Genomic DNA, 72,089 nt, shown 5'->3' with positions numbered 1-72,089 from the left:
ATTGGCATGAATTTGGCACATGTGGCATCTTTTGACAAAGTCATGCGCATCTTTCTTCATGGTAGGCCAATAATACCCAACACTCAGTAGCTGCCGGTGAAGCCTCTTCATCCCCTGGTGCTCTCCACACTCTCCAGCATGTATTTTTTGCATGACCTGATGCACCTCTGGTTCTCCCAAGCATCTCAATGGTTCGCCATTAAACCCTTTACGATAGAGTGTCGACCCGTCTACGAAGTACCTCTTTACCGTCTTCTTAAGCTTGTAGGCAAGTTTGGAATTGGTTGGTAGAGTCCCTTCAACAAAAAATGCTAAGTATGGAGCTCTCCAATCTTCCGCAAATGAGATAGTGAAAGATTCTTCGGTTGAGGGTATCGTAGAACACGCGGGGCAATTGGACTGGATTTCAGCCGCTTGCTTTTTCATTCCTGGCCAGTAATAACCCTTGCGTTGCAGGCGCTGATACAAACTAATCACTGGCTCCAAGCTGCAAGTGGCATCATGTATTTCTTGCAACCTTCTTTGTGCCTCTGTTACTCCTATACACCAGGTTAAAATACCTCTTGGAAGGCGTCTGTAAAGCTCCCGAAAGATGATCGCATAATCTCTTAATTTCTTGATGTCGTTTCCTTTGCCCATTTTCTCCTTCACAGATTTCCTCCTATCATCCCCTTCCAATGATTCTTCCTGAGCCATTGTTTTGATTGCTGGTACGTCCTCCTTTATCACAGCAATGTTGGGTTGTTTTTCAACGAATGAGAGCTTCGACCCCAAAGAAGCCAAAGCATCAGCGTACCTATTAGTAATCCCCGGAATCACTATTGAACATGTAAGGAATGTTTAAAAACCCACCTTAAATTTGCAACTTCCAACAAACTACCCAAACTGATAAATGTTCTATCTTAGATAAAAGAACAATTCAAAACCTAAACTAACAAATTACACTTAGAAAATAGCAAAACCACTTGTCAAACTGATTACATAACAAACTAAACACATGGACTCTGAAACTGATGGTGGCAATTTGTGACGTCAATTCAGTTACCATTGCATAGTCAATGAGATTTGCAATGGTTCACCTGTATTTCTCATATGAGAGTTGTAGGAATTTTGTTTGATGAATTACATAAATGGTCAATACCAAGCCAAGCTCTACGTATTTTACTAACTTGACGAATGTGAAAAAAAACCCAATTATGTTTATAGCTTAATTAGACTGAAAGCAAACACCTATCAAAAACTAAAATTCCCAAAACTCAATTCTACATGAAAATACAAAAGCCACGGAATCAAATTATCAAATAAACCAAGCCACCGAATCAGATTAAACCATCAAATAGGTTCCAAGATAATCAATCACAAATTTAGCAACATAACATAACAAAAAGCTATAAAAAAAATATTTTGAAAAATTGATCTGGTGCTGTTTACTAAAATTTGAAGATTTTCCTAGTATTGAGAGAGAATGTTTAACCTTAAATTTTAGTTGTGAAGAGAGAAGAAAATCTTACCAGAAGAGGAGGTGTGGGGTGTGGTTAAAACCCTAACTTTTGGGGGAAAGGGAAATGTGCTTCGAACTGATAGATGAAATCACACAATTGTCAACTTAAACTTCCGTCTGAGTGTCTGGGCTTGAGAAATTGCGTGAGCTGGCTTGAGAATCGTCGAATGGAAGAATGATTCTCACTGTGAATCGTAATGGTTGAGCATCTGAGGGTTTTAGCAAGAATGGGGCAGTGATGGAGGAGATCGAGAGTTTCAGAGGGATTGAAGGAGAGTTTTGTTTAGGAGATGAATTTTTAGGGTATAGTTTCAAAGTGAGTGAAAAAATTGAGAGGGAGTTAGAAGAATTGGGGCTAGAGTTTGAGAGGGAGCTGAAGTATCAGAGAGAGTTTGCGAGGGAGAGTAAAAATTTTGGGTTAGGGCGTTGACTCAGACTTTAGGCATCAGAGGTATATTACCAAAAAATGACCCTCTTAAAAATAAAATAAAAACTAATCACTTTAGGCATCTATATTTATGTAGATGATGCTAAAGGGGAATAAAGCCATCGTCATAAATAAACAAAAATGTGCGCTGATGTCTTTATACCTGTTTAGTATCGTTATTTTCGAAATTGATGCCTAATCTGCTAATAGCATCGATTTCACTCTCTATCGATGCCTATCTAGTGTTGCTGTAAGTGAAATTTGACATAGTGAATATGTTCCATCACGACTTGTTTAAAAGAATTGACAAGCCTTTCAGCAGCTGTACGATATGGTGCCAACGTTGCCTCCTTCACAGCAAAACTTCCTTGCAACTGACTCAACACCAGATTTGAATCGCCGATGATCCTTATCCTTTATTCCCCCATTTGTTTTGCTGTAGACAACCCCATAATGAAAGCTTCATACTCCGCCACATTATTTGTGCATGGATAATATAGTTTGAATGAGAGAGCCGTGGCTTGTCCCTTGGGGTTAATAAGTACTACGTCTGCTCCTCCGCCACTAGTCGTAGAAGAACCGTCAAAGTAAAGAGTCCATGGTTCCTCCTCCATAACAGTGGCCACTATTTCTGGCAACTCCCCCAAGACTTCTTTGGAGAGAGTAGAGTCTTCCACTTCAGGAAATAGAGCTAGCAAATGAATCACAGCTTGCCCCTTAATGGCTTTAGGTGTTGCGCACGTGATATCAAATTCGGACAATTGTAGCAACCAACGTGCAAGACGTCCGGATAGCACTGGCCTTGTGAGCAAGTATCTTACAGGGTCAGACTTTACCATGAGTTGTAGCTTGTGAGCCAGAAAGTAATGCCGTAAACGCTGTGCAGCATAGACAAGAGCAAGGTACAAGAGCTCGATTTTCGGGTATCTTGTCTCGGCTCCCCTTAACTGCCTGCTCACAAAATAGATAGGACTTTCTTCTCCACCATGACCGTCTTGGGCAAGTAAAGCCCCAACTGCTGCGTTCGTTACAGCCAAATAAAGCTTGAGCGGAAGTCCCGGAATGGGTGCCTTCATTGTGTGCAGCTTTGCAATCAATTGTTGCACCTGCTGGTAAGCTTCCTGACATTCCCTGCTCCATATATATGGCTTGCCCTTCTTGAGTAAAGGAGTGAGGACGCTCATCATGGCAGCGAGGCCTGGGATAAAGCGTCGAATGTACGACAATCTCCCCACGAAACTCTTCAATTCCTTTGGGTTTTGAGGTGGTACAAGAGAGTTTATAGCTCTAGTCTTTTCAGGATCCAAATCTATGCCGTGCTGGTGCACCTGGAACCCCAAGAACTTCCCAGATGAAACCCCAAATGCGCACTTCTTTGGATTCATCTTCAATCCATAGAGCCGACACCTTTCCAGCACCGTCCTCAAAACTTCTTGATGGCCTTCTCTGGTTTTTGACTTCACCACGAGATCATCTACATAATCTTCCACTTCTTTTCCCATCATGTCATGGAACACAGCTGTCATAGCCCTTTGGTAAATGGCTCTGGCGTTTTTAAGACCAAACAGCATGACTGTGTAGTAGAAATTCTCGTATGGTGTTCGAAATGTTGTCTTCTCGGCATCTCGTGGAGACATCTTTATTTGGTTATAACCACTAAATCCGTCCATGAATGATAACAAGCCTGGCCATGAGGTTGAGTCAATCAAGACATCCATATTGGGCAGTGGGAATTCATCCTTTGGGTAGGGTCGGTTGAGATCTCGGTAGTCCGTGCATATCCTAATCACACCAGTCTTTTTCTTCACGGGAACGATATTTGCTAGCCATGTTGGATGCTTGATTGGTTTGATGAACCGAGCAGCCAATAGCTTTTCAATCTCTGCCTTGATTTGCATTTCAATTTCAGGATGAAAATTCCTTCTTGGCTGCACGACAAGTTTTGTGCCAAGTTCGATATTCAAAGTATGGCTTACTAAGTTTGGATTTAGGCCGGGCATTTCCTCGTAGCTCCAAGCGAACACGTCTCGGAATTCCTTTAATAGCAACACCAAAGCTTCTTTTTCTTCCCTTGCCAAGTGAACGCTGAGGGAGATGGGCCTCTGGACAAAGGAGTCATCACTTAAATTAATTGTTTCCAGCTGCTCGGCTACCGCAGTCGAGCCATCTTGCATATGCCTAGGCGTCGTCATAGGTTCCTGAAAAGCACAAGGCATGGGTACCTTGTCCTTATGGCTGCTTGTTTGCATCACTTCTTCTCCATACTCGGGGCTTTCCCGTAGAACTCGGTTGAGGCCCCAAACTTGTGATAAGCGATACACCGTGCGTCCATCTGTGCATTTGGTGTAGAATTCCGCCTCTGAGGTTGCTTCCACCGTGCGTCCTCTGTAGGTAGGTCCCGAAATTCTTGATTGGGTTGCTTCCAGTACCTGTGCATTCGGTGTAGAATTCTGCCTCTGAGTAGTGAGCTTCATTTTGGTTGAATGGCGCTTGATTCCCTAGTATGCGAAGCGGTCTCAACCCCAGCCTTCCCTTCACACATTGGTAGTAGGTAGAGACCACAAGTTTGTGCTTATTGAGCCATGGTCTTCCAAGTAAGGCATGGTAAGCCACATCCACATCTACCACATAGAACTTAGTGAGTGACCGGACAGGCCCCACCTTCAAGTTTACTTGCATGTGCCCAACCGTGTCCTCGCTCTTATTCCCAAAACCGATGATGCTTGTTTGAGATTGCACAATTTTAGACAACGGAATACCAGCTGCCGTAAGCATAGACAGAGGCAATATGTTGACAGAAGAACCCGTGTCTACCAAAGCCCTCCTTATGAACACATCATTGATCTGTCCCTCCAAGTAAAGTGGCCGCCTATGATCTGGGTATGGGACCTCCATGTCTTCATCCATAAAAACAATAGCATTGTCATTCTCTAAGAATGACCTTTGTGGTTAAGCAGTGAGGCAATGGGGATTTGACTTTGCAGAGATGTTCATCAGAGCTACCGCAGCTGCTTCCCTTGCTTGTGGCCCAAAGCCAAGTTGGTCAAAGAGTGACTTGAACTTTGGGTTCCTTTGGAGGACCTGTGAAGCTGTGGGCCCCTGTTTCAGACTTAGGTAACGTTCTATCACAGTAGTTTCAACCTCCGCAAGGGTATGGAACGTTACAGCAGCTGTTTCCTGCTGCCCAGACGAAGCCCCCAAGCATTGCTCTTCTGGCATATCTAGCGTAAATACTTCGTTATTTGTACTACCATCCCATCCATCAGCAAATGGCCATGGTGCGTTGTAACTCGAAGGTTTTGAGTATTTGCGCCAGTATGCTTTCTCCATGTTTCCACAAGGTTCCCAAATAGCCTCTGGTGACTTTGGGTCGTTCTTCCATGGGTGACACAACTCATCGTCGTCGAGCAAATCATCTGAACATGTGATAACAGCAGCTATCTTTTTTCCCCTTCGTTTTGGTAAGGGGTCTTCATCAATGACTTGCTTCCTAGAAGGAAGCTCAAGAACTCCCTCATGTATTTTAGCAGGCAAGATCCTTCTTAGAGTTTGGCAAGCAGTGGTTGGATGCCCCACGAACTGGTGATAGCGGCAGTACCTAGGATCGTTCTTCTCTTCTCTGGTAGGAACTTTGTAGGGTCTGAGAGGCTTGATTGCACCATCAGCGATCATCGTATCAAGGATGGTGTGGAATTCTTCATCTTTGCATGGAAATGGCGGATATGTCTCCCTATCCTTCCGCTTGGGTGAGTTGTAGTCACCGGATGACTTGTCATATATAGCTAGCGTTTGGTGCACCTCCTTCTTCTCGTTCCTCCAAGTCCTCTGCCCCGTCGGTTTGACAGACATGCTTCTTTTTCTTACTACTTCCAGCAGCCGAGAAAACTGGCTAATGCCAATATTTTCGAGATAGAGCCTATAATCTGCCACAATATTACTGATGCAAATTTCTACAAGCGCTTCCTCATCCTTCTCATCATAACAGTCTAGGGCCAAGTCCCGAAACCTACGTACAAAGTCTACGGGATCCTCCCCATGCTTTGGACGAGTATTGTTGAGTTGAGTGGTAGTTACTCTTTCCTTATGCTGGAAGTATTTTTTACAGAACCTGCTTGCCAAGTCTTCCCAAGAACGAACAGAGCCTGGTGCCAAAGTGGTGTACCACGTATAAGCAAAATTGGTAAGGCTTTTTGAAAACTTTCGGAGCCGGAGATTATAATCGCCAGCATGTGGTCCCAAAGCATCAATGAAGCGATTGACATGCTCCTTTGGGCTTCCCTTTCTTCCATCAAAGAGAACAAAGCTTGGTGCCTCGTAGCCTTTGGGATATGGCTACTGGAGTAAGCTTGACGGATATGGTGGCTGAGGAATATACTTCCAATCTTCTTGGCTTCGGTTAAGTTCTCTTTCCATGGCAACGACATCCTCCTGGGTAACAAAAGATGGCCCCTTTTGTTCAGACCCTTTTCCAGCAGTAGTTGACTCCTCCTGTGGGTCTGTCATTTTCTTCGGTTGGCTTAGAGACAGAACCCTTCAGTTCTTTGATTCTATCTATCATCTCCCTCTGGGTTTCTCCCATAGCATGGATAGCTGTAATGAGATCTGTGAGGGTGAAAGCTCCCTCACTTGCACGTTCTTGCTCTCTAGAAGAGGCATTTTGCCTTGATTAAGAATCACCATGGTCAAGCCCGTCTTGGGAAGCCATGGTATTACTCTTGGTCTTCTTCTTTGGAGGCATTAGTGAAAATGGCAGCCTGATCCCCAGCAGAGTCGCCAATTTATATAGGGGTCTTTTTGTTCCAGCAGCCTGATGAATGGGCTTGGGCTGCTATAAGAGGAAGACAAACAAAACTCCCCAATGCCTGAGTTCAAGAACCAGGCTCCCAAAAGAGTTTTAAAAGGCTTGCTAAAACCTTAGAAAAACACTTTTAGGTTCTTTTCACCAATAACCTAATAAACGTGAAAAATTAATAAGGGACTTGGCTTGAAGAGCTTGTGGCATGGGAGCTGAGCCTTCACAAGTTTAGCAATTTGAGAGAGAGAGAGAGAGAGAGAGAGAGAGAGAGAGAGAGAGGTAAAAGCATGAATTTCTTTCAAAGGGAAAAGGTTCAGAGTGGAGAAAGGAAAAATTAGGAGGATTTCTTTCTTAGAGAGAAACAATGGTGGAAATAAAAGTGGGGTGTCTAGAGTAAGTTCCAGTTTGCTCGACGAAGCTTGGTCGTGCTCTGGAATGGTGTGTTTTTATGGGTAGAGGAAGCTCTCTTTTATAGGTATTTAGAACCCTAATTTCGTCGATCCTCCATTCCACTTTTCCTTTGCTTCTTTCCTATTACCCCCCTTTTGTGAAATCCCTTCAACCAGAGTGCCTGGGTCAAAGATTTTTTGGGGTTCCAAGATTTTAGGCGGCTGGACCTCCTCATAGGGATGAGGCACCACCTTCTTTCTCCCTTGGTTTTCAAATTAGAGTTTGCAGAGGAAAAAGAGAATGTATAGAGTCGTTTTTCCAATGGGTATTCCTCCTACACCCATGGATTTCCTTTGGTTCTTGCAATCACTTCTTGTTGGCTGGTTATGGAGCTTTGACAAGGGTGGAATACGATGCCAAATTTTTAACAAGGATCTGGCCTAGGCTTTGTTCACGGGTATTAGGTTATTGGTACTCTCTTTTCTAGCAGCCTGCGTGTTTTCGTCAAGCTGCTGGAAGTAGCCTATTTGCTTTGGGCGTTTTAGCTAACGTGGGATTGCCTAGGTGCTACACTAGTCTATGAGATGTTCTCCTAAGGCATTGGATCCTCTTTTTCCCTCTCTCATGCTAACCCATGTATTTGGGCCCGGGGAATGGGCTTGAGTTTTAGTGCTCCCAAGTGGCCTAAAACTTTCATTCCTTGGACCCTCAATGGGCCCTGTGAGTGCTCGTACCCATCCATACCACAACCTTCTCAGCAAGCCCCGGGTAATTACGTGGCTTGGGCCCATTTAAGCTTGTAGCATGGCTTAGTATTAGAGTAGCGGTCCCTTACATGGCATTGCGTGTTTATTTATCGTGCTTATGCTTGAGTTTTTATCGTGCCACAATAAGCCATGATCGGACCAAATAGCATCAGATAGGTTGGTGAGCGTGAATTTATAAAGTCGGTGCATTTTTTGCCCTTTTGCGCATGCTTGCTTGGCGTGACACATGACCCATGGCTTACGTAGGTGCGTCCTACAATTTCTATTTATGTCCGGATCAGGCTTCTTTTGTGATTAATTATTTGTGCTGGGCCAAGAATAAGCCTGGGCCTAGCCCTTGGATTTTTGGGCCTCAACACAACCAAACCAACCAGGGAACCAAAGAAAAGCTGAAACATGCCCTTGGGTAACCCACAAAGGCCAGGATCTATAAACATTCCAAAACCAAATTCTAACTAAAAACTATGGAATGTTCATAATCACTTGCTAGTAATGCACTTCCCAAGGAGAGTTGAGAAAAATTGGGCGAGTTGAGCTTCAGATGATGTCGCAAACTGTACAACCAAGGTGGGTCAGGAAAAAAATTGGATGAGTTTGCCTTCAAATCTCGTCCAAGCTCAACGAAGGGCCAGCTGTGTTTCATCGGTATTTGTCAAGCTTGGGGTCTTTGTTTTGAGTTGAAGACAACCCGATTGCAACTTAAGTGGCTCTTTTAATCTAGCCATCCAAGTTTATCCAACGGCTGCGACCTGTCCTCATTTAAGTTCCTCAATTAAGGTTCCTCAATTGAGAGCTAATTGTTGTATCGCTTTTGCTTGGAATGGAATATTCATTTCCTTATTTTTTGGTCAAAAAAATATTCATTTCCTTCAACCAAAAAAAAAACCCCACCCATGTCCGCTGTTGAGAGCATGCTCTTCACCACATCCACACCCCAAACCCCAAGAAAGAAATATAGAGGAGGGGGAAGGACTTGATACTAAATTTAATTAGTTAATTTGTAATTTTGGAATTTAAAAAATATTGCTCACGTGACAAGCATGTGAATCCTCACAGAAAATTGAATGCAAAGACTTGATGACAAGGGTGAAATTGGCTATTTGTAAATAATTTAAGTGTTAAATTGACAAAAAAAAAATCAATGAGGGTTAAATTCAAGTATCATGATAACAATAACAATATCTTTGCAACAGTATGCGCCACTGGCATTCTGGAAACTTCATTTGATGGAAATTCTGCTTTGTGACCATAATTGCAATAGTTTGTTAACTATTAAAGATACAATTGGCAACAACAGCACTAAAAACTAAACTAATAAAATTATAAATAATAAATAAATAAAAACAGGCAACTTGAAAAAAAATCAAAGAAGTGTAATTTGATCTAAAAATGATGTACATGTTAACAGTTTAGAAGAGGAAGCTTAAGAATTAAGAAAGCTTAGAAAGAAGAAGAAGATTCAAGAGAAAATGATATGCTCTATATATTGATTTCACAAAATTATTACAATCATAGTGTCATCAGTGTTATATATCTCAATAACCAAGACTGTAATCTAACTAATTATAGCTAATACTAAATAACAACACGCGAGCACACACGTGACAGCTTAACTGAATATAAGCTAACTAATATTGTCATCATTCCCCCTCAAACCCAACTCTAGATCCTACTCTGGATTTTCAAGTCGCAAACTAATACAGTGACTTAAGAAAATAGGACTATGAAGTCCTTTAGTAAACACATCTGCAATTTACTCTTAAGTAGGAACATACTGAACAGTAAGATCATTCCTTTCAACCCTTTCAACCATAAAGTGAAAATCTATATCCAAATGTTTGATTCTTGAATGATATACTGGATTACTATTAAGTGCCCAAGCAGACAGATTGTCACAAAAGATTGTAGGAGGTTGAGGCAAGCACACTTTCAAGTCTAGCAAAACATGTCGAATCCAAGCCAAATATGCAGCTGTATTGGCCAATGCCCTATACTCAGCCTCTGTTGAACTTCTAGATACAGACCCCTGCTTCTTAGACTGCCATGAGATAGGATTATGTCCAAGTAATAACACAAAACCTGTAGTTGACCTCCTAGTATTTAAGTCCCCCGCCCAATCAGCATCACTATAAGCTTGTAACTGCCAAGGACCATGAGTAAAGTGAATCCCATAATTCATAGTACCTTGAACGTATCTCAAAATTCTTTTGACCAGGTTGAAATGTATCTCTATGGGAGCAGTCATATACTGACACACAGTATTGACAACATAGGATAAGTCAGGTCTTGTGAATGTCAAGCACTGTAAAGCACCAACAATACTTCTATAAAATGTAGGATCATGCAATGGTTCTCCTTCAGACTTTAAGACTTGATTATGTGGCTTGCAAGGAGTGGGACAAACCCTACAATTACTCAGACCAGCCTTGTGCAATAGATCTTTAGCATACTTGTGCTGATGTACAAAAATGTCACATGTAGAATTGTAAGACATTTGAAGGCCATGGAAATAGGTAAGTCGATCCATGTCCTTCATCTCAAACACAGCTCCTAAATCATCAATCACTGTCTGCACTAACTGTGCATTGGAACCTGTCAAGATTATATCATCAACATACAATAATAAAATGACAATATCAGCGCCTTCATGCTTGAAAAATAAGCTGGGATCAAAGTGAGATGATTGGAACCCTATAGTTGGTGCATATCCTGTAAATTTGGCATTCCATGCCCTTGGAGCTTGCTTAAGTCAATATAGAGACTTATTCAACTTACACACAAACTTAGGATGCTTGGAGTCTTCAAAACCTTGAGGTCATCCCATAAAAACTTCAAGCTCCCCATGTAAGAACGCATTCTTAACATCCAATTGCCTCAAAGACCACTTGTGCATAGCTGTGAGACTGAGAATTAACCTCACTGTGGTATGCCTTTACAACAGGACTAAATGTTTCACTAAAGTCTAACCCTAGTTCTTGACTGAACCCTGAGCTACTAGTCGAGCCTTATACCTTGCAACAGAACCATTTTCATGTCTCTTGATTTTGTAAACCCATTTGCTACCAACTATGTTTTTCTGTTTAGGACAAGGAACTAAAGACCAAGTACCTTGCATCTAACTCATGGTGAACTGAGCGGTCAAACTTTCTATATTTGGTCAACCGAGCCCGCGGGGCCCACGACCTCCAATTTTTTATTCGAAAGTTCCTATTGGTCCAACAAAGTCTACTAAACAAGCTCCGAAGGTTTGGTCTCAATCGAGCAATCGTAGATATCGCATAATAGGCGCAATATCTGTTTGATAGTCAAACAGTAACCAACTTCAAATCCAAGCAAACCGTCGTGCTCGGGATGATGGGGGGGAAACATTTTAGGACCAAAGTGAGCCATCAAACAGTGGCCCACAAGCCGCCACTCAGGGTGGGAGTCATGAAAAATTTCCGACTAAGGAAAATCTCCAAATCGCCGGTCAAGACCTATACCAACACAATCAGACTAACAAGAGGAGTAAGTTTTGTTCTCGAACCCTAGCCAAAAGTGGGTGAAGTGGCCTGAAAAAGAAACTTTGTAAGTCGTGTAGCGCGCCTGATAAAAAAAATGAATAAAGAAATTGTAATATTTAAGTTTAGTTTTTATTTTACAATGTTTTTATTATTTGAGTTTCTTCAATTACAATCAAAAAAATTGTAAAGAAATTTAGAACACTAAAAAAGGCATAAAAGAAAAAAACAAAATGCATGTTCTTAAAATAAAGTTCGTGAAATAATCTCATTGCACTAATACAAAAATCAAAATAGACAACAAGAATCCACCGTTGTCTAGAAGGTTTTTAAACCGTCGTGAAATTGACCGCCATCTTTTGATACATAAAACAACGAAGGCAAATAACTAACGTCGTTTTAAGACATACAACGTCATATCAAAAGACAAACCGACGTCTAATTACTATAAAAACAGTAAAAAAAGGAAAACTTCGACACCTTAGACGACGGTTTTAGCAAAATAGAGACATCTAATGGAGATTACAAGTCAAGAACTCCATACATGCCGATGTAAAAAACGTTAACTGTGTCTTTATTTGAAAACAAACCATCATTTATAAAGTCAAAACCGTCGTGGTTAAGCTATACTACGTCAACTAAACCGACATCTAAATTCTATAAAACCGCAAAAAAAAGGAAAACTTCGACAATCTTAGACGATGCTTATAGAAAAGAACAGACGTCTCAAGTAACATGTCAAGAACTACAACATAACTGACAGGACCTGCCCCGAATTCCTCAGAATCCGTGATGAACCCTGTGGTTTTTCCGACATCAAACAGAGGCTGGGCCCACTTACTAACAATAAAGTAAAAGAGACTCGAGACTTTCTACCGAAATTTCGGCAGAGTCTCCCTGAAAAACGAACTTTTCCCAAAATTTCAACCTGTCGAAACACAGTAATAATAGTCCAATTGGTAGCACACACAATGTAAAAGCACACAGTTTACCGAATAGGCCTCCGGCCTTAAATCCAACCCTACATGGGCGATAAAGTTCAATGGAAATTAAACAAATAGAAATGCCCTACAGAAGTTCAGGTTGCAAAAGTACAATTCTTGGCTTGGTTGCTCGGCTCATATCAAGCTACAGCCTGGGGCGCAAAATAGAAAATCGTGAGAGAATTAAAATAAAGTTTCCACATACTTACCCCACCGTTTGTAAAATGATGCCAAAGCATGCAATTCTAAAGACTCAGGCCAGAATCAATCATTAATCCAAACGGGTTTCAAACCCGTCATAAACCACAAACACATTTTAACCACAACCATTCAGTAAAACTGAAATATAATCAAGCATTTAATCTCACCTCGACTGGGCTTCAAGCCCAACGACATATTCAAAACCAAACTTAACAAAAGTAATACTTTAATTCGTGGCTGCACCTAGGTGAAACCCCAAGCTACCTACGTACCTCTTGGTTAGGGATCAAGCCACACATAGTTCTTATGACAAAAAGAATCACAATTTAGAAACATACAGATATTGTCCAAGTAAAACCCACAATTAAATTTAGATTCATTCTCAACTTCAATTCCCACAAGGCATATAACTAAATATTTTAAAAAAAAACTCCTTTCTTTCCATGACTCAACTCAAAACCATTTCCCTGTAGAAACTCACAAACCCTATGCATAACTCCTTTAAAACTAAACATTTACTCTAAGACTCAAGCTACTTTTCCAAAATCATTTCTTTCCAACAACCATACCCTATCCAAGGCGTATGTTGAAAACAACACTGTCCAAACATCAAAACTATACGCACGCCTGTGTAGAGCACTCACCATGCACATGATCAAGAAACCCTAACTCGAAAACGAATCCACATATTTTCCCACATATATATATACACACACACACACCATCATCATGTACCAGGGGAAAACGATCCAACCGGGGGATTGTTTTACTAGACCACATGAAAGATTCCTCAATAACCATGTTGTTAAGGAACAAGCCGTCCAACCGGGGGACTACTGCTCTACAGCACACATGCCAGAAATCCAACGCCGTGTGTGGCCAATCTAAGTTCTACGTGCGTAGACTACCTGTCAAGGCCTACGGCACACCCGACCCAAGGTGCTCAGATCTTTACCACGTGCGGTAAAGTGATACTAACTAAGGGAGCCCACACACCAGAAAAATTCAACGCCACATGTGGGTTACGTAACTAGGGAAGGTACATATCATAATGCACATCATGTACCAAGGAAAAACAATCCAGCACGAGGATCGTTTGACTAGCCCACAAGGTTTCAACTTTCTACCCTGCATCTAAGGATGAACTGTTCAACCGGGGGACTACCGCTCTACAGTACACACGTCGGAAAATCCAACGCCACGTGTGGCCAAACCAAACCATGTCCTACTCACGCAAACTGTCCCGCCAAAGGTGCTCGAACCTTCACCACACGCCGGAAAATCCAACACCACGTGTGGTAAAGTAATAGTAATCAATATTCAAGTGAACCCACACTCCAGAAAATCCAACGCCATGTGTGGGTAAAGTAACTAGGGAAGGTACGTATGATGGTAAGATTCACAACCCATATATATAATATAAAAAATAATATACCCTCCCTTAATTCAATTTTTCTAAATTTTCAATATTCCAATGTAACCAAAGTATTTATTGAAAGTATAGAAAATAGACTCTCACAAGCATAAATTCCATAAAGACCCAAAATATTTTAGTCTCAATAATCAAAATAATCCAAAGTATATAAATATGCAAGACAATCCATAAAACACTTTCATAAACTAATATATATAATAAAAGATGATATTCTCGAAATCCAATTTCCAAATATTCAAAGGTACCCCAAACCCATATATATAATAATAGTAATGACAGTAATAATAATAATAATTAAATAATAATAATACTAACAGTAGTACTCCCTGGAAATCCCATAATCATATCTTCCATAATTCAAAAGATTGTAGTATGGACAGCAAACTCTCAAAAGCATATACTCCAAACCCCACACATTCATAACCTCAAACCAATATAGTAAATACCAACTGATTCGGCTTCCACAATCATAATTGAATTCTAGATTCACACAGGAATTATCGTCATTCAACATCAAATCATGCATCACTTCACACCATCCCCAAAGCTTCATTTATATCAATATAAAGGCCAATAACCACAATTAAACAATATTATAATCTCAAAATTAAAGCACTATTAACATACCTTTCAAATGTTCAGAGTGTAATGCACACTAAATCAAAAGTCCAAACACTACCAAAACTCGTTATACGGCCTCAACCGCACATTTAAAATCAAACCCCAGTTCCCGAGACTTAACATGGACCCGCCATCTTAAAGAAGTCCTAAGGTTATTCTAGTACTTTCCAAAGGACGGGAGGGTCTCAAAAGACCCGTGGTCAACGGGGCCTGCGGGGCCCAAGACCTATGATTTTCAAACCCGAAATTTCCTAGAGTTCCAACAAGGTCTATTGAACATGTCCTGAAAGTTTGGTCTTGATCGAGCGGTCAGATTTAAACCAATCGCACCATCGGACAGCGATCTCTTCGCCTAACCATAGACTCAAAGATTCTGAGTATCCAGGACTTCGATTCTCGATCCGCGAATTCCTACATGATCCTAGAGGCACAAGGAACGACATATTTGAAGTTGGAACCAATCCAACGGTCCGAATCTATCGAACCGGATATCGCTTAATCGGCGTACATCCGTTCTACTGTCATACGATAACTAAATTCGAATCCGAGCATACCAACACGCTCAGGACGACATGGGGAACATTTTAGAACACAATGGGCCGCCACACCATGACCCATGCGCTGCCATACGCGCCTGCAACGCGTGGGTGGCTTGAGAAAATTCCAAACCATGGCCTACAATACCTATGCCAATAAGTTTAGACTAACAAGGGAAACACTCTTTGTTCTTGGACCATGGCCAAAACGTGACCGGAGCTAGATGAAATCACGGCCAAACCGCTAGCCTAATATGGGTATATTGAATGATCAGTAAAACCTCAAAATCGATCTACAATACCCACATAAACGGATAGATCATGAAGAGTAGATGAAGTATCATACCTCACAGAAACGACATTGAAAACTTCAAAAATCAACCAAACTTCCAGTTACTCTAGTTTAATTTCCTTGGGTTTTTCAGCTGGGAAAATGGGTGGGGAAAATGGGTGGGTTAGATAGAGGATGTCAATACGAAACTTTTGCAACCAATTTCACCTGAATTAGACAATGGATGACGATGAAATCGCCATCGAAAATTTGTTGCTGCTCGAGGAGGAGAGAGAGAGAGAAGATTTATAGTTGTGCCATTGCACTTCCGTTGACCACAACTTCTTCGTTAAAACCGCCATAAATTAAATTAACCACAACACAGGGGTAGAATGACCGTCACTTATAACATCTTCCACGTCGTGAATTGCAAGAACCGACGTTCAATAGCCATATTAACGTCATAATATGTTAAAAGAACAAAGTTATTACCAATTTACGACGGTGGAGTCCTGCGACAACCGACGTCTAATTGATTAAACAAAAACAAAAATAATGCGACTTGGACAACCTTAGACAACACTTTTTGGAAAACACTGACGTCTAAAGCAGTTAACATGGCACAATTTTAACATCCACCGTCGTAACATTCTATAACCAGCACCCGAATATTTCGACACTGTCGTTCAAAATACCTTTCAAGGCGTGCAGTGGAAATAGACTACCGTGGATAAATATTTGAACAACAGTTATTGGAAACTAACTGTCGTGGTTAATCTGTTCACTACGTTCGTAGTGTCCAATTGCTCGTCGTTGTTATTTAACTTACCACGTCGGTAAGAGTATAGAAATGGACGTGGTTGGCCTTTTACATGGCGCTTTTGAAACCCTCGTTGACGTGTGTATTCTCTGAGACGTCAATTGTTGTCATTTAACTGGCATTCAGAAGAGCTCTCACGACAGGTAATGGAATTGAGTGGCCTTTATTGTGCGCTTTAGATGATGATAAGTATTTATCAGTAGTCGTAGTGTTGTCATAAAATTCGCCAATAGGAGCACTGTTCCGTCATGTTATTTGAAAATCTTATCATGACCCTCGTTGTTTGTAATATCTATTAGCTGTCATGTAATATGAATTTTAATTAATCGACGTGTTTGTTGTTTCAAATGGCAGTTTTTATTAATGTACGTTCTTTTGCATTGTTCATTCCACGTTGTTTGTTAAAATACGACGTTGGTTATGATGTAGACGTCAGTTTTTGCAATTTGTTAACTGGACCGTCGTATTTTACATCTTGAACCCAGAATTTTTAATACTGGATTGGTCGTGACCAAAGCCTGCATAATGAAAAAGTGATAAAAATAATGTCAAACATTGAAATTTATTGCAAAATTAATGTCATTCAGAGCCATTAATTAATGTCATACAATTAACTACATAACTAATGCTATACATTACAACAATCAATCAATCCATATATCTTCGCACCCATCTCTAATATTTTCAATCCCAAACTCACTCACGAGGTCATCAAATGTGTCAACATTGGGTATCCCTCTAGTAAATGGCTCACACTCAACTCTAATATCACCTAGCACATCATCACCAATAACATCATTATATTCTCTATTAGGCATTGATAACACTACCGACCAACCACGATGCATTGGGTCGTCAACAAAAAATACTTGTTTGACTTGAGAAGCCATAACAAATTGGTCATTCCTATGTCCAATTTTACTCAAATCTACAAGGGTAAATCCAAGTTCATCGACTACAAGGCCCAAAGTGTTATCTATCCAATCACACTTGAAGATTGGGATTCTAAACTTTTGGTAGTCAAGGTCCCAAATTTCTTGAATTACACCATAAAAACCCTATTGTAAAAACCCATATTGGAGACAATAAGGTTTTTATCCTTGGCACTAGCAACTTGCATAGTATGTGCAAGTAAATAAACTCCACTATTTTGGACAATTTGCACATCATCTTGTGCCTTAGTGTTAAATTTAACCACCATTAATAAGATAGCTCCTATATGATGGCACTGCCATGCTTGGACTAGCTGCTAGCCACCTCAAATTTTCTGATACGTCATTATTGTCTTCCCCATTAAGTTCACTTTGAACCTGCAAATTAATCATATATTAGTTCAATCTAACATAAAAAGAAGAAATTAAAAGTCCAATATGTTATTCAATAACATATACCTTAAAGCGTAGCCATTAAATGAAAGTGCTATTATGCTTATCTTGCAGCCACTTTGTTCTCTTTCTAAATTTTGGATAAGTGGTCTTGATGTGAATCATATGTTCCCTACATGATACGAAAAAATCAAGCATTACGGTCTCTTGTATATAAGATAAACATAAGGAATAACTTAAAATGGCTACTTAAAGAATAAAACTCATACTCGATATAAGGTAGGACTTCCTCTGTATTCTCCAAGACATATAGATGTGTCTAGTTCAACAGGTCCCGATCAACTAAGCTCATTGTGCAACCTGATAATGGCTTTGAAACTCCCATCTTCTAACTTGATGGCACTCCAACTGTACTAATATCAGATAAATGCTCGGTGCAAAACTCTACGTCTTCTTCAGCTATATACTGCTCAACAATGCAACCTTTGGGACAAGTACGGTTCTAAACATACCCCTTTAACACTTTCATATATCTTTCGAACGGATACATCCATCTAAATTAAACTGGCCCACATAGAAGAACTTCTCTGACCAAATGTACTACTAGATGAACCATGATATCAAAGAATGAAGGGGGAAAGTATTTCTCAAGCAAACACAAAGTAACTACTACATCTTCTTCCAACTTATCTTGCTTAAAAATATCTACCGTCTTTGCACATATAGCATTGAAAAAGAAGCACAATCGAGTTATTGCATACCTTGTAGGCTTCTCCAAAACATAACGAATTGCCACAGGGAGTAATTGTGGCATCAAGGTATGACAATCATGAGATTTAAGGCCAAGAAGTCTTGAATCTTGTAAATATACAAGATTTTTTATATTTGAAGAATAACCTTCAAGGACCTTCATACCAGAGAAAGAACTGCAAACCACTCTCTTCTCTGCTCTTGACAAATTCTAAGGCCCTGGAGGCAAGCAAGTACGTCTTTCTCCGTACTCGAGTTGCAAATCAGTTTTGACCCACATGTTCAATAAATCTAACCGAGCACCAATCCCATCTTTATTTTTCCAGGGATCTCCAACAATGTACCAATGATACTGTCGCAAACATTCTCAATGTGCATAATATCTTGGACATGCCTCACAGGAAGGTATTTTCAATACTCGAGATCAAAGAATTTTGATTTCTTCTTCCAACAAACTTTGTCACCATCATTCTCACCAACACTTCCCTTTTTTCGAGCCCCATTCGTAATTGATACCTTCAACCATCTACAGCACTTCTTCTCCAGTTAATGGCTCGGGAGGCATGCCATATTCAGGTTTCCTATTAAAAGTTGCGCTGCCTCCGATATGGATGATATGTTGGTAACCATTCTATGCCCGATGTAACAAATTTTGAGGCCATTTTTCAACCTGTGACTAGGTCTATCATCACCGCATATTGGACAAGCTTTATATCCTTTAACAACACAACCAGATAAGTTCTCATAGGTATGAAAATCATTAATTGTCCACAGTAATACACCTCTAAGTGTAAAGTATTCTCATATGTGTGCATCATACACTCCACTAATCACATCCCACAAAGATTTTAAATCATCAATCAAAGGCTGACGTCTATATCATTTTCGGGTTGTTTAGGATAGGGTATCAATAAGGTCAACATCATGAACTTTCGTTTCATGCAAAGCCATAGTGGGAGGTTATATGTAACTAAGATAACTAGCCAACAATTGTATCTGCTTCTTAAAAAACTGTGGGGATTGAATCCATCAGATGAGAGAGCCAATCTCCAGTTTCTCGGCTCTTTACCAAACTCGGGCCATTTATCATCAACAAGTTTCTAAGACGGGGAATCTGCTAGATGAGGCATATGACAGTCAATTGATTTTCTATCAGCATTCCAAGTCAAACTCTTAGTTTTCTTACATGATTGAAATATCCTTTTAAACCTTGGAATTCGCGAAAAATACCACACCACCTTCGCTGGCACACCTCTTTCAAGATTGAATCTTTGCCTTCCTTCCAACTTGAGATACCACAAGTAGGACAATTAGTTGAATCTTCATAATCCTTTCTATACAAGATGCAGTCATTAGGGCATGCATGGATTTTCTCATAACTCATCCCCAAAGCAGACAAAGTATTTTTTGCCTTGTACATAGAGGAAGGTATCGTATTTCCTTCTGGAAGGAAATTTCCTTGAAGTATCAATAATTTTGTAAAACATACATCACTCATCCTATGTTTTGATTTCAAATTATATAACTTCACCAAAGCCGAAAACTTTGTGTACTTACTACAACCAGGGTACAATGGTTGATCTCCATCTCCAATCACATTGGCAAACCCATAAGGATCAGATCCAATATCGCCTAAATCATTATCATCCATCCCTAATTCTTCAGAAACAACTTGCACCTACTTTGCTCATCTTCTTCCATATTTCTACTAGCATTAGTAGCCATTCGCAAGGTTCTTCGTGCCATGTCCAAATCTTATAGCTTTGGTCAATTCCATTAAAGTATAAATGGTCCCTTATAATTCCAACTCCAAACAATCGAATATTCCCACGTTTAACACATGGACAATGAATATGAGTTGTATTTCCAAGATTTTCTACCACAAAATTCAAAAATCCTTCCACCCCTAACTCATATGCCTTTGATCTTCTATCCACATACATCCATGACTTTTCCATCTCCCACACTATACAATCATATATATATATAATAAAGTGAAAAGACTAGCAATGACAGACGACGGTATTCACATAGCAGAGAATAATTTGAAAAAAACAAAACAAAACAAGTTTCAAACGATGGTATTTACAAAATGATCGTCGTGTTATAGTAATGCAGACAACGGTATCTCCAATTACCGTCATCTTTAGGCTACCCAAACCCAGAAATTTGTATTGCTTGTTAAAGAACAATGTTCTGGGTTTAGGTAGCATAAAGACGATGGTTATTGGAGATACCGTCGTCTTTAGGCGACCAAAACCCAGAAATTTTTATTGCTTTTTGAAGAACAATGTTCTAGGTTTAGGTAATCTAAAGACAACAGTTATTGGAGATACTGTCATCTTTAGACTACCTAAATCCAGAAATTTGTATTGCTTTTGAAGAACAATGTTCTGGTTTAGGTAGCCTAAAGACGACGGTTATTGGAGATACCGTCGTCTTTAGGCTACCAAAACCCAGAAAAAAATTTCATACAACGGAACTAACAGAAATACCGACCTATAACGACAATATAGACGACGGTTTGGTCCATCGACCGTCGTCGTAGGTTACAAAAACCCAAAACATAAATATCCAATTCCCAATCATTTTCCAAGAACCCATGGCCAACCAAACATATATGAACCCATAACAGAGAGTCATTATGACAAGCATGCAAACACTAAATGGGTTTTTCATATTCCATTCCTGATTCATAGCTCCCAAAACATATATTAAGAACCCATAGCTACCAAAACCAACGAAATCATTTATTGATTTAAGAAGACATAACGCAATATCATTAAATAAAGAGATTAGGGTTTGTACTTACAGGTAGACAGAGCTCAGAGAATATAACCAATGCTTTGAGAGGGAGAGCACAATCTAATATGACGGAGGATGGAGAGCGAAAACTTTAAGATTAGAATTTGAGTTGAAGACAGAGAGCGAAATGTTTTAGGATTAAAGGGAATTTTTAAAGTTTTAGATCGCGAAGGACCGTGTTTTTTAAAGATGTAGGAAAGTACAAATAAAACGTCGTTTAATATAGATATAAGACGACAGTTTTTTAATTATGGCGACGTTGTAAATCTTTACTACGTCGATATGTTAAATAAAACGCCGTAGTAAATACTTTTCACAGCGCTCCGTAATAAACCGACGTCTTAAATATTAAATAATTAGGTGGGCTTTGGTTTTTCTAGGATTCAAATGCGTGTTACCAAGGGCGTAATTGACCAACAACAGTCGAGAGAAAACCAATGTCGTTTCAATATACCCTAAATCCTAAGCCCTAAGCCAAAACATCAGAGTGCCCTCGGAGACTTGTTTTTTAATTCATCCTAAAGGTGAGAGAGAGAGAGAGAGAGAGAGAGAGAGAGAGAGAGAGAGAGAGAGAGAGAGAATGTTAGTGAGTGAATAGACTATAAAATGGATAAAATAAAATGACTAACTGAAAAATATAAACCGTGGTGGCATTTCAGTGAAGATGACAGTTTCTTGACAAACCTGACGTCGTATATAATTTCAAACGGCGGTGAATTAAAACCGTTGTTGTGTAAAAATTATAACGCCGGCATGAGAAAAAACCAATGTATAATTCAAATGCACAATTAAAAAAAAGTTCACAGAAAATCAGCATTCTTTACCAGAAATAAAGTTAAAAACAATTGCAGAGAAAGAGAGAGAGAGAGAGAGAGAGAGTGTGTGTGTGTGTGTGTGTGTGTGTGTGTGTGTGTGCGTGAGTAAATGAAGATAAAATAAAACGACCCTAAATCAAAAATCTAAACCTTCGTGGTATTTATTGAAGACGACGAGCTCTTTAAAAAACTGACGTAGTATGATTATTCAAACGGCGGTAAACAAATACCTTCGTTGTGTACGAATTCTAACGTCGGTGGGAGAAAAGACCATCGTGTAATTCAAAAGTTGGGTGTGTGAGTAAATGAAAGTTGTAAAACAGAAAAATAAAAACGACCCTAAAGTAGAAACTTAAACTATCGTGGTATTTCAATGAAGACGACGGATTCTAGAAAAAACTGACGTAGTATGTCTTTTCAAACAACGGTAAACAATTACCGTCATTGTGTATGAATTCTAATGTCGGTGAACGAAAAAATCGTCGTATAATTCAAATGTAGAGATAAAAAAAAAAACATAACAAAAATAAGCATTCTTTACCAGAAATAGAGTAAAAATCAATTGCAGAGAGAGAGAGAGAGAGAGAGAGAGAGAGAGAGTGTGTGTGTGTGTGTGTGTGTGTGTGTCAATGAAGATAGTTGTAAAACTTTTAAAATAAAATGACTAACTCAAAAATATAAATCGCCATGGTAATTTAATCCAGACATCGATTTCCTGAAAAAACCAACGTCCTATATTATTTGAAACGGCATTAAATAAATACCGTCATGTGTGTCGTTTCTAACGACGTTTAGAAAAGCAAAAGACGTCTAAATGAAATTAAAATTCTCTGCAACCTTTGGATCAGGGATGTTTCCCTGTTTATCTTCTCTGGCCTTCCTCCATAACAGAGAACGATCAATTTCTTCACCAGGTATGATTTCTTCTAATTGGTCCTCCAAACCAACATACCGTTTTCGAGACAACCTATGATTGTACTCGCATTTTTCCCTTCTTTGTGACTGCTCAGAATGCACAGCCTCAAATTCTGGGGATAACCTTGAAGCTACAAAGGCATCCCATTGTGATTTCTCTATGAATTTATATAGCTTATGGGGTTCTTTTAACTAGTCCTTGTCATTTGCGAATGGAAGGATAAACTACCTCGTTAAGGTAGACTTGAAATCCTTCCATTTTTTGGCAACAGAAGATAGCACCATCTTCTTGCCCCCTTGCCCAACAACATAAGCCATTTCAATAGCTTCCCAAATCTGCTCCTTTATATCCTTGGGCAATTGAGTCCATTTCTTATCCACAACAGGGACTCTAATGCGAGCCAAAAAACCAATGTAAGATTGCATCTCAACAGCAGCCTTGCCATATGGTTTGCCCCTTTTATTGTACTCAACTACGAGTTTAATCTTCTGGATTTTCCTCTTCACAACACAGCTCATTGTGTTGATACCGCGAGTCAATTTTGGCTCCTCATCAAATGTTGTTGAGCTAGGGTCTTTCTCGGAAGTTGAAGTAAATCTCATCTTCTTCGAGGGTTTGCTTTGAACTGCTTTGTCTTCATTCATTTGAGCCTTTGAAACAACAAGAAAAAAGGAAATAACTCAAGCAAATAAGTTCCCAAGTTCAATTAGATTAATGGATTGATTCTAGCTAAAGTATGATTAAGCCATGGTGTGTGGTCATAACCTTGTGTTCCTAATTCCCTAATTTGATCATTTGTTGTCTAACCTAAAATTAAGCATTAGGAACCCATTAAGCATAGAAGAACAATTTAAACAACCAAGCATGTATCTAATCCCTGTTGTCGAATGTCCATACATACTCTTCCTATTCATAGTTCAATTCGAATTAAAGCATGGTGTATACTCTTAATTCAAACCAAGATAGCTAACATGCAAGCCTTAATGGTGATCAATCATTCAAACTAGCATATTAACTTATAAGCATAATGAATAAGAACAAAAACCATAATTGAAACTTGGAAACTAATCAAACTTGAAACTAAAGAAAAGAATTTACATAATGAAAAGTAAAGTGGAACTAAGAAAAACTTAAGGAGAATTTCAGCACAAATATTTCATTACAACAATTGAAAACTAGAAAATGAAACTAAGAGAATTTGAGGGAGAGAAGGGAAGGGAGCTCTAGAGAAGTGTTTGAGAGCTCCCCCCCTTGGGGTGTGTTTACAAGCTTAGAGAACATCCCTATTTATAGGCCTAGGGGAAGTGAAAATCTGAATTCAATATGGCTAATGCATACAACACTTGTATTATAAAATCTTGAATTGGTTGATGCACTTGTATTAGAAAATTTGAATTGGTTGATGCACTTGTATTTGAAAATCAGAATTGGTTGATGCACTTCACCAATAAATCCCACCAGCAGCCCTAGCTCATCTTCATGTCACCATGACCAAGCTTCCAACCAGAAACAATAGCTCATCCTGAGGTCAGCATGACCAGCAACTTCAAGGGCTTACAAATTGGGCTTCTCTTAAGCAAATGACGACTTTAAGCACTCCAAATTGAAGTTCAGAATGTGTCTGATCCAACCACACAAGTATTGGCCCAATCCAACCTCGAATGAAGAAGTTAAGGCCAAAACAAATTGCTAACTCGTTTTTGCTCGCTGACAAAATCCATCCTGAGCATGGTTCTGTGTTTGCTAGGTAACAGACTCCATATTTATCCAATGGGGCTGAATGTTTGATATGTTATAGTATACACCCATTGGAACAACTTTCATGAAGAATGTTGCCTCATCCGAGCTATGTAGGTTGCTGAAACAAAGCTTGCAATATGACCTACGAAACTGGACTGGCAGGGGGCTGTAGCCAAAATGAGTTTGTCTTTAAGCTCTTCATCGATTCATCCAAATTAGGCCTTAACATGCTTGAATTGCATGAATTATGCTCTCTTGCTCTTTTTGCCTACAAAACACACAAAGAGAGGCAAATAACATAGAAATCTAGGAAACTAAGCAAAAGAAGTAAGTAAATTTGGGCATGTATATGTATGAAATTATGAGCTTAACACGTGGTATTCTTCATAAAATGGCGTAAACAAGATAAAACAGTTGTCTTATTAAGAGTGAATACAGAAGAAAAAAAATCGCTCAAATCTCTCTCTCCCACGATCGTTTCTGTATTTACTCGTAACAAGATGACGGTTTTATCTTGTTTATGTCGTATTAATTATTACACCACGATGGTGATTAACTACCGTCGTGCTATTGATAGCACGGAGTTACGTCGTGGTGAGGCAATTAAAATGACGTAAACAAGACAAAACCGTCGTCCTAACACGACATGAGAGTGAGAGACTAGTGAAATTATTCAAACCAATGAAAGATTTCGTCATTTTGAAAATGGAGTCTTGTTTCCAAACTCTTTCTTTCATGGTATCTAAATTAGAAAAACCTTTGACAAAAAAAAAACTTGAAATGATTTTGACAAAAAAAAAAAGGAGTGAGAAAAAACCTTTGGCATGCAAATAAAGTTCGCTTCCGACGTAAACTTTGGAGATTTGGAGACGAAGACAAGGAAGATGACGTGATTCAATCACGTCGCTTTTGGGAATTAAGAGGAAACTGAAATATTTTATCAATTAGAGAAAGCGTAAAAATTTAGGTCAGGTGACGGAAAAGTTTATATACAATCGCAAAGTTCTATAACACGACGGTTTTTACAAAAACCGGCCTAGTATGTCGTTAAAACGACTCAAAAGTAGTAGAAACCAACGTGTTATTTACAGTTTTACACGACAAAAGTTTACTTTCGTTGATGTGATATTATTAGTTAATATGTCGCTTAAACCGACATGGTTGATAATAAAGTCAAACAACTTTTAGTATTACGAAACCGACGTGGTTATTTATAGGGCTGGGCACGGTCCGGTTCGGCCTGATTTTCATATAAAATTAGAACCGAAATTGGTGCTGTTCATCAGTCCGGTCCGGTCCCATTTTTATGACATTTTAATAACAAACCCGAACCAAACCGGACTAGTTAGATCTAGTTCGGTTTCCGGTTTTCCCGGTTTGGGCCGACTCCAAAGCCCAATTGATTTTTTGGTTTTTTTTGGTTTTACATTTCTAGCTTCAAGGCCAATTTTGTTTTAGCTTTTTGTGTGGATATTTCCAGCTTCAAGCCCAACCGAATTTTTAAACTTGTTGGGCTTAAAAATCACAATTGGCCCACTTAACATATTGAATCAAGCAATCATTCTTTAGAAAAAATAATAAAATAATAAAATAATCCAACATTAAATTTAAAATTACAACCAAATTTATAATGAAGCAAACTAAATTACAACCAACTTTTAAATTACAGCTCCATTTTCTTTGTTGCCGCATCTCAGAAGCTCCAATGATCTCTGTTTCTACCAAAAACACAAAAGAAAAATTAATAAAAGTTTAGAAATACCAGTTTATAAGAATAATTTCAAAAGTTGCATTTGGTGAAATATGAGATGTCAATCCTCTCAAAATATGTTGGGGCAGTAGAGGAAGAGCCATTAGCCTTAAATCCTCTCAAGAAACTGAGAAAATGTAATAACTTCAGAGGATTTATCAATTATATGCTTCAAAACTGATAAAGCATTCAAAACTTTATCAATTAAGCGAAAGAATAAAAAACTCAAAAGCGAAAAACTTTATCAGTTATTTCACGCAAAAATCCCTCCAAAGATGGACCAGATCTCTTCAAAACCATTTTACAAGAAAGTGATAGAAGCATCAGGGAAGAAGGCAAAATACATGACGTGGACTGCAACTTTGCCATCATAGCAACCCACTGTTCTAGAAAAATAAATTAACAAATAATAAACTGAACAGAAATCCTTATTCTAGAAAGAAAAAGAAAAAGAAACCCACAAATAAATTAAATTAATTTTCTAAAGCATACAGCTATAGACTGCAAATTAACCACAAATATTATACATATTTCTCTATTCCTCTGTTGAGAAAGTCATGAAGGTATGGACAACCAACATGGCCAATATTGATTAATAGAAATTCAAAAAAACAAATCTGAGAAAAATCTTTGGAATCTACTAAAAACCACAAAAAATAGGGGAAAAGAAAGAACTCACCCTCTCATCGTTGTCGTCATCATCATCGATGAAGGTATGGGCTCACTCTCATCGTCGTTGTCGTCGATGTGTCCCTCGCCATCATCACCTCCTTCACCTTCTTCGTCGGAGAGAGAGAGGATGAGGAGAAAGAGATAATAGAGAAGGGGCGGCTGAGAAAATTATGAAGGGGAGGAGAGATGGGGAGAGAGCTGAGTTAGGGTTAGAAATAAAAGGATAAATGGGGTGAGGTTATGTGCAGCCCTTTCTATACAAAGAATGTAGAATCGGTGCAGCAACCAATCATAATATAGCATATTTAAATAATTTTTTAAAATGATATATTTAATAAATAACCGGTCCGGTCCGATCTGATTTTTTAAAACAGCAAACTGGAACTTGAATCGGGTTGAACCGATCTGGTTTGGTTTTTGGTCAACACGATTTTTTTTCGGTTTTTTCCGACTTGGTTCGGCTCGGTTATTCGATTTTCCGGTTTAGATGCCCACCCCTAGTTATTTACAATTTTACACGACAAAAGTTTACTTTGGTTGACGTGGTATTATTAGTTAATACGTCGCTTGTTTATAATAAACCGCCGTGGTTATTTACAATTTTACACGACAAATGAGTATTTTTGTCGATGTGGTATATGTGTTAATACGGTGCTCTTTATGAAAAAACCGCCGTGGTTAGTTTGAATAACATGCGCTCTTTACGAATAAATCAATGGATGTAAAAATAAATTGGGGCTTTTCTTCAGTTTTACTTTTCTATTAGGGTTCCAACTCTAACTCAAGTAGCATACGGTCGTGGCTCTCTCTACCTCTATGAATGTCTGGATTTGGTTGGGAGGCAATAATTTGGAAGTTGATGTGTTTGTGTCTCTCTCATCTCTCTGAAGGTCCAACATATTGATGACACAAGCATCATCTACTTCCAAAATATTGTCTCTCTCATGTTGGTGGTTCAATTGTGATGAGGAACATAGCTCCCACTGGTAAGATTTCATATCTCTTGGGTTTGCATAGAAAATCGTTCGTGGTTTTACTCCACACTTGTGATTTTGTTGATCTACCGTCGTAGGCTACTAAATTCAAAAATTAAATCTAAAAAAGCAATACAAATTTAAGATGACGGTATTCAGAAAGGACAGTCATATAAAAAAAAAATTGAAGACGATATATTTCACGTAATGATGTGGGAATATAAGTTTAACAACGCTATAACTAAAGAAATTGACGTGCTTAGTAGACACAACCCACCTAGTATGTCTTTAAAATGACGCTAGGATAGTAGAAACCAACGTGGTTGATTACGATTTTACACGACAAAAGTTTACTTTTACTGCCGTGGTATATTAGGTTAATACGGCGCTTAATTAAAAAAATAAGTGCCGTGGATTTTTTTAATATTATACGATACAATTTATAAAGGGACCGCCGTTGTTAGTAAAGATTATTGGTTTAAATTGGGGCTTTTCACCCGCTCTTTCACTTTCAGTTTTCACTTAGGGTTCCAACTTGATATAAAGTCACATTCTTCTGGACCTTAGCGGCCAAATTTTCAGTTCAGACCCTTGCTTGCCGTCCTCACTTTAGGCCTTGGCTCTCTCTCACCTCTCTGGAGGCAATAATTTGGATGTTAACGATGTATGTGTTTTGGTGTATCTCAAAGATACCAAAACACACACATCGTTAACTTTCAAAAAATTGTCTTTCTTAAATTGTCTTTCTCAAAGCTTGTCGTCGTCAGTTTAGGCCTTGGCTCTCTCTCACCTCTTTAAAGGTCCGGGTTTAGTTTAGAGGCAAATAGTTTGGATTTTGATGTGTATGTGCCTTTGTGTATCTCAGAGACACAAAGACACATACGTCATCAATGTCTAAAATATTGTCTTTCTCATATTGGTGGTTCGATTATGATGAGGAACATAGCTCCCACTGGTAAGATTTCATATCTCTTGGAATCTCACTTTAATTTCTCTGTGACAACTGTTTTCTATATAAACCGTCGTGGTTTTTCTCAATTCTTGTCATTTTGTTGATCTACCATCGTAGGGTACCAAAATCCAAAAACAAAATCTTAAAAAGCAATAAAAATTAAGACGATGGTTTACAGATAAGAGCAGTTGTATAAATTGAATAAATACGACGGTATTTTTCACTTAACGACATGGTAAAATAATATTATACGATGCTCATTGAACAAACCAACGTGGTAAAATAATTTAGACGTCGTTATCTACTCTTCTAGTGTCGTGGTTCACTACTACTCTATACAACAGTAGTGTTATAGATATCGTCATTGTACATTGGGGCGTAATACGCCGATAAATTTATTTTTACCGTCGTGGTACATGGCTTTAATGCAGCGCTGATTAGTAATATACCTACCTGGATTCCCTTAAAATTATACTACGCTGATTAGGAACAGTTGGTCGTATTTATCTAGGAGTTAACACGGCGGTTGTTTTGGTAAATCTTTGTCTTTACTTTCTATGTCAGTTATGGATGGCAAAAATCCCTGCGGGGGCAGGTCCCCGTCGAATCCCCAACCCTAAAGATTTCGAGACCAAACAGGTATCGGGTAAGGGGATTCTCGAACTTGAAAAATTCATGACGGGTATAGGGAGGGGATGGTATTGGCGTCCCCATCCCCGAACCCGACCCGAAAATATATATGTTTATATTTACATAAATATATATATTTATATATATATATATATATATAATTGTAATATTTATGTTTAACCTTAAGTTAAGCTTCCTCTCCTAATTCTTCCTAATCTTCTCCGGAATTTCATATTGATGTGATTTTGAATAGTGAGTTGAACTTTATACTTAATTTGGATGTGTTGAATGATAATTTAATATAAAACTTAATATTAAAATGTATGATAAATATTTTTTTATGCAAAATAAAGGGGATTCGGGGCGGGTATAGGGGATAGTCCCCCAACGGGGATGGGGAAGAGGATTCCCCGAACCTATAAACGGGGATGGGTTCAAGAACAGAGGCGGGAACGGGTATGGTATTGTCATACTCGGCCCCTACCCGACCCGTTGCCATCCCTAACATCGGTGGCTTCATACCTATTGTCGTTGGGGGATAGTCCCCCAACGGGGATGGGGAAGAGGATTCCTCAAACCTATAAACGGGGATGGGTTCAAGGAAAGAGGCGGGGACGGAGAGCGAGACGGGGATGGTATTGTCATACTCAACCCCTACCCGACCTGTTGCCATCCCTAACGTCGGTGGCTTCATACCTGTTGTCGTTGTTTTTGGGGTAGGAGTTTAAGTCTGAAGAAAATCTATTTAATAAGATGATGCTTTTTAAGTTGGGTGCGTCGTGTTTTAGAAATACCCAAGCGAATCTCGATTTTTTAGGTGTTTAAGTGACTTATCCATGACGGTTTTCTGTTACCGTCATCTTTCTAAACACAACGACGGTATTTTGTTCTACCGTCGTTGTTTTCTAGTAGTCTTTTTCCCTTTTTGTAGTAGTATTGGTACATTAGTTGTTATTTAATTTTCATATTTCCTTTTCATTTTACATTTTAAAATACATATTGACCCTAATAATAGGATATAACTCTAATGATATACTACACCATTAGTTGATCAAAGGTTACAAAATTTTATGTCTTCTGATTCTTTATATCTTCTTTTTTTTTCAATTTTTTTTTTTTTTTTTACATATCATCAGCATCGTTCAACAATCAATTTTAATTTCATTTACTTTCTTTAGTATTCTTCCAAAATATTTTCAAATAATAAAGAAAACAATGGTAAGCCACTTAAGATTGAGTATAACAATGGATAGAGCTAGAGAGATATACAGCTGAGAGGAGAGAAAAATTGATCTGGAAAAAGGAAAATAATAAAAAAAATATTCAAAGATACAGCCAAATGCACAACTTTATCAAAGCCCAACGCTAACCCCACAAATAAAACGACATTTTCTAAGGAAATCAAGGGTTGAGGAAATCTTCTGTCCAAAAAAAGAGGGTTGAGGGAATCAGAGATTGGTTTTTTTAATTTCTTTTTTGGGTAAAAGATGGGTTCTATTTTTAATTTCAAGGTAGTGGTGGTTTTGTTTTGTGAACATTTTTAAAAAAAAATTTGTTTCGTGAAAAAAGGTGAATTTGCAGAAGGGTAGGGGTTGTTTGTGGATTGACGTCGTTTGGGTTTTGGTGTTTTTGTTTGCACAAGGGTAAAGCAGGAAATCAATTTTATTTTTTTTGGGTGAAGAAGCCTAAACGCCCTAGACAGCAAACATTGTTTGGTTCACGGAATGAGTTTGAGGGGAAATCATTTCCCATGTTATTTCCCAAGGGATGGGAAATGGAAGATTTCTTTCTCACGTTTGGTAACGCTGGGAAAGTAGCCAGAAGATATCACTTTATTTTCTTTCCCATATTTGTTTTAAGTAGGAATGGAAAACAAAGTTTACCCATATTAAATTAAATAAAAAAGAATGCATTTAATGATATATTGTAATTCTAAATTGTTAATGGGGACAAAATGGTCATGAAAAATATTTATTTAATATTGGCTCATTTTCCCAAACTTTCCCATGATAAGGGAAAACAAAACCCAAGTAGGAGGATGGCTTCACTTTCCCCCTTACTTTCCCATGGGCCAAGCAACAATTTCCCATGCCTAAACTTACCAAACATGAGAAAGCAATTGATTTCCCATCCCCAAGTCTCCTTTCCCATAAACCAAATGGAGCCAAGTGAATCAAAATACAAAAGAGCTCTGCTGAAGCAACTCATATTTCCAGCACCCCATATTCCATCACAAAACCAACGATAACATGGATTTTTGTGTAAAGATGTGTGTTTTGTTTTTTGCTATGTTATACCAAATTCAATATTATTTGTTAGCATATTTATAGTTATGGAAGCAGGAAAAGGCATTTTCTTATTACTTTGGGTTTCTCATTTTCAGTTTACCATGGTTGCTTTGTCACGCCCCGAATTTTCAACAACAAAAATCTACGAGTTTAAACAGAACAACCAACAATCGGGACGTGAAGTTCGGAACCTTCAACAAAAGTACTTAGAAATTTAAATTTTTCTTTCTTGATACGACACCACTGTTCCGAACCACAATGTCAATAATGACTCAACTCTTCTGAGTCAAATATTACATTACAAACTCATATAATCAAAGGAACAATCATTAAATTACAAAATTTGCTCCTCAGAACTCATTTCACACAGCGGAAGTCTAACACTCACCAACACTCTCACACCACACTTTGCACTCTGTGGAACCACCAACGAGCCTCCTGCTCCTCACCTTAATTCTCCTGCTCCCGGTCTCTACCACCTGCAGGATTTTCTCCTACACCATCGAATAGTGCACTGGGTTCACCACAGGACAACCCGGTAAGCTTTCTAAAGCTTGTATGAGTAAACCACGTCCAGAGTATAATACGTCAATTTACACATAATATACAAACACATGCACTTTCATCAGCACACCACAATCCTTGTATAACCAAGGTAATCATAATCATCAATATCATCACAATCACAATTCTTTGATTTTAAATAAAGAACCGTTTCGATCACCACCTGTGACCACACCAAAACTCTTTTATTTCAAAGTAGTTTTAACACGTCATTTATTTGACAGATAGAAGAGAGAATACTATGAACCTCTAATCTATAACACTACAAAACTCCAAGGTCGCATTATAATAAATATAATAATTCATGATTTTACTCACGATTAGGATGGTTTTACTCACCTCTCGTCCAAGCTGTGTCTTCAACAACTTAACGAATCCTCAATCCCAAACCTCAACGAGCAACTCAAACTCCAATAGTACCTAAGCAAAGTACATAGCTCAACTTAGCACAAAACTCCAAAATCCAAGATTTCGTATCTAATGATGAAAATGTCCTTTGGACTAACCGGGGATCCAAAGTGATCAAATCTCATCCAACCAACTCCAAAACAGTGACGTACGTGTTGTTGACATCGAATCATGACCAATGACACCCATTGTCCAAAAGGTCACTATTTGGGTCCCGTGGTCCTACATGTCTAACCGACACCCCAAAAATCCGCCTTGGGCCCACAACCTCAGATTCCAAATCCGATTGCACCCATGGACTCTAAATAGTCCCGACATCACCCTGCGACAATTTGGGTTCAATCAAACGGTCGGATAATTCTATATTGCATGATCGAATGGCGATCGCTCGCCTTAACTTTGAAACATAATAACTTAAGATCGGGACGTCCGATCATCAATCTGTCTAAACCTACAGACTCCTAACAACACCAGCTACAACATAATTAAAATTGGACACAATCCAACAGTCCGATCATCTCCGATCAATGGTCCAGATTTGTGAGGCTTCGATCGTCAACTAAACGACGGAATCTCAACACTTTAAACATACCACTATGTTCAGTAACTCCAGGAATACAATCTGTCTCTAAAACCCTAACTTAGAATCCCCACCACGTGCCGCCACGTGCCGCCACCGCCGGTGGTGGTTCGGTACTATTCCGGCGACAGACCAACCCTAGAATCGCCGGTCAAGACCTACGCAAAAATGTTCGTAATACTGAGTAGAACAACTTTAATTCTTACCTCAAGGTCCGATTCGAAGTGTAAGGGGCTCAAACCGCCGGTTGAAGTTGTTGACTTCACTAGTGACGAACCAACTTCACGGCGTCACTGTGCCTTCACCGCACCTCCGATGGCTCCGATTCTTCTTGGGTTATACTCACGAGATAGCAGGCTTTCGATTTGTGTGAGTGGTGTCGATCACCCCCACCGTAAACTGCCGCAGAAACCGCTGGAAATTGCCTCTCCGACGAGCTCTCAAACCTCCGGGTACAATTGCAAATTCTGAAATCCCAACAGTGTCCATCTGTAATTTATAGACAAAGTCTTTGTTTGCAATTAAGTTCCTGAAACTTCAAACGAGCATAACTTCTTCGTTTCAACTTGGATTCACGAACCGTTTGTGCCTACGTGTTCGTGAGATCAAGCTCGATTTTCCAATTCAAAAATCATAATTTTCTCAATTCAATTTCCTGAACGTCCTTTGAAAAATCATAAACTTAATCATAAGGGTATTTTGTCCCAATTTGAGATTAAGTCACTTAATTCCAATATTTTTACATCATACCAAATTCACAAAACATCCAATAGTCACACAACTTAATAATATTCTCCACCAAAAATAATAAGACCAAACATTATTTTTTTGAGGTCATTACATGCTTCTTGAGAGATTGTAGTGTTCAACGCTCTCTGAGGTGTAGCTTTGAGTACTCTTAATGATCTTGTGATTTATCAGAGCTACAGTAGGTATGTTTCAAAGTATTTGGGACTTTTATCTTTTATATCTTAAACATATGAACAATCTGTGTTTTTGTTATGTAATTGGTCTTCTTAATGTTATGAAGTTTTGTGTGCGTGTGCGTGCGCTATTTGATCGGTTCATAATTGTATATCATTTTGTACCCTTCTAGCTTATGATTTGGTTATGTTTTTTAGTTAAACTTGTGCTTTTAATCCTTTTTGTGTTTATCTTTCAGTTCATTGAGCTTTAGGTAATAATGATGGCTTTAGAGAGCATAATTCATGCAATTCAAGCATGTTAAGGCCTAATTTGGATGAATGGATGAAGAGCTTAAAGACAAACTCATTTTGGCTACAGCCCCCTGCCAGTCCAGTTCCGTAGGTCATATTGCAAGCTTTGTTTCAACAACCTACATAGCTCGAATGAGGCCACATTCTTCATGAAAGTTGTTCCAATTGGTGTGTACTATAACATATCCAAAATTCAGCCCCATTGGATAAATCTGGGGTCCGTTACCTAGCAAACACAGAACCATGCTCAGGATGGATCTTATCAGCGCGGAAAATGAGTTAGCAATTTGTTTCGGCCTTAACTTCTTCCTCCGACCTTGGATTGGCCCAAATAACATATGGCTGGAAAGAAGACATTCTGAACTTCAATTTCGAGTGCTTAAAGTCCTAATTTGATTAAGAGAAGCCCAAGTTGTAAGCCCTTGAAGTTGCTGGTCATGCTGACCTCAGCATGTGCTGGTTGGATGCTTGATCATGGTGAGCTAGGTATGAGCTATCATTTCTGGTTGGAAGCTTGGTCATGGTGACATGAAGATGAGCTAGGGCTGCTGGTGGGATCTATTGGTGAAGTGCATCACCCAATTTAGATTTTCTAATACAAGTGCATCAACCATTTCAGATTTTATAAAACAAGTGTTGTATGCATTAGCCATATTGAATTCAGATTTTCACTTCCCCTAGGCCTATAAATAGGGAAGTTCTCTAAGCTTGTAAACACACCCCAAGGGGGGGAGCTCTCAAACACTTCTCTAGAGCTCCCTTCCCTTCTCTCCCTCAAATTCTCTTAATTTTGCTTTCTAGTTCTCAATTCTAGCTTTCCTTTTGCTTCTTAGTTGTAATTTATTTTTCTTTGTAATGTAAATTCTTTTCTTAAGTTTTCAAGTTGAATTAGTTTCCAAGTTTCAATTATGGTTTTTGTTCTTATTCATTATGCTTATAAGTTAATATGCTAGTTTGAATGATTGATCACCATTTAGGCTTGCATGTTAGCTATCTTGGTTTGAATTAAGAGTATACACCATGCTTTAATTCAAATTGAACTATGAATAGGAAGAGTATGTACGGACATTCGACAACAGGGATTAGATACATGCTTGGTTGTTTAAATTGTTCTTCTATGCTTAATGGGTTCCTAATGCTTAATTTTAGGTTAGACAACAAATGATCAAATTAGGGAATTAGGAACACAAGGTTATGACCACACACCATGGCTTAATCATACTTTAGCTAGAATCAATCCATTAATCTAATTGAACTTGGGAACTTATTTGCTTGAGTTATTTCCTTTTTTCTTGTTGTATTTATTTCCTTTCTTTTTCATTTCTGTTTTGTGTAGGGAAAATGAATTGAATCATTCAATCACCAATCCTCGTGGGATCGACCTCGCACTTACATACGCTATACTACCGAACGGCTCGTGCACTTGCGAGTATCACAAGTTGAGGATGCAACTGAATACATTTTGGTGCAGCTGTATCTACACAACAAGTTTTTGGCGCCGTTGCCGGGGATCGGTAACATTGTTTGATTCTATTTGGCTTTCCTACTTTATTTTTTTTTCTTAACTAGACAATTTCAAGTTTTAAAGTTAATGACGTTAATGGACAAGTTGTGTTTGTAGTCCAACAGAAAAGGACAATTGCCCAACAAGCAAGAGAACTGGGTTTAAGTCCCAGCTTACACAACCCATTGGTGCTTGTTGCTTTGAAGCATGGAATTGGACTTGTGTTGATTTTTCCCTTTCATTTTTATTTTTCCTTGTAAATTGCAATTTGGAACTTCTTTGTTGTTTTTTTTTTTTTTCTTTGTGTGGTCAGTTAGTTGTAAATAATAATAACAAAAAACAAAAACAAAAACAAAAATTTTAAAAAATTCAATTTGGAACTTCTTGGTTTTCTTTTATGTTTTTTTTGTTTTATTAGGTTAGTTTATTTATTTACGTGGTGTGGTTAGTTAGTTTATTTCTGAGTGTTAAAAACACATTTTTATTCAAACATTGCATTCAAAAAGATAAAAAGTTTAAAACAAAAAAACAAAAAAAAACATTCAAGTAAATTAAAAATAAAAACAACTTCTTCATCTTCATCTTCATCTTCATGGCATGCCTCTGTTTTCTCTTACTTGCAGAATCTGCAGAAGCTCCACATGGTCCTCATTTTTTCTCTGCAGTGCTTCCACGTGCTGATTGGCACAATAGAGCCGCTTCTGCAAGTCCGCCACCATAGCCTTCAAGGAAGCTATTTCCTCGCTCATCGCGGCACACTCCCGTGTTCTCGCCAGCAATCGCATGCCCAAATTGGTAGCCGAGACCGCGTGGAGTACAGTTAAATTGTGGGACTCCTCCACCGCTGCCTTGTCAGACCTCTGTGCCACATGCAGATGATCTGTCGGTGTGAGCTTGTTACCAATCATGCCTCCCAGCAGCGCTGCTCTGTTCGGCATTGCCTCAGAAAAGTTCAGTATTATCTCAGCAAAGTTTGAGGCCGTACCGTGATGATATGTGGAGTTTGGGAAGACATGGTTTGGAGGAACCCTTATCTGCGCATTCGATGGCGCAAGGGACAATTCAAGGTTAAGATCATCAAGGTGAGTGCATGAGGATGCCATTGTTTTGTTTTTGGATTTTTTTGATGTTTTTCTCTGAATTTGCAGGAAGAAATGCGGGGTGCTCTTCTACTTCACCGAGATGAGTTTAAATAGACTTATACAGACGAGGGAGCCGAAAGCACTTCGGATCTCGAGGGTGCTATCCTGTGCTCTTTTCTCTCGGATCCCTTCATTTCCGGCGTAAATTGCGAGCACGTTTTTTTTTAAAAGGGAGCATGCTTACACTTTCACTTACTTTTGCCTCCCTGTTTTCTGATGTTTGTGTTTTTGCTTTTTTCAGTTGTTATTTTATTTTTATTTTTTTCAATTGTCTTCATCTTCATGCATGCTTCTGGTCTCTCTTTTTGAATATCCTAGGTAGGTTACCGCCGCTTTTCAACCAAATAGTTGGAGAAGAGAAGCTCATGTTAGCCGCCACTCTTAATTACTTTGATTTGTGTGCTTCTAGCTGCTAATCTTTTGTAGCTTTATATATGGAATCATGTTTGACTTGTGCTAATCACTTTTGTACTCATCTTCAATTCTTCCATATTCAGGCTTTATTATACCAAAGTCAAATTGGGCTCTCCGCCAAAAGAATTCAACGTGCAGATTGACACTGGAAGTGAAAGCTTGTGGGTTGTCTGCAATTCCTGCAGTGATTGCCCCCGGTCTACTTTGCTTCCCGTAAACTTCTGCTTCTTTTTCTTGCTGTATGCCATTCTCAAATTCTTGCATGGTAAAGCTTAACATTACTGTTCCATGCTTTACAGATTCAGCTCCGTTCCTATGATTCTGCCAGCTCATCAACTGCACGGTTGATCCCCTGTTCAATGTGCACCTCCGCATTTCAAGCAAAATGTTCTCCTCAGACGAACCAGTGCAGTTACACAATTCAATATGCAGATGGAAGTGGGACACATGGTCATTACGTATCGGATACACTACATTTTGACCGGATTCTGGGGCAATCATATATTGACTCTTCAGCATCCATTATTTTCGGGTGAGTTGTTTTAAAGGCACACAATCACCCTTAATAATAAGAGCGGAACCATGAATTTAAAAATAATAAAATAATAAACACCAATTAAACACATATTGTTGGACAAGAAGCATCAAAACAAATATTTTTTGGGGTAGGAATAGCTTATAAAATTTCCACCAAGTTAATATTTTACAAATCTTGCACTGGTGAAAACAGTTCCGTCAATTTGTACTGAGATGATGTGTGGATAAAAAATGTTTGGTTTTGGTTTTCTGAATAAATAAAATAAAATTTGTTAATAATATAGCTTATCCATAGTTGGTACAATTTCTCAGTCCCATCGTTTAGAACAAAAATAATTAATATTATGCATAATAATTTCTTTGATTATAAGTATGTTGTGTTGTGTTGATTGAATTAATTCTGAAATTGCCTTGGCTGATGGTGTTGGAAATACAGGTGCAGTACGTATCAGTTTGGGGGTTTTACTACTACACTTTCAGCATTGGATGGGATACTTGGGTTTAGCCAAGGGCCTCTGTCTGTTATGTCGCAGTTGTCATCTCGAGGGTTGACTCCCAATGTGTTCTCTCATTGTTTGAAGGGAGATGACAATGGAGGGGGTATACTTGTTCTTGGTGAGATTTTGGAGCCAAGTATTGTTTACAGTCCCCTTGTTCCGCCACGGTACGTCTCTTGGAAGCCTTTCTCTTATTTCTTTGGGCTTGTCTGATATAGGTCCCTACAATTTCTATTTCCTAGACATATACCCATCATTCTATAAATCTATGTGTAAAACCCAATTTCAAACTTAAGATATAATAGGTCATAGTATTCCTATGTTTTTACATCCTTGCCATCAGACTTCATATTTTATTTATAATTTATTCCAAGCATTTCATTAACTGCCATAATTGTAATTAAAATTCCCTATTAATAGCATAGCAATCACCCCATTTCTTTTGGTTGCCATTCCCCTAAAATTGCAACAACAAAAAAAATGTAAATTACATATCCAATAATGTACATATGAAAAATATAAATATAAATATATATGTATAAAAATATAGGTATATTATTTACCAAACAAATTAACAAAAATAGGTCAGTTACTTTGTAATTGAAATTTCCGTACATTTTTCAGGAATTAAAAATAGGTACACAATAATTTATATAAAATAGGTATGTCGTATAATTGAAATTTATGCACATTTTTTATAAATTAAAAATAGGTACATTATTTAGAAGAAAAAAATAAGTGCATTATACTAGGTAAATTGTTTTACTAGGTATACATTATTAGAGAAAAAAAATAGGTACATTATTTAGAGAAAAAAATAGATACAAAATTTAGCAAAAAAAAAGGTTCATTATACTAGGTAAATTGTTTTACTAGGTACATTATTAGAGAAAAAAAAAATAGGTACATTATTTGGAGAGAAAAAATAAGTTCATTTAGAAAAAATAGGTTCATTAAAAAAAATGTTTTTCAAAAAACAAATAATAAATAGATTATCAAATTATTTTTCAACATAATTAGAATGTACACTATTATTCATAAAACTATAATAAAATAGAATACTAGTCGTATAATTCATAAAAGGAAAACAACATTAATTCCTAAATTTAATATTGAATTTAAATTACTAATAAGTTAAATAGATTACTAGTCATAATTCATAAAAGGAAAACAACATTAATTCAAAAATAGATTACTAATACTTTAATATGGAATTTAATATTTAATTTCAAATAAGTTTCTAAATTAATTCCTACATCCATTATAACTATTTGGAGATCTTTCCAAATTCAACGTGTGTCATTAGTTACACCCCCTCATAACACAATAACTTATAAATAGGGGTAGGTTTGGAATCCGAAAAATACAATAAATCAAATTTTAAGTTATATTAGGTAACTTGCTTAGTTGGATCCTAGTCATCGGGTATTATTTGAAAAAATTGGGTATTTTAAATAGAAAACTAAAGGAAAGGGTTGTAGGTGATTTAAAATGAATTTTATGGGTCTAAGCTCAATTTACTATATTTTTCTTTTTGCTTGTAATCTTTACTATCAAACTGTGAATTTTTGTGGGAAAAGAAATGGGAGAAGGAAATAAAGACTAGGGTTTAGACTTATTAATAGTCTCAACTTACCAATAAAGAGTAAAATTTGCCTAAGTTAAAGGATAATAGTAACTTATATGATAATTGGTTAAAAAAATAGTGATTATTGCCCAAAATTCTTCTAGTGTGTGTTGCTACAATTTATTATATGAAATAAATTTATTCACCAAGGGTTAGTGAGATGCTGTCACTTTTGGCTATTTAAACTTTTACTTGTTAGCTATCTTATATTACTTCTTTGTTTTTGAGTTTTTCATATAGCGTCCTTCACCATTATTTTTCAGGCACCATTATTATTTAAATCTGCAGACCATTGCCGTCAATGGGAAAATCTTGCCAATTGATCCAGCAGCCTTCACATCACACGAGGGAGGAACTATTATCGATTCAGGAACAACATTGGCATACCTTGTTGAAGAAGCTTACGTTCCTTTTGTTCGTGCGGTAAGTTTATTCACTTGGTCTTATATATGGGTTGATTTGTGGTGTTTGGTTTGAAAAATAAGATATCTTCTCCTTACTAAAAGCTGATTTTGTATTGGGATGTGTAGATAACTTCAGCTGTTTCACCATCTGTGCCTCCCTTCATTTCAGACGGAAACCATTGTTATCAAGTAAACACCAGGTTGGTTCTATCTCTAAATATTTTTTTTAAGTTTCCTTCTGAAGAAAAGCTAATGAAATTTTATGTTTCAGTTTGGCTAAGGTTTTTCCTACAGTTAATCTAAACTTTGCTGGTGCATCAATGGTGTTGAAACCAGAAGAGTACCTTACACGTACTGTAAGTTGTTCCTCCATCTCCCCCTGTACAATTTCTTATTTAAATTCATTGCATTAGACATATGATTATTGCAAATTGTAATGGATCATTGTATTGTTACAGATAGGCCTTAGTGTGTGGTGCATTGGTTTTCAGAAGGCTCAGGGACAGGTGACAATTTTAGGAGGTTAGGCCCTTAATTTCGGCTGGTTATTCAATTTTTGTGGAAAAAAAATTTGTTGATATTTGGTTGGATGAATCCTCTTCAATTTTTCTCAGTGTGTTTACTTGTTCATAAGCTTATTTATGCTAGGATTTATGCACTTTGCAATTATTTTTTGTAATGATAAATATTGATGATCACAATTTGCTTTTGAAAACTGTGTATCTCAATCATAAATGTGTTGTCTTAATTATGACCTTTTTTTTGTTTCTTCAATTGCAGATCTTGTTCTAAAAGATAAGATAATTGTGTACGATTTAGCTCGTCAACAGATTGGTTGGGCCAACTATGATTGTAAGTTTAATTATGAGTCTATATGAACTCTTATTTTATTTTATTTTTTTCAAGTTCTCCTTAGTATCTATGTCATACTTTGAAATTTTTTCTTTTTCAGGCTCATCACCTGTAAATGTCTCCATACCTGCTGACAATGCTCGACAGCGGAGTGAAAGCAGATCATCATCAGGAGACATGCTACTGAGCGTGCTAACAACAGGATTTGTAGTGATGTACATACTGTTGGCATGACTTATGAACCAATATCAAGAATTCTATTAATTGTATAACTTTAAATCCTGATTTACATAAGAATTTGGCCACGGTTGAATTATAAATATGACTTCTTATTTAATGAAACGTCTTATGTTTCAACATTTTCTTTAACAACTTGTGAGATTTTGAATGTCGACGCTTAAAAGCTTCCTGTGTAGGTGGATTAAAGTAGGAAAAATAAACTAACAAATATAATAATGGTGATAATAAAAGATTACCGAAAAAAACCCAAAAAAAAAAAAAAATTACAAAGAAAAGGGCAAAAAGAGAAGGGAAAGAAGGTAAGACGCCTGCCTCATGAGCAGCCCGTGTCAAGCGCGGAGAGACACACCAAACCCAACAAGTCTTAAGTAGCAAAACGTGCCACCAAATCAGGAGAGAGGCTTCATGCATTCATGGCGCCCCCACGCACGCAATGCTCGTCAAACCAAGTATAAGCTCATTTTTGTTCACCCAAAATTCTTAACTCGGCTTCTCTCTCTCAGAGAGCGTTTATGCGTTTATGCCTTCCAGCCTTTGTTTGTGGTGAGGTATATTCTCCGCTTCGATACTCTTCAATACAGCGAAACAGGCACATCACCCGCCCATATGTTCCAGGATTCTACTCTATTGCTTTAATTTAAACGAGTGAAAATTCTCTCTCAGAAGAAAAATCAGGTGATTTATATATTGTTCTTTTCCTGGGTAATTCTTTTAACGCTTTATTTTGAGATTTCGATGCGATTCAATTCAGTTGTTGACTATATCTCTAAGCTAATTATCTCAGTTTTTGCTGATTTTTGGAGTTTTTGGCAAATGGGTATTGATTGTTTTCTGGTTTATGGGTGTGATTAGCTGGTTTATTGCCATTCTGGTGTCAGTTTCATATTTCATTTTCTTCTTTAGACTTCAATTTTCATTTTGTTTTTCTGGTGGTGGATTGAATTTGCTTTAATTGGTGCTCTTCAAATTTAATTGCTTTTTCTATGATCTTTTCTTATCTGGATTTCGAAATTGTGAGTTTATCCGTCCGTTTGTTTCTTGGCGATGCCAATTTTTTTGTTAAAGTTTGCATTTTGAGGTCGTCGGGTGATATGGGGATTAGGTTGAACGTGTTTTTGATTTGTCATTCGACTGTAAGCCAGCTGTTAAGGACAAGTAGATCCCAGAGATGCATAAGTATAAGCCAACCTCTTCTCTGCCTGTTTGCTGCATTGCTTAGATTTCTGACTCATTCTGAGATCAGTTTTGGTTTTTTGCCTAGAACAATGTTTGCGTAAGGCTTTGATGTTAATTGGTACTCTTCAAATTCATCTGTTTTTTTTCTTATATCTTTTTTATCTGGGTTTCAAAAATTATTAGTTGATTGGTGGGCTTTAAGGTGATGCCAATTCTGTGTTGAAGTTTGCATTTTGATTCGATTGGGTGATGCAAGGATTAAGTTGACGGTATCTTTTGATTTTCCATTTGACTTAACCAAATGTTGCGGAAAGTAGGTCTCGGAGATGCTAACTATAACCCAACGTCTGCTTATTTCCTGCATTGATTAGATTTAAGACTCGGTGTTTGATCAATTTTAGTTCTTTGCTTACTACAGTGTTTCTGTGTTTCAGTTTCTATTGTGTCTGATTAGCTTATACTGAATTGAGAGGCTCATCAATTTATGTCTGGGTTTTTATATTATGTGCAAATGTTGTATAGATATATTGTATTTGATACTGAAAGTAGAAGAGTAATGTGGTTGTTGTAAGCAAGCACTGCTCTGACCATTAATTTCCAGTATATGAAAATCATTTAAATAATTCACCTGTGCAATTTAGCCTTTTTGAGAATGCATTTAGCAGTAAATGTGTCAGTCATTCAGAGGATGAGTTGTATAACATAAGATAAGATGCCTCTTTTTTCCAGCAATCCAGGTAATTTTTTGTTTATTTATTCCTATTATTTTATATTTGTTTCAGTTGGCAAGCTTGAAGGCATATTATACAGTCAGAGTAATTGAGAATACCGTCCTTCGCTTCACTTGTCTATTGAATATTTTGGTGTCGCATGAGCAGTAATTTGGGTTTTTCTGGTGGCTGCTTCAAGGGATTTGTGTTCAGTATAAGGATGCCAATGATGACTGTGGGTACCAGTTGTTCAATTTATTGTTGCATCCATGTGATATAGCTACTTAACTTTCTATATATTGGAATTGGAAAATCAACTCTAACATGGATTAGATGAAACCAATTTCAACAAGGGCGCCTGCTTGGTTGGTTGGCAACTTGGCATGAACTGACATCCTACTTTTCTGGTGGAAAAAAAACTAATTGTTTGGTGGCGTTCAGCCTTGTGATTTAGACCAATGGAAGTCTCACCTCAAGGGCAAAAGCAGAAGTTGCAGTCACCTGCTCGCAAATTTTTGTCGACTGGAATGTAGAAAGATCTCTGGCTTGTTGTGCAAGAAGGATCATTGGCAGATGTGGATTCAGCACTATCACTACTGAAGAAGAGTGGTGGTGATATTAATTCAAGAAATATTTTTGGTCTCACTCCTCTTCATATTGCAACATGGAGAAACCACATTCCTATTGTTAGGAGGCTTCTTACAGCTGGTGCTGACCCAGATGCTAGGGTTTGTTGCTTTACTGATCTTTTAAGTTTACATGAATGCTTTTATGTTTTTGCTAGTGGCTGTCAAGTTGTTTCTTTTATATGCTTTTACACTGAAATGATTAATGCTTTTCTTGCTTTGATTCACCTGCACCTCTAAATTTGAGATGATATTCTGTCTTCTCTTCCTGTCATCTAATTGTATCTAAGATATAATTTTTCTAAGGACAGTGTTATCCAACCCAACAGTTTTACCAACGTTCTTTTGCAACCAACATGGCAAGCTGACATGTGATGATGTATTTATTTATTTTCCTGAATGTGATGATGAGGTGTGGCCATATCATTCGCCATGTAGGTTGGGAAAAGAAATTGGATAAGTAGTATTCCTTTTGGTGTCGTATATGTTATAATCTTTCCTGAATCTTGTCTTACATAATTACTTAATATTCTATAAACAAGTTAAGGGAAAATTTCTGAACCAAATATTTACCAAGCATGTCTTCTTGAAGGAACATATAATTAAATGAAATTAGAACTTTATGAAGTTCGTAACTATGTATAACCAATCATACATGGAAATTCGAAAAATTAAGATAATCAATGATACTTGGAAAGTTGAAATATGGGGTATATAAATAATGCATTTAAAGTTGAAGAATTAACTTGCCCTTTTAGGTAAATACTTGGAAAGTTGAAATATTTGATCTATAAATAGATACTTCCGTATTCTATTCAGGTTTTTATTTTTCTTAAATGTGGAAACCGATTTTTTTGATTTATCTTTGCATGGCCCTTCATATCATTTATTGCAGGATGGGGAATCCGGATGGAGTAGCCTTCACAGGGCTCTGCATTTTGGTCATCTTGCTGTGGCAAGTATACTTCTCCAGTTTGGTGCTTGTATCTCACTGGAGGACTCTAAATCTCGAACACCTATCGATCTCCTATCGGGGCCTGTCTTGCAAGTTCTTCAAGATGGACATAATTCTGGTATCTAGTGCTCTGTTTTGCCAAGATTTATGAGGATCATATACTGTATCATACTGAATGTACTTGTGTGTACTTGTGGTTAGAGGTTTGCTGAATTGCTGTTGTTGTCTTTAGCTACTACAGAGGTTTATAGTTGGGGAAGTGGCACAAACTATCAACTTGGAACTGGAAATGCACACATACAAAAGTTACCATGCAAGGTGGATGCTCTTCATGGTTCTTTAATCAAGTTAGTTTCTGCTGCTAAGTTCCATAGTGTAGCAGTCACGTCTCGAGGAGAAGTCTACACTTGGGGGTTTGGAAGAGGAGGACAACTTGGTCACCCGGATTTTGATATACACAGGTATAAACATTTATGATACTATGTAGCCCCTGTCCAACATAATACAGGCTTTAACCTTGGTTGATTTAGCATTTCCCTGTACTATCTAAAAATAATTTACTGAAAAGTTTTTGACTTGGTAATTTTTTTAATAAATGATATTCTTTAACATATTATCAAATTTGAGTGTGTAGTATTTCAACCTTTACATGTTCATGTACAGAAGGACACGAATGCGCCCGTCGTCGTGGAAATAGAAATGATGCAAGTAGGAATGTAATTTTAAAGTTGGCAGAACTTTTTATCTTGAACTTGTGAAAACATTGAGATGCAAGAAACATACAAGCCATATTCATCCCTGGTTTTATTCTCTGTATGACTAAAAGTTGAATTCTGTCGCCTTTCACTTATAAAAGTGGCTAATCAATTGAAATTTTCAAGCTAGTTGTACCTTTTGCGAAGCATGAATCAGTTCCATTTTATTATATGCATTTCAGTGGTCAAGCTGCAGTTATCACACCTCGTTTGGTGACTTCTGGTCTAGGGTCCCTTCGGGTAAAGGCAGTTGCTGCAGCTAAACATCACACTGTTATTGCTACAGAGGGTGGAGAAGTTTTTACTTGGGGATCCAACAGAGGTAAATCATATGAGGACTTCCAACTAAAAGTGTTTGCAATTTGCAAACCACTTACCTGTCATAACAAAAGAAGCGCAAATTTAGTTGTCTTTAATCACTGGGTCCTTGCACGATTCGATATATGAGAAAATTGATTATTTTCCTTTAATGTATTCTGGTGTTAGTAAAAGATTTATCTATGATCTATGTGTTGCTAACATCTGAGGACTATGGAAAATTGATTATTTTCACATGATGTTGGGCAGAGGGTTAGCTTGGGTACACTTCTGTGGACACCCAACCTACACCTCGAAGAGTGAGTTCCCTTAGATCAAAAGTTGTTGCAGTTGCTGCAGCAAACAAGCACACGGCTGTTGTTTCTGATAATGGTGAAGTTTTCACATGGGGCTGCAATAGGGAGGGTCAGCTTGGCTATGGTACATCTAACTCTGCGTCAAATTACACTCCAAGAGGAGTTGAATACTTGAAAGGCAAGGTTTTTACGGGCGTTGCAGCAGCAAAATTTCACACAATTGTCTTGGGAGTTGACGGGGAGGTAATTTTAACCTGATTTAACAGTACATATTCTTCACTTAGGCTCAAATATTAGATTTTTTCTTCTGTTCAGTTCAAGATATATTTTCAACCTATTTTATTACCTGGGCTCTCTTGTGAATACTTCTCCACCTATTGGCTGTAGTTGAGCTAAATCCTGTATGTATATATGTACCAGGTATACACTTGGGGTCATCGAATTGTTACGCCCAAACGTGTTGTAGTTGCTAGAAACTTGAAAAAGAGTGGAAATACCACTTTGAAGTTTCATCGCAAAGAACGGCTTCATGTGGTTTCTATAGCTGCAGGGATGGTACATAGCATGGCTCTGACAGATGATGGTGCATTATTTTATTGGATTTCATCAGATCCTGATCTAAGATGCCAACAGGTTTTGCTTTAGCATAATAGTGTTTTTGTTGAATGTTTAATCATTTCGAGCAACACACGTCAATCTCTAATCTTCTCTATGTTTTTTTGTTTGTCTAGTTGTATTCGCTAGGTGGAAGAAATATGGTGAACATATCTGCAGGGAAATACTGGACTGCTGCCGTTACAGCTACAGGTGATGTTTACACGTGGGATGGGAAGAAAGGTAAGGATAAGCCACCAGTTGCAACTCGGTTACATGGTACAAAACGGGCTACTTCAGTTTCTGTAGGTGAAACACACGTATTGATTATTGGTTCCCTTTATCATCCTGTCTATCCGTCCAATGTGGTGAAGAACCCTCAGAAGCAGAAGTCAAATGTCAAAGATGAGTTAGAAGAGCTTGACGAAGATCTTATGTTCAATGATATGGAGTCCGATACTCTTAAACCTACTATCCAAAACGATGATAGTGATAAGGGGCCCATACCAACCTTAAAAAGTCTTTGTGAAAAAGTGGCAGGAGAGAATCTAGTGGAGCCACGAAATGCTGTTCAACTGCTTGAAATTGCTGATTCACTCGTGGCAGATGATTTACAGAAGTATTGTGAGGTATTCTTCCTCATGGACTGCTCAATATGTGAAGGAAAATTATGAAACTCTTAACCTGTTTCAAATTGTATCTGATTTGAATCTATGTCCAGCTTTCTGTTGGTTGTGTTGTGATCATCTGCCTACGTTGTGTAATTATTATACATCAGGAATTTTGGACCTCATGTCATATATATATGATTCCTGTTGTTGGGTCACCTGGATATCACCACTCTTGGGCCTAATATATAAGGTGGTATGTGCCGATTCTGGGTGGTCCTTGAGTTTTTTTTTATTTTTATTCTCAGTAAGTTTTTGTGGTTTAGTTATCAATATCTCCAATACAGTCTGCTTTATCTTTTTTTTTTTTTTTTTGAATAGAAACAATTTGTATTCAAAATAGAAAGGAACAGAACACATACAAACGAGCCAAGCCAAAACAAACACAAGGCCTAGCTACCCAGGAAACAAAGACAAGCAAAACAGAGGAAAGCCCCCCCCTAGGAGACAACCGCCAGCATATTGCGCATAATAATAGGGTAGGGAATATCCTTGAAAACGTGGGAAGTAGAAGCCCAAAGGGCAGCCCAAAACTTCACCCTATCCCATAACTCACCTACTCCAACTCCCTTATAATCCTCGAAGATTCTCCGATTCCGTTCCAGCCAAAGGTTCCAGATCACAGCCTGCATTAGACTACCCCAGAGAATTTTAGCTTTCTTTCCCTTTCCCAGCCCATCGAATTTAATGAAGAAAAGATCAAAGCATCCTTTTGGAATTACCCACACCATATTGACTTCCTTCAGTAATGTCTCCCACAAATTAATGGAGAAAGGGCAATGGAGGAGAAGGTGGTCCACACTCTCCCCTGCCATATTGCAGAGAGCACACCAGTGAGGGCTGAGACACATGAAAGGACGATGTTTTTGTAGTATATCACCTGTATTAAGTTTTCCCAACACCGCTTGCCACACAAAAATCTTAACTTTCGGAGGGGTCTTGGCCTTCCAAATTTGATTGTATTGGAAGATAAAAGTATAATGGAGGGCAGGTTATTGTCTTGAACACTTTAGGAACTACAAGACGATGTAGTATTGTCTCATGCTTCTGTTTATGGGACTTGTGATCCAAGTTTTTGTAGATTTGTAGTTTACATGCTACTTAATTGTTTAATTATTGAAGCTGTGTTTGTTATTGCAGGACATTGCCATACGCAACCTTGACTATATATTTATGGTATAATCACAAGCTATTGCTAGTGCTTCACCAGATATTCTAGCTAACCTTGAAAATATATTGGACCTAAGGTCATCTGAACCATGGAGTTACCATCGTCTCCCAACTCCTACAGCTACTTTTCCTGCTACTATTTATAGTGAAGAGGACGATAGTGAGAATGAGGTTCAAAGGACACGTGACGGCCATACAAAGCAATCCACATCGAAAAATGAAATACACCAAAGACCGGATTCCTTTCTACAGCCCAAAGATGATCCAAATCATGGTATCGGCAAGCAAGTTCGAGCCTTGTGGAAAAAGTTGCAGCAGATTGAGATGCTTGAAGCAAAACAGTCTAGTGGGCAACTTCTTGATGACCAGCAAATTACAAAGCTTCAGATGAGGCCAGCTCTTGAAAGCGAGCTTGCTGAGCTTGGTGTTCCAGTTGAGACACCACAATTGAAGGCATCATCTTCAGTTCAGCCAGATGGAAAAGGGAACAAAAGGGTTGAGCTATCAAAAAAACAGAGGAGAAAGAACAAACAGATGGCCACACCAGTGGATATAGGGTCTTCTTTTCCTGGAGATGAAGTAGAACCAAAACACACAAAGGATTTCTTGAGTATTGAAATCTCTCAAACCACAAAAAATAAGGTGAGCTTGTTAAATTCCAAAATTTGTTTTATTATCAGGTTTGAATTGATTTCAGTAAAAGATGGTTATTCACTAACTCATCTTTTTCCAGCTAATTGAGATGATTGTTTTTTTCTTTTGAGATGTTTGAATCTTTGAATGGGGTTTGAAATCTTTTCAATTTTGTGACGTGCATGATTTATGATGGTTAACAACTTCATACTTGCTGTTTTGCATTATCCAACGGGTTCTTATCGTGAATGGTCCCTGAAATTGTTAAGAGGCGTGAGCTTTATTTTGTGTATTGGGCGGATGGGCTATATTTTGATGAAAAATAGCCCCTTAAAGTTTGTCAGATGATGACACGAGACCAGTTTTGGGGAAAGTTTTGATGGAATGCGACGACAAGGATCAAATTGATGTGGACCAAAAGAATTTTTTTTTTTTTTTATAGTCAGAATGTGGACCAAAAGACTGGATCCACATTTATTGATTCAAAAGTTTGAGGACTAAAGTGAGGGCTTTTATATTCAGGGATCATTTGTGATAAAAATCTTTATCCAAAATACGGATGATGATTTTGGTCTCGTCCTTTTTACTTTCCATAGCTTGTTATGCCACCTAGATGGCAAAATGTATTTTGATTGAACATCAATGCTTGCACCCATTTTTTAATAGTTTAACTTCACTTTCATTTTTACTTGATCCTAGTGTGCGATTTACTCTGAACTTGCATTTCATAATTACCATTGGATTATTGCCTTCTTCTTAAACAAGGCTTGATTTTTGGTATCCCGTTCCCTGGTTAAAATATTATCTACAACTTAGTGGGAACGCATATTTTAACGATGTGCAATTATTCATCTCATTTGCTAAATTCTTTGAATTGTACCTTTGATAGGAGGAAGATGCCATAAGTGAAGGGATTATGACAAACCAAACCACTAAGGAGTCAGCTTTGTGTGTTCAGAAGGACAATTTTAACCTAACCAAGAATAAGTGTTCATCACCAATAACTTCCAAGAAGAATAAAAAGGGTGGGCTTTCTATGTTCTGGAGTGGCGCTCTTGATGATGCCCCCAAATACATTGCACCACCCCCACCTTCCCCAAAAAGTGAAGGCCCTGCATGGGGTGGGGCCAAAATCCCGAAAGGATTTGCATCTCTTCGTGCGATTCAGGATGAGCAAAGCAAAACCAAGGACAGTCAGTCAACCAGAAACAGAGGTCATGCAGAAGATCCTTTCAATGCTAGAAGTGATGGGAAGATTCTGCTGAGTTCGTTTTTGCCTTCCAAGCCAATACCAGTGGTCTCGATACCAGTGGTTGCAACCCATACTTCAGTGGCATCTGATGGAGAAAGAGGTACACCTCCTTGGACTGCTTCGGGAACTCCTCCCCTTCTTTCTCGCCCCTCTCTTTGTGTCACGCCCCGAATTTCCCATAACAATTAATCTGCGAATTTAAACAGAACAACCAACAATCCGGGACGCGAAGCTCGGAACCTTCAACAAAAGTACCTAGAAATTTAAACTTTTCTTTCTTGATACAACACCACTGTTCCGAACCACAATGTCAATAATGACTCAACTCTTCTGAGTCAAATATTACATTACAAACTCACAACATAAATGAACAATCATCATTTTACATAATATGCTCCTCAGAGCTTATTTCACACAGCGGAAGTCTAACACTCACCAACACTCTCACACCACACTTTACAGTATGTGGAACCACCAATGAGCCTCCTGCTCCTCACCTTAATTCTCCTGCTCACCGTCTCTACCACCTGCAGGATTTTCCCCTACACCATTGAATAGTGCACCGGGTTCACCACAGAACAACCCGGTAAGCTTTCTAAAGCTCGTATGAGTAAACCACGTCCACAGTATAATATGTCAATTGCACATAATATACAAACACATGCACTTACATTAGCACACCACAATCCTTGTATAACCAAGGTAATCATAATCATCAATATCATCACAATCACAATTCTTTTGTTTTATTTAAAGAACTGTTTCGATCACCACCTGTGACCACACCAAAACTCTTTATTTCAAAGTAGTTTTCACACGTCAATTGTTTGACAGATAGAAGAGAGAATACTATGAACCTCTAATCTATAACACTACAAAACACCATAGTAGTGTTCACTCATGATTACACACCAGTCATGAGTACTAGATGGCGCCAGACTAGAGCTCTAACTGTTCTTGGGTCTTGCTCCCTAGGGTAATTTATCCCTCATTATTTGCCACGAGAATGCCCACCTGACAAACTCAGAAGGGATTCAAGGTATTCTCACCTAAATCCATCAACACCAAAACACCAACACCAAAACAATATAAAATGTAGTTTCACATTAAACATTGTTTTATAGCCAAATACACCAATCACAGCAATATATATTTATTATATATATTTATGTGGTTATTCACGAATGAATTTCCACCATACATCCACAACATATGTTATATGGTTAAACACCAAAATCTCTAATAAAAAGTATTAATTCAAAACAAAATAGGTTTCACTTACCTCATGAACCGTTGATGAACAAGTTCATGTGTTTTAAATCAATTAAAACATTTTTACAAAATCACAACCAACATGTTAATTATAGCCATTAACATTATCCAAGGTCACCTTATAATAAATATAATAATCCGTGATTTTACTCACGATTAGGATGGTTTTACTCACCTCTCGTCCAAGCTGCGTCTTCAACAACTTAACGAATCCTCAATCTCAAACCTCAACGAGCAACTCAATCTCCAATAGTACCTAAGCAAAGTACATAGCTCAACTTAGCACAAAACTCCAAAAATCCAAGATTTCGCAACTAATGACGAAATTGCCATTTGGACCAACCGGGCGTCCAAAGCGATCAAATCTCGTCCAACCAACTTCAAAACTGTGACGTACGTGCTGTCGACGTCGAATCATGACCAATGACACCCATTGTCCAAAAGGTCACTATTTGGGTCCCGTGGGTCCCACATGTCTAACCGACACTCCAAAAATCCGCCTTGGGCCCACAACCTCGGATTCCAAATCCGATCGCACCAATGGACTCTAAATAGTCCCGATATCTCCCTGCGACAATTTGGGCCCAATCCAACGGTCGGATTATTCTACATTACACGATCGAATAACGATCGCTCGCCTTAACTTTGAAATTTAATAACTTAAGATCGGGACGTCCGATCATCAATCTGTCTGAACCCACAGACTCCTAACAACACCAGCTACAACATAAATAAAATTGGACACGATCCAACGGTCTGATCATCTCCAATCAATGGTCCACATTTGTGAGGCTCCGATCGTCGATTAAACGACGGAATCTCAACAATTTTAAACATACAAACATGTTCAATTACTCCAGAACTACATTCTGTCTCTAAAGCCCTAACTCAGAATCGCCACCCAGCGCCGCCACGCGCCGCCACCGCCGGTGGTGGTTTGGGTACTATTCCGGCGACGGACCAACCCTAGAATCGCCGGTCAAGACCTATGCCAAAATGTTCGTAATACTGAGTATAACAACTTTAATTCTTACCTCGAGGTCCAATTCGAAGTGTAAGTGGCTCAAACCGCCGGTTGAAGTTGCTGATTTCACTATTGACGAACCAACTTCGCGGCGTCGCCCAGCCTTCACCGCACCTCCGATGGCTCCGATTCTTCTTGGGTTATGTTCACAAGATAGCAGGCTTTCTATCTGGTTTGGTGGTGTCGATCACCTCCACCGTACGCCGCCGCAGAAGCCGTCGGAAATCGCCTCTCCGACGAGCTCTCAAACTTCCGGATTCAATTGCAAATTATGAATCCAAACAGTGTCCATCTTAAATTTATAGGCAAAGTCTCTGTTTGCAATTTAGTCCCTGAAACTTCAAACGAGCATAACTTCTTTGTTTCAACTCGGATTCACGAACCGTTTGCGCCTACGCGTTCGTGAGATCAACCTCGATTTTCCAAATCAAAAATCATAATTTTCTCGCTTCAATTTCTTGTACTTCCCTTGTAAAATCATAAACTTAATCATAAAGGTATTTTGTCCCAAATTGAGATTAAGTCACTTAATTCCAATATTTCCACACCAAACCAAAATCATACAACATCCAAAATAGTCACACGACTTAATAATATTTTCCACAAAAATAATAAAACCAAATATTATTTTTGAGGGTATTACACTTTGGGACATCCAAATGCAGCAGGTATGTGAATTGCACCCTTTTTCTCTCTTCTCATGTGTTCGGACCATTAATATCCTTTTTATGTGTACTGAATTCCATGCATTCTTTTTGAGTTGTTTTCTTGTTGCCACATGCCAGAGTCATGGAGATTTCAGGCGTTTAATTTACCATTCTCATACGTGTCTTTATTTATGTCTCAAATCAGGGAAAACACATCATAGTCATTCCCACAGTCCAAAGACTAAAACGGCTGGATTCTCAGTCACTAATGGTCAGGGTTCACCATTGGATGCCTCTGGAGTGAACCGCTGGTTCAAACCAGAGGTGGATACACCCTCATCGATTCGATCAATTCAGATTGAGGAAAAGGCTATGAAGGACCTTAGACGCTTAGAAGCGTTAGGATTGTGAAGAACCCATCTTAAATTAGGTAGAAATAGGGGCACCTCCTGTTCGTTTATTTCAGTTTACATTTTGGGTTAAATACACTGCTGTACAGTGAACTGTATAGAATTAGCTCAGCGGATACTTTTTATATCCTTCATATCCATAAAGTAGCAGAAGTTTATCTCATACTCCTTTTTGGGACTTTGTTTCCTTTAATTTTTTTAGATCTTTGGTGACCAGTTTCTAGGTTAGGGCATGGCCATTGGAAATGTGATATTTTAAATTTAGGGATTGTAAGTTATTTTGTATAATGTCAATAAATCAATGAAAGTTTCTGTTTTCCAACTGGAAAAAAATTGAATAAATGATTCATTCATTGTAACCCATTTTAAATAAATTGTTTTCTGTATTTTCGTGATTCTCCTGACTAATGTGAGTTTTATTGCTGAAATTTGATTTCTTTCCTTTAAATTTTCAATGAACTCCCATTAAAAGAATGGTACGCAAAAACGGTAAGGCCCAAAATGAATTAATATTAATATTTTTATAAGAAAATATTAATGAATTAAAAGCAGTAACAGGATATGCTTCATGTATAGAGTTGAGGGGCTGAAAGAAAGTGGGAAGTTACTCCCACATACAGCACCTACACAATACGTGAGCCCTTAACTGGCTCCACTCCTTTCAGTTTTTTTTTAGGTCTATAAAAAGAGACCATTGGTGAGCAAAGAACAAAAAAGAGAAAAAAGGGAACGGAGGAGAGAAAAAAAACAGAGGCAGAAAACAAAAGCCAAAACGCAGAGGAAGAAGTAACAAACTACTGCAGAAATCCAAGGGAGATACAAACCTCTATCACAATACTGTTTGAGAAGGTATAAACTAATATATTTCAGCATTTTCTTATGTACAGTTAACTTGCAAGCAAAAGAAAGAGTGTAAAAGAAACTGTACAGAAGCCTTGGCAATGGAAGATGTAAACAAATCTCTTCAAAATGATGATAATGGTGCTGCTTACACAAAGAGAGCTCTTGCAAGGACCTCTCTGTTGTGAATTATAGATGGGTTTCCACAAGAAACCCACTGTACTGAGTGCTATGAACACATTGCGAATGTTCATGGGCGCATTGTGATACTCAGAGAAGACCTTGCGAGTGTTCTTGAGTATCAAAAATAGAAAATGGCGAATTTCATCCTAACCCACCTTCAGTACAGTGAAATCCCAAGTCTGCAAATTGGAGAATGAAGAGATAGCCCACGAAAGTCACCAAGGCAGCTCTCCTCTACAGTAATTTGCAAATACCACAAAGGGTTCTCACTCTGTTACTGGTGGTATGATAGCCCTTCCCAAAAGATTTTTGCAATCAAATGAAGAAAAATTGCACCAAAACATCAAACCATTGTTACCAAGAGACCATAAGGGAGCAGAGAATTCAAAATTATCTTTGGCCCCAAAATAAAAGAAAATACAGTCAAGCCTTCAAGGAAATGATGGAAATAAAATCACAAAGATCCCAAAAGAGAAAAAGAGTTTATCTTCGTTTTTTTTCTCTCGACACCAAAAACAAAGGTGTATGACACACAACCTCCGTCGTACACAGGGACTGCAGATTAATGGTTCAGGCAAAAAAGAGCAAAAGGGGAAAATAGCTCACCAATTTTAGGCTAAGAAACCTTCTCCTGTGTTGCTGCTGCTGAAGAACTCAAGAGCAGCATAAGCCAAAATAGAGAAACCCAAAAGCCGAAGAAGAAGTCTCCACCTCCTAAGATGGAAGAATAAAGCAACAACAAAAAGGGGATTTGGAAGAATAGGACGAAACCAGCAAAACCAAGAAAGAAAAAGCCAAAAAGAGAAGGAAAAGTAGCTCTGTACTTTGACAAACAGACCCTGCCTCTTTAGGTTCCTATACTTTGAATTAATAGGTTAATGGGCCACTTTGTCTAACTCTGACATAAGGGAGCAAAGGAATTAACCTGTTTTGACTTCTCTTTGGTTTTGGCATTTCAAACTCAAAGCTCTTTATCAATTGTGGCTACTGAGTAACTGAAGATATACGGTTTGGTTCAATTTAAATTAATTTGAACTACTCCAGATAGATATGGGAGTGACTCAGTTTAATTTGACTTCTACTACTCCAAATAGAGACCGGTTATGGTTTCAAATGGCAGCTGACTATCAAAGCCTCTCTAACGTGGATCATTTATTTATGGGCCAACTAATAAAAATGTCAAGGCCTAGAGACAAGTTGATGGGTAGACAAAACAAATTACCCATTAACTTTCAAAAGCCCAAAATATTTGATGGGTGTCCAAATAAATTATGTGGTTAATGGATCAATTTTTTAAATCCTCAAAACTATATTTGAATAAATTAATGGGCTCATTAAAATGCCTGTTAATTTTCTTTGGACATTGACAATAAACAAATATGGTTCAAAACCATTCCAAATTTTCTCATGGGTCATCTACCCGTACAAATTTCAATAAGATCAAATTTAAATCTCTCAACCACAAACTCTTTCAAGGGGTCATTCATTCCTTGAAAGTTTATCAGAGGAGTAAAAGTTTCTATTGCACCAACCGTGTTGGGCTATATATATCATGGCCTTGGGGAAACTGTCACCTGTCCGAGAGGTCCAGGTACTTCTTTAGCTTGTTTTCCGGTTCACTACGTCATTGGATGGATGGGTGAGTATTTTCCCTGTTTGTATAGATGCCATAGTGATATTGAATTTCGAGCTAGTTACCCTCATTTAACTAGATATGCTGGTATTGCTGCTAACGATATGGGTATTTCAAAGGCCAGAGTTATTTTTAGAAGTGACATATCCATGCGATATCGTCCCAACGCTTTTGATGAGTAGGATGGCCTTACCTTTATGGATGATGAAAAATTGTCAGATGACAGGTTTGAGATATTAGTTTGTATGCGTACATCAAAACTCCCTGTAAGGGTTGATAACAAACTTTGGTTGGAACCATATTACCCAAATAGATTCGCTCGCCAATTTGGTTTTGATCAGGGTGTTCCATCCGATAAACTTAGCTTTGGTATTGCCAAGAGGAGTCATTGTAATGTTGAGGATTTGTTCAGAGCTCAAACTTCACTTCTAAGGAGAAACACTTCAGTGCTTTTCTACATTCCACGCTTCACTCGTATGGGGCAATGTACGTACTGGTACTGCAGGTGGTGGATGGGTTATACCACATCATACTTGGGTTTATCTGTGTCGACTATTTATGTAAACCTGTCCAAACGTCCTCTCAAGGAAAAACCGATTTATGTAATATCCAATTTGAAAGAAGTTTCCAATGGTTTACAAAAGGAAGTCTTAATTTCTGAAGTGGAAGCAAAAAATTCGCCCATCAATGTGAAGTGACAAAGTGAAATTTCCCGTCCTGGGAAGAGACGGAAGGAAAGAGCAGGTAGAAAAAATGAAGACACCCTCTCTTCATCTGAAAGTAGTCAAGATATAAACTTTAAGCGGATTCGTTATCCAAAATCTGATGGTTCTTTGAGCACAGGTCCTGAGAGAGCCAAGGCTACAAAAGAAGTGGATCTTGACAACTCCAACTTTGAAGCAACTTCAGACTTACTAAATCCTCCTGATGACAATATTGTGGTGCAAGAATTGGCTGGGTCTTCACCTTGTGATGTTAACGTCATTTCTCCATTGGCTAATGACATGAAATCATTGGAAGGTTGCAAAAAATCAATCTTTGATATTTTTGGCTCAGAGGTGAAGAATTTTAGGCATACATATATTATTGATGAAGTGCAAGGAATTTTTGATAAACTTCAGTCTTCAAAGTCAATTGAAGAGATGCTTGCTCATCATGCAGGAATGAAATCAATGTTCAAAGTCTTGTGGTCAATGTTAGACATTCTTGATTTTGGCAAAACTGAACTTGAATGGTTTGTTGACACAATTGACCAAATTTTCTACTGTGTCTTGCAAATTTCTAAGAATGCCAGAATTGTTGAACAAGGTACTCAGGTTCGCGATCTCATTCGTCGTCATGATGATTGTCTAAACTCCAAAAGGGCAGTTGACTCAAACTTATCGAATTTTACTTGAGAACTTGAAGACTTGAATGCTCAGGAGTTTGTTGTTAAAGAAGCAGAGGAACGAGCTCGTATGCTTCGAGAACAACATGATTCTCGAAAGTTTTCTCTTAACTGTCAAATCAAAGATGCCAAAACTTCCCTGGAGAAACTAAACAAGTTGGATGAAGAGCTTCGCCAATCATGTATCAGTGATAAAGAGCTTCTCGAAATTGAGCATATTGAGGCCTCTTGCAAGTAATAGGAAGCGGAGATCCACAAACTGATTGATTCATTAATTCCCTTTTGTAATAAGTCCTAATGGACCATCATCTCTTTGTAATTGTCCTCTTTTGGAATTTATTATTTTCTCCATCATTCTCTTCATGAATAATAAAGCTAATGAAACATTTAATTTTGACAAGCTGCACATAATATTTTATTTTGGCAACTCAATTTCACCTCATGCCAATACAATTGGTGAAAGGAGGAATGTTTTGGTGATATATGGCTGCATCTAGCTATTTAAACTAGATTGCCTACGTACCCTGTGAAGGGATCAAGCCAAACATAGTTCACTCCCGAATTTGATGGGAGGAAATGTGTTTTATAGCTGCATCTAGCTATTAAACTAGATTGCCTACGTACCCTATGAAGGGATCAAGCCAAAACGTAGTTCACTCCCGAATTTGATGGGAGGAAATGTGTTTTATAGCTGCATCTAGCTATTAAACTAGATTGCCTACGTTCCCTGTGAAGGGATCAAGCCAAACGTAGTTCACTCCCGGATTTGAAGGAGGATTTTTTTTTTTTGTGACCTTTGTGGCTGCATCTAGTGTTAAAACTAGACTGCCTACGTACCCCTTTTGAGGGATCAAGCCGCACGTAGTTCAAGCTTTTTTTTGCTTTTTTTTTTGCCCTAACTTCTGCTTGAACTACCCTTTCGGGTTTTCAGTCTGAAGGGCTATTGTCTAAGCATAGAACCTCTTTACAAATTTCCCATTTACACATGGGTAGATGCATGTTCCTTCAGGATTTGACAGTTCATAAGCGCCTTTAGCAAAAACCCTAGTGACGACGTAGGGTCCTTCCCATTTTGATACAAATTTCCCATGCATCTTTCGAGTAATGACAATGGGTCTTCGTATGGTTAGAACTAAATCTCCCACGGAAAATGACCTGAATTTGACCTTTCCTGTTGAAAGGACCTACCATTTGAGCTTGATAAACTTCGAGTTTTTGTTGCACAAAGAGATGTTTTTCGTCCAGTGCCTCTAGCTCAGCTAGCCTAACCTTCACATTTTCATCTGGGTTGACTAGATGTGTGGCTACCCTTAAAGAAGGTAATTGAATTTCCAATGATAATATTGCTTCTGACCCATAGACCAAACTATATGGAGTGCATCCAGTTGCTGTTCGAACAGTCATCCTGTAAGCCCACAATGCCTCGGGGAGACGTTCATGCCAATCTTTCTTGGTTCCTGAAACCATCTTTTTGAGAATATTGCAAAGCACTTTGTTAAATGCCTTAGCTTGGCCATTGGCCTGTGGATTATAACTTGCAGAAAATGAATGTCGGATGTTGTACTTATCACAGAGCTTGACCATAGTCTTATATTTGAAGTACAAGGCATTATCTGAAATGATTTTGGAAGGTACACCATAACGATGAATTATATGTGTCCTTATAAAATTTGCAACATCATCTGCTTTCAATACTTTTAAAGGCACTGCTTCTGCCCATTTTGAAAAATAGCCTGTTGCAGCTAAGATATACTGGTGTTGACGAGAAGATTTAGGCTTTATGATGCCTATGACATCCAATCCCCAAGTATTGAATGGCCAAGACAATATTGTTGGATGAAGAGGCGAAGGTGGTTGATGTATGAAATTTCCGTGTAGTTGACATGCCTTGCAAGTATTTGAAAACTTCATCGCATCCTGAACCATGGTTGGCTAGTAATATCCTAACCTTTTTAATTGGGCTGCAAGCTTGGGTCCAGATTGATGGGCACCACAGCTACCTCCATGAGTTTCCAAAAGGGCAGTAGTTGCTTCTTGTTTTGATAAACACCAAAGGAGTATTCCATCAAAGGATCTCTTGTATAAGATGTCATTTAGATATATGAAACGATTGGCCCTACGCCTGATGTCAACTCTTTTCCTTAGGTCAGTTGGTAATTTTCCATGTTGAAGAAAATCAATCATGGATTGACGCCAATTTGGGCCCTCTTCGATTTCATAAACTGTGACAATATTGACCTCATGTTTTTCCCTCAACTGATCGAAGGCTAGAGGAAGTAGATGACGCTCTCCAACAGTGACTTGTATGTCTCTTTCTTCAGGGAGAGATAAAGATGCTGCCAGATTTGCTAATGCATCAGCTTTGTCATTTTCTGACCTTGGGATGTGGGCAATTTGAATGTCTTGAAATTGGGTCATTAAATACTTAGCTCTGTCATTGTACGGAACTAAGTTTTCATTTTTGACTGCATACTGGCCGTTCAATTGTTTGACAATTAGTTGTGAATCTCCAAATGCATGCAAACAATTGATGCTCATTTCAAGTGCAATTTCGAGGCCAATGATGAGTGCCTCGTATTCTGCTATGTTATTTGAGCAGAGTGTCATTAGAGAAAAAGAGTAGGGGATCAAGCCCCCTGACGGTGTGATGAATACCACGCCTGCCCCTGCTCCCTTCTTTCTAGCTGCACCATCAAAATAAAGTTGCCACGGTGAGATTCTGTGGAAAATACCTCTTCATCTGGTAAATCATTTGGCAACTCCATATTGTCTGGCACGGGGTGTGCGGCCAGGAAATCAGCTAGTGCTTGTCCCTTGATTGCCTTTTGGGACACATATTTAATTTCAAATTCTGATAAAAGCAGAGACCATTTTGCTAAACGCCCAGAAGGCACTGGCTTTGCCATGAGATATATGAGAGTTTCTACTTTGGAGATTGACGTAATTCCATGGGATAATATATAATGTCGTAATTTTTGCACAGCAAAAATCAAAGCCAAACAAACCTTTTCAATGGGGGTGTAGTTCTGTTCTGCCCCCACTAATGTTCAGCTTAAATAGTAAAGTGCATTCTCCTTCCCATCTTCATTCTCTTGAGCGAGCATTGCCCCCAGTGAGCGTTCAAGTGCGGCGATGTATAATATTAAGGGTTTTCCCTTAATTGGTGCCATTAATATTGGGGGTTTTAGAAGATATGCTTTGATGCTATCAAAAGCATTTTGGCGTGCTTGATCCCATATGAATGGTGTGTCTTTTTTCATCAGCCTTGTGAATGGCTGGCACCTCCCAGACAAATTTGAAATGAACCTTCGTATGTAAGCTAGTCTTCCTTGTAAACCTCTTAACTATTTCAAAGTTCGAGGAGGAGGCATTTCTAGGATTGCCTTGATTTTGGAAGGGTCAATTTCGATTCCACGATGTCTCACTACAAAACCCAGGAATTTCCCTGACGTCACTCCAAATGCGCATTTCAAAGGGTTCATTTTTAACTCATGTTTTCGGAGCCTATCAAAAACCCGTTTCAGGTCATTTAAATGATGCTCTCTCTTTCTGGTTTTTACAACAAAATCATCCACATAACATTCGATTTTATTATGTAGCATGTCGCTAAAGATGACTGTCATGGCTCTTTGGTATGTTGCACCAGCATTTTTCAGACCGAACGACATCACAGTATAACAGTAAACCCCCTTTGGGGTTCGAAACGCAGTAAGCTCTTCATCTTCAAGTGCCATTTTGATTTGGTTATATCCTGAAAATCCATCAATGAAGGATAAAGCCTCAAATCAAGTCGTTGCATCTACCAATAATTCGGTGATCGGGAGAGGGAATTCATCTTTGGGACATGCATTGTTAAGATCTCTAAAATCTATGCAGATACGTATTTGACCATTCTTCTTTTTTACAGGAACAATGCTTGCGAGCCAAGTAGGATACTGGACTTCTCGAATAAACCCAGCATTTATTAACTTGTCAATTTCAGCATTTATTTGTACCTGCAGCTCAGGTCGAAACCGTCTTGGAGCCTTCTTCACATAGCGACATTGACTTGATACTGCCAATCTGTGGACTGCTACATTAGGATCTAGGCCAGGCATGTCTTGATAGCCCCATGCAAATACATCTCAGTATTCTTGAAGAAGGCACCTATAATTTTCCAATTCATTTGGAGTTAGTAAGGCACTTACAAAAATGGGTTTGGGCTCATCATTTGTACCAAGATTAACTTCTTGTAGTTCATCCACAGTAGCTTGACCTCCATCTTCAATTTGGGATGGTGCTGGCTGAATATTATCAATAAACTCCAATGGCTCATTATCAGGAATTCGGATTTCATGCTCTTCATTTTTTGTTGGGTTAACATCTGTGATGGAGACAGTTAACTTGAACGGCCTCAATATTTCTAGATTGCTCTGAACTTTTCATCACACTTTTCTTGACTCTCCATTTCTTACTCTTTTGAAGTTTTTGTGAGGTAGCAACACCTCCATGTCTTTGGAAAACTGAGATGCGAGTTGGAAAATTATTTGCTTTGTTCCCAAGCCGCTCAAAAACTGAGATCCGGGGTGATTTATTGCTTGACTCAGTTTCAGCAAAGAAAGATTTTTCGAGGTCAGTGAAAACTACTGATTCGTCTATTTATGTCTTTGGACCTTTTACCCTGAGCATGCCATTTTCTTGTCTTACTGAGACATAAATGCAATTCTTTCTGACTTTGCCTTTTTTGGATTTTATCTTCAATGAAGTTGAAGATGATGTCTTCATGGACCTATTTCCTTCAAAGAATACAACACGGTTACGTCGATTATTGTTCTTTGAAATAGTTGGATTTCCATTAAAGACAACGTGGTTATGCTGACTGTTGTTCTTCTTTAACACAGTTGAGACTATCAAACTGCCCCCTGGGATTGAATGGTTAATCTTGCGTAGTGGCTGTGTGTATGTTGTCATGAGCGTCTCAATTGTATTTTGAACTGACACCAATGCTTTTTGACCTAGCTTTTTTTGGTCATCTGGTGAGTATTTAAAGGCTGTCTTTGAACTTGAAGTCTTTTCTTTATTTGGGAAAATAGAAGGCGATGTGATCTTTATTTTGATTGGCTTTGTTGACCCTGATGGTCCTCCTGTTTTTATGCTCAGCCCTCGCTTTGCCTTTTCTGTATTTTTCGGCTGTACAAAGGTAAGGCTTGGTGATTTATAAAACTTTGCATATGAATAATTAACTTCTTCACCTCTAAATGGATCAGCATCTGCAGAGACCTTTTTGACTTCACCATTTGATAAGAACTTAAAACACTGATGTAGTGTAGAAGGAACAATGCCATATGTGTGGAGCCATGGGCGCCCCAAAAGCACGTTGTAAGATGTATTAGCATCAATGACATGAAAAAGGGCATCAGAATAAAGTTCCCCTATTTCCATTTGCAATGCTATGGTGCCCATAGCTCTTTGTCCGACTTGATTGAAACCCTGAATTGTCAACATAGATGGTGACAACTGTCGAGCACTCATTCCAATCATATGAAGTGTCTTTAAAGGAAGAAGATTTACCGCTGAGCCACAATCAAGCAAAATTCGATTGATCAATGTATTTCCAACTTCTCCACTAACATAAAGTGGTCGGTTGTGGAACTCAGATCCAAGCATCATATCATTTTCATCAAATGTGATGCTTGCTAAATAGCAAGCACAATATTTTGGTGATGCAGTAACCGCGTTTGCTGGCTCGAAACTCGTTCTAAACATCTCGGGGCTCATTAAAGCCATAGTGAGTGCTTCTCTAAGTTCCTTTGACATTTGCATGGCGTCATAGATATTAAGAAATGCTGGGATACGTTTCAACTGTGCCACTACATTGAGCTGTGATTGGTCCCTGACACAAGTTTGTCCTTGCTGAGATCTGGAACTACTTGCTTTGATTGGTCCCTGACACATTATTTATTCCAAGTTCTCTCAAAATCTCCAACCCAATAATCAAGGCCTCATATTCGGCCTGATTGTTGGTACAATCAAAGTCTAATTGAAATGAATAATGAGTTCGGAAACCCTGAGGGGATTCAATGATGACACCTGCTCCCCCCATATTTGATGTTCGAGATCCGTCGAAATAGAGACGCCATGGGAATAAACTTATCATGTCGACTTTGAAGAAGTCCATGTCTTCTATTTCAACACAAGGGTGAGCGGCCAAGAAGTCAGCCAAGGCTTGCCCCTTGACGGCCTGTTGAGGTACGTATCGGAAGGTGAATTCTGCCAATGGCATCGTCCATTTTCCAATATGCCCTATAATGATTGGCCGAGTGAGCATGTACTTGATCAAATCAGTCTTGGCGATTATATGTACCACGGAAGGCAACATATAGTGCCTTAACTTGGTTGCGGTGAAATATAAGGCTAAACAAAGTTTCTCCACCGGTGAATACTTTCTCTCGGTGGCCGTTAGAATTCGGCTTAGGTAGTACACTGCTTGCTCTTTTTTCTCATCGTTGTCTTGGGCCAAAAGACTTCCGATGGAATTTTCTGCAGTCGAAATATATAACTTCAAAGGTCGGCCTCGCTTCGGCGGGATTAGCATCGGTGGCTTGGTTAAATACTCTTTGATGGAATCAAATGCCTTTTGGTGAACTTCTTCCCACTGAAATTTCTCTTCATCCTTGAGTTTTAGCAAAGATGAAAAAGGCTCGACTTTCCCGCGGAATTAGCTATAAACCTTCGGAGGAAGTTTATTTGGCCTAGCAAACTTTGCAATCCTTTCTTGTTTTTCGGGGGCGGCGCCTCAATGATGGCCTTATCATTATTTTTATCAATTTCGATCCCCCTTTGATGTACCAAAAATCCTAAGAAATTTCCGGCGGAAACCCCAAAGGCACATTTCTTTGGGTTCATCTTCAATTGATGCTTTCGCATTCTTTCGAAGGCTAACCGAAGGTCATTCAAATGGCCTGGTCTCGATTCCAACTTCACAACCACATCGTCGATATAAACTTCTAAGTTTCGACCGATCATGTCGTGGAAGATAGCATTCATTGCCCATTGATATGTGGCTCCGGCATTCTTTAGGCCGAAAGGCATTACGACATACTCAAAGGTTCCAATGGAACCAGGACATCTAAAGGCTGTCTTGTGAATATCTTCCTCGGCTATGAAAATTTGGTTATAGCCAGAGTGTCCATCCATGAAGGATAAAATTTCATGTTTGGCCACCCCATCAACTAAGAGGTCCGCCATAGGCATGGGATATTCATCTTTGGGAGTTGCGAGATTAAGGTTACGAAAATCAACACAAATTCTTATTGCTCTCGTTTTCTTCTTTACATGTACAATATTAGAAAGCCACTCCACATATCTTGCTGGCCTAATAAACTTGGCTTTAACAAGCCTTACAATTCCTTCCTTGACCTGTAATTCTACTTCCGCCGACATTCGGCGAGGTGGCTGCTTGAAGGGCTTGAAATCCTCCGTTGTTGGCAGACGGTGCTCGACCAATCCTTGAATTCTCTTAAAAGCTCTTCCATCTTGGCCCGAAGTTCTGGCTCCATCAGACCACTGATGTAGATTGGTCGATGGTTGTCTTACGTCCCCAAGTTGATTTCCAACAAAGGATCTTGGACTTCCGCCTTCGAATCATCCATCGTGCTTGGTGCCAACTCTACTTCCTCGATTTCAAGTGCATCATCCTCAGGGCCTTCGTGGAGGAATTCCACCAGATGAGCAGTGGACCCGTGCTCGGCCACTCTCTCGGCCCAAAAACCATATAGCCATCTCAAGGTGTCTTCCACCGTGGCTCTATTCTCTTCTTTCATGGTTGTATCACTCATTGAGAGAGAAAAAATAGACATCGTGGGGCGCTCCCCATCTGCTTGGGCATCGTGTGCCCCTAAGTCTATCAACTTTTGGGCCGAGACTCCTGTAGGTCGGCCGTTCCTATCTGACCCTGTAAAGTAAAGAGGACCAAGATCATCATCGTAAAACCTGGTCTCCACCGCGTTGGCTGAAGCCATGAAAGGCCGTGAGTCAGCCTGAACCAATTCCATGCTCCCATCCTCATGCCAAAACTGTAGAGTCTGATGGAGGGAGGAAGGGACACACATATTTCCATGAATCCAATCTCGACCTAACAACGCGGTAAAGTGAGCCGTTGTTTCCACCACAAAGAAAGCTATTGCCCTGACCTTTTCCCCTATTCTGACTTGGAGTGGGATGATTCCTTTTGATATTGTGGCTTCTCCCACAAAGCCACTGACCGTTGTCTCAGTTGGAATTAGTTCCTCCGAACTTTTCTTCAATTTCCTCATCACCGAGGCTGGGAGGATATTTACCGTGGCTCCCGTATCAACTAGAACTTTGTTCACCGGAACCCTATCAAAGTGAGCACTTACGTAAAAAGGTTTAAGATGGGAAGACATCTTCTTGGTGGGCATTTAGCACACTTTCTCTGGCATTTTCAAACTCTGCTTTACAAGTGGCAACATATTGTCTTTGAGCCCTTCTTGTCTGAGTTTTGCTCAAGGGTATTGGAGGCAACTTCGAACCTCTACTCCTATACCATTGTCCTGTCTTGGTGTTTGGCATCTTGAAAGTTGGGACACCACTACCATCAGATGGGCGAGGTCTTGACACATAGGCCACATCTCGATTCTTTCCTTCTCCCACAGAAACCCACACGCTTCTATTTTTATCTTGGCTTGGGTTCAGCGGATCAACATCTTCATACTTTAGTGGTATCAGATGATTTCTTCTCTTGGGCTGATATCGTGGCCTCTCGTACCTATCTTGGTACTCATGCAATGGTTGTTTGTTTGGCCTCATCTCCATCGTGCCTCTTGGGCTATATGGGCCGTAATTCCTGGCCGAACTTTTGATCATATTTTTCCCAGCACTTTTTGGTCTACTTGTCTGGGCTTGATCCTTGATTGTCTCCTTAGTTGGTTCCCTGGTTGGCTCCTTGGGTTTTGGTAGAACTACCTCCAATGAGACCTCACATTAACATCGGCTGCATAGCACAATAGCCTTGGGAGGTTCTTCCATAATTGGCATTTTCTCATCTAGAGCCTTTGTCACTTCTGGGTACATCTTGGCCTTACCTTTCGCCTTAGGATCCATCAGGTTCTCCCTTACTCTTCTCTCAGCTACTGCTTTTCCGGAGCCACCCAAGTCTAATCTTGGTCGAGGTTGATCTGGCCTTGGGAAGTTGGCATTCACCATGTTGGCCTGAGCATTTGGGAATGGATTCTGATAAACACCCATTGTAGCTTTCTCTGGAAATTTCAAGATCTTTCGATCAATGAGATCCTGCACGACATTCCGAAAAACAAGGCAATTGTTAGTCGCGTGAGACCATACATTATGCCATTTGCAAAAAAGTCTTGTTTCTAAGTTCATTAGCCGGTGGAATATCATGACCATTTGGCAATTTTATCATCTTTTCTTTTAAAAGTTGGTCAAAGATTAGTTCGGCCTTCGAAATGTCAAAGGTATAGGACTTGGTTCTGACTCCCTATTGAGAAGTTCCGCTAAACTTAGAAATCTGGACCGTTGTCGGCCTCTGATCCTTGGAGGCTTTGGACAAAGCCTTGCATACGCGTGGTTCGCTAACCACGATTTCAGCCAAGTTTATCCCCGCTGATTCTTCTTCTTTTGCTAGGAAGACTTCCTCATCTGCCTCCTTTGAATCCACATCTTCGACATCCACCGTATGGACAGCCATGGTTCTAGACGTGGAAGGTTTTGGTAGATCTCTATAGAAAATCGGTCGAGATGTCGGCCGATTCTTTTGTTGTTCCTCCCTTAGAAGAGCTTCATATCGATCCACCCGAAGTAGGAGGTCATAAATATCGCGGAATTCAATACCCTCGAACTTCTTCCGGAGGTCGAGCAACAACCCACCTTGAGCCAACTTTGCAAACTCATGTTCAGGCATGTTGACTGTTAAGCTCATAATTTCATACATATACATGCCCAATTTACTTACTTCTTTTGCTTAGTTTCCTATAATTCTGAGTTATTTGCCTCTATTTGTGTGTTTTGTAGGCCAATAAAGTAAGAGAGCATAATTCATGCAATTCAAGCATGTTAAGGCCTGATTTGGATGAATGGAAGAAGAGCTTAAAGACAAACTCATTTTAGCTACAGCCCCCTGCCAGTCCAGTTCCGTAGGTCATATTGCAAGCTTTGTTTCAGCAACCTACACAGCTCGGATGAGGCAGTATTCTTCATGAAAGTTGTTCCAATGGGTGTGTACTATAACATATCCAACATTCAGCCCCATTGGATAAATGTGGAGTCCGTTACCTAGCAAACACAGAACCATGCTCAGGATGGATTTTGTCAGCGAGCAAAACGAGTTAGCAATTTGTTTTGGCCTTAACTTCTTCATCCGAGCTTGGATTGGGCTAATACTTGTGTGGTTGGATCAAACACATTCTGAACTTCACAATAGACATCTTAAAGTCATCATTTGATTCAGCCTAGCCCAATTCATAAGCCCAAGAAGTTTCTGGTCATGCTGACATGAGGATGAGCTGGTTGGAGGCTTGGTCATGGTGAGCTAGGCATGAGCTATTGTAGCTGGTTGGAAGCTTGGTCATGGTGACATGAAGATGAGCTAGGGCTGCTGGTGGGATTTATTGGTGAAGTGCAGCAACCAATTCTGATTTTCTAATGCAAGTGCAGCAACCACATTTTGATTTTCAATTGCAAGTGTTGTATGCATTAGCCATATTGAATTCAGATTTATCACTCCCCTCTCCCTATAAATACCTCTTCAATTCCAGATTCAAGGTGTGCAAGCCTGGGATTCACAACCCCACAATTCAGCCATCCTTCACTCCATCCTCCCTCAAACACTTCCATCATTTTCCCAAACACAATCCCAAACATTCCAGCAATCAACCAAAAGCTCTAAACAGCCTCAATTCACCAAAACAACTCCAGCAAACCTCTCTTCCATTTTCCTACGAATTTCATCTTTCTTAGCCATCACCACTCACTCAAACTCATCCCAAATCACCTCCATATCCTTCATACTTCTGTCTAGACGTGAGAAAGCTCTTGGAGAAGCATTAGACGTGGAGAAGCACTTGGAGAAGCCTTGGACACCACAAGAACTTCAGAAAAGGGGTTTTTTCTACTCTTATTGCATTCATTATGTTTTCTCATTTCTGTTCAAGTCTCTTTTCCATTATGAGTAACTAAATCCATAGCTAGGGTTTCAATGTAACCTGACAAGATAATTTCATGTTTCAAGTTAATGATTAACCTTTGTTGATTACTTTTAATTTTCTGGTCTCATTCACTTGTTCTTAGTTGAATCTTTATGCATGTTTAAATAACTGGCCATTATGAACACATGCATGTTGGTTATCTAGTTCAAGTTTACATAAACACCATATCACTCTTGAACCGATTAGTGAATGAGTGGGTAATGCATTTAGGACAAACACCATGTTCAAATGTTTACTTGGTTCCTTTGTGTTCTTCTTAAGCTTAATGGATTCAGATTCATAGCTTAGACTAAACACCTTAGCTAAGTTGTGTTTTCTGAGTACTTGATTAAAACCAAACACCATATGGATAATCATACATAAGAAAGAACGAACTCCAGAAATTGTAATCAACTTTTGTGATTGTTAACTTGTAGCTTGAAATTGGATTGTAATGGTGAAGTTGAACCCCTAGTGTTTGAGAACATTTCACAACATTCAATTTGCCAACAGAAACTAGGTAATTGCACACACAACATGCAATTGCATTCACCGTTTGCGAAAACCAACTTTCTGATTGTCAATTAAAGGAATGCATTTTTAGCTCATTTTCGTAGGTCAACTTCTTAGCTTTGGTAACTTGTTATTTTGCATTCCCTTTTAGTAGTTTTCATTCCAACAAACTCACTTTTGCTTTAAATTCTGTTTTAGACTTAACTTCCTAACTTCTTGAATTTGGTAACCTAAGTACATAACTAATTTTAACTTCTCAGTCCTCGTGGGTACGACCTCGTACTTGTCTTGCTATACTACTGATTGGCACGTACACTTGCGAGTTAACATAAATAAAAAACATTGACCGTACACCTAGCCCTTGCTTCTCTGAACTTCCCCAAGTATTCTTGGACTGACTCATTTGGTCCTTGGCGCATCTTGGCCAAGTCGGCCATCGACACATCTGGTTCCGGCCGATAAAATTGTTCGTGGAAGATTTGCTCCATGGTTTGCCAATTTGGAACAGAGTTCTGAGGAAGTTTGACATACCATGAAAAAGCAGCCCCCGTGAGGGTGCTCGTGAATAGCCTTAATTTCAAGACCTCGCGATGTCCGATTTCGGCACATTGAGCAGTGAATCGACCAATATGCTCCACGGTTGACTGGAGTCCATCTCCTGAAAATAATGCAAAATCCGGAACTTTGAATCATCGTGGAAATTCCTCTTGATCAAAATGCTTCGGATATGGCCTCCGGTAGACGAGTCTACCAATTCTTCTAGCATGAGGGACCATATCTTGGATCATCTGCTCGACCGCTCCTCGGTCGATTGCTTGATTTCCTAGTAATGGATTATTCCCACCAAGATTATTCCATCCACCGACTCTGGCGAATTGGTTTATATGAGGCCCAGCGAAATTGGCCCCTGCCCCCTGGTGAACTTGTGGGAGGAATTGGTTGAACTGCGGAAGTCCTTGGAATTGATTGGCCGCTGCGTATGGGTTATTACCCATCGGCAGAACATTGACCGCTGGGGCTGGGTTGCCCCCAGCCGGTGCATTTAGTTGAGGCGGAGTCGCCCCAAAGATGTTTGGTTGGGCCTCCACTTGAAGCCCTGCTGTTGCATTCCTAAAAGGACACAAATTAATGTGCAAACAACCAATTAAAAATACCCGCAAGTGCACGAATCTATTGAGATATAGATTATGTAAGTACGGGGTCGATCCCACGAAGAACTTGTCGGTTTCCTATAAGTTCTAATTCGAGTACAAAGAGAACACTTAATTAACACACCACAAATGCACAAATGAAAGAGGGAAACTAGAAATGAGTAAAGAAGTGTAAAAGAAATGAAACAACACAAGAAAACTAAAGAAAAACACAAACAGCACTTTCTATCACCCTTTTATCACCTATGAACAGTACTAAAGCGACCGGTCGTGAGGCAAAAGCGACCGGTCGTTTTTGGGCAGAGTTGAAACTCAAATTTTGACGTGAAAAGCGACCGGTCGTCAGTTAAAAGCGACCGGTCGTTTTTGCACAGAGTCGTTTTCTCTGTTTTTCAGTTTCGACCTCTGTCCAGTGTTTTGCCTATAACTTTCCAACCGTTTATCCAAAATTCACATTCTTTATACGGTTGGATTCAGCACAGAAAATACAAGAACACAGCGCGGACCAAAAGTCCAAAACAGTTACAGAAAGAAATAAAATTCAGTAACAAAGAAACATAACGTGTCAAACACGCAACTCACACACACATTTTGGGGGGGGGGGGGAGTTGATTTGTTTGAAGTGACCTATTTCTATTGCATGAAAGTAAATGGACTTTAAAATTGAATAAGAAAGGCAGAGATGAATTATCAAATAGTGGAATCAAGATGTAACAAACACTAGGGTTTCGGAATCCACCCTAAACAATTATACCAATGTTCATGGATACTCAAGTGATGAACTCTAAACATGTTGTTGAAGATGTTCGCAATCAAGACCAGTAC

General features: G+C 38.8%; 2 protein-coding genes, 1 long non-coding RNA gene and 3 pseudogenes across 4 annotated transcripts; 3 read left to right on the top strand and 3 right to left on the bottom strand.

Annotated features, from left to right (window-relative positions):
* Positions 1-29,969: 29,969 nt before the first annotated feature.
* On the top strand, positions 29,970-41,844 carry LOC148292827 (aspartic proteinase 36-like). Its single transcript, XM_088244462.1, has 10 exons — positions 29,970-30,211; positions 37,777-37,906; positions 37,993-38,225; positions 38,667-38,894; positions 40,618-40,777; positions 40,885-40,958; positions 41,030-41,114; positions 41,217-41,280; positions 41,539-41,610; positions 41,711-41,844. The coding sequence occupies exons 1-10, from the start codon at positions 29,970-29,972 to the stop codon at positions 41,842-41,844; spliced, it is 1,422 nt and encodes a 473-aa protein (XP_088100588.1).
* A 334-nt stretch (positions 41,845-42,178) lies between these two features.
* On the top strand, positions 42,179-54,705 carry LOC110771948 (uncharacterized; annotated as a pseudogene). The gene is made up of 11 exons (XR_015837113.1): positions 42,179-42,525; positions 43,809-44,464; positions 45,258-45,435; positions 45,550-45,778; positions 46,255-46,394; positions 46,640-46,929; positions 47,107-47,319; positions 47,418-47,909; positions 49,089-49,760; positions 50,641-51,163; positions 54,134-54,705. The product of XR_015837113.1 is annotated as an uncharacterized LOC110771948 (transcript).
* On the bottom strand, positions 51,240-53,599 carry LOC148292826 (uncharacterized). Its single transcript, XR_015837114.1, has 3 exons — positions 53,310-53,599; positions 52,451-52,531; positions 51,240-51,545 (listed from the first exon to the last, which is right to left on the bottom strand). It is a non-coding gene; the product is annotated as an uncharacterized LOC148292826 (long non-coding RNA).
* A 2,504-nt stretch (positions 54,706-57,209) lies between the features above and the next one.
* LOC148292825 (uncharacterized) lies at positions 57,210-58,637 on the top strand (annotated as a pseudogene).
* Positions 58,638-59,346: 709 nt separating this feature from the next.
* On the bottom strand, positions 59,347-61,006 carry LOC148292824 (uncharacterized). Its single transcript, XM_088244461.1, has 3 exons — positions 60,400-61,006; positions 59,588-60,186; positions 59,347-59,493 (listed from the first exon to the last, which is right to left on the bottom strand). Exons 1-3 carry the CDS (start codon positions 61,004-61,006, stop codon positions 59,347-59,349), a joined length of 1,353 nt encoding a protein of 450 aa, XP_088100587.1.
* A 737-nt stretch (positions 61,007-61,743) lies between these two features.
* LOC148292823 (uncharacterized) lies at positions 61,744-64,201 on the bottom strand (annotated as a pseudogene).
* Positions 64,202-72,089: the final 7,888 nt, after the last annotated feature.

This window comes from Prunus avium, chromosome 7 (genome assembly GCF_965620075.1).
Source record: "Prunus avium chromosome 7, drPruAviu1.hap1.1, whole genome shotgun sequence".
In the NCBI taxonomy this organism is placed as follows: Eukaryota; Viridiplantae; Streptophyta; class Magnoliopsida; order Rosales; family Rosaceae; genus Prunus; species Prunus avium.
The sequence above is the reverse complement of the archived record's forward strand: the minus strand, read 5'-3'. Positions and strand labels throughout refer to the sequence as shown.

Bases quoted from the DNA above. Each gene is read 5' to 3' on its own strand.
- LOC148292827 (XM_088244462.1), top strand. From the start codon at position 29,970: ATGGGGAAGAGGATTCCCCGAACCTATAAACGGGGATGGGTTCAAGAA. The intron at 38,226-38,666 runs GTGAGTTGTTTT...TTGGAAATACAG, and splicing joins TCAGCATCCATTATTTTCGG to GTGCAGTACGTATCAGTTTG. The intron at 40,959-41,029 runs GTTGGTTCTATC...TTTATGTTTCAG, and splicing joins TGTTATCAAGTAAACACCAG to TTTGGCTAAGGTTTTTCCTA.
- LOC148292824 (XM_088244461.1), bottom strand. From the start codon at position 61,006: ATGACACTCTGCTCAAATAACATAGCAGAATACGAGGCACTCATCATT. The intron at 60,187-60,399 runs GTAGCTGTGGTG...TGGATGTCATAG, and splicing joins CCTTTTGGAAACTCATGGAG to GCATCATAAAGCCTAAATCT. The intron at 59,494-59,587 runs GTAGGTCCTTTC...ATTACTCGAAAG, and splicing joins AAGTTTATCAAGCTCAAATG to ATGCATGGGAAATTTGTATC.